General features: G+C 46.5%; 1 protein-coding gene, 1 long non-coding RNA gene and 1 other non-coding gene across 3 annotated transcripts; 1 reads left to right on the top strand and 2 right to left on the bottom strand.

Moving 5' to 3' along the window:
• Positions 1–23,426: 23,426 nt before the first annotated feature.
• On the bottom strand, positions 23,427–58,669 carry Plekhb2 (pleckstrin homology domain containing B2). Its single transcript, XM_052745177.1, has 8 exons — positions 58,566–58,669; positions 46,189–46,233; positions 44,439–44,591; positions 43,793–43,895; positions 40,972–41,011; positions 40,483–40,572; positions 36,819–36,924; positions 23,427–26,169 (listed from the first exon to the last, which is right to left on the bottom strand). Exons 2-8 carry the CDS (start codon positions 46,223–46,225, stop codon positions 26,033–26,035), a joined length of 666 nt encoding a protein of 221 aa, XP_052601137.1. The 5' UTR covers positions 46,226–46,233; positions 58,566–58,669; the 3' UTR covers positions 23,427–26,032.
• Positions 33,500–33,658, bottom strand: LOC128115114 (U1 spliceosomal RNA). Its single transcript, XR_008220007.1, has one exon. It is a non-coding gene; the product is annotated as a U1 spliceosomal RNA (small nuclear RNA).
• LOC128114856 (uncharacterized) lies at positions 54,072–60,669 on the top strand. Its single transcript, XR_008219920.1, has 2 exons — positions 54,072–58,411; positions 58,802–60,669. It is a non-coding gene; the product is annotated as an uncharacterized LOC128114856 (long non-coding RNA).
• Positions 60,670–60,948: the final 279 nt, after the last annotated feature.

Consider the following 60,948-nt stretch of genomic DNA (forward strand, 5'->3'; position numbering starts at 1 on the left):
GGATCCAAGTTCAACAGAAAAGTCCTAGTTTGAAAAACCAAAGCATCTGCGTAAACTTGGGCCCAGAGGCACATTCGCATTTGCACCTCAACAAGATCTGCTTTGGAGCCACCTGAGGTTGGGAAGGCAGCAGCATCTGCTTCCCCTTGCTCACAGCAAGAGTATAGCAGGACTGTCAGGGCTCTTGGCAACCTTGCTCGGCTTTCTGCAAGCTCTGGAGTCAAAGGCTGGAAGTCAGCTGCAGTCCCTGCCAACCCCAGCTGCCATGGGAACACTACATTTCTGTGGGTCAGCCTCAGGCTAGATGGAGCTCTTATGCCTCTGGGCTCAGTAAGGTGGACATGGAATAATGGTTGATAGCGGATGGAAAGATATTTTCTGCAATGGCGTAGCCACTGGATTTTCACGTGCTCTGGTAAACTGCTCTGATGAAAACACTGGGTCATTTTTTTTAAAGGGAGCCATGAAAGTGGAAGGGAATAGAGACCAGCAGGAGGATGAGGGGACCATGGTGGAGATGTGGCATGAATATGATGAAAATATATTATACACATGTATGAAAATACCATAATGAGGGGGCTGGAGAGATAGCGCAGTGACTAAGACACTCGCTGCTCTTTCAGAAGACCCAGGTTCAGTTCCCAGCACCCATAGCCATCTATAATTGCAGCTCCAGGGGATCCAGTGCCCTCTTCTTTCCTCCCTGGACACCAGGCACACATGTGGCACATATACATACACACAGATTCAGGCAAATCACTCATATACATAAAATAAAATTTAAGTCTTTTAAAATACATCATAATGAAACCCATTATTGTGTGTAATTAATATATACTGAAAAACTTAAATGCTAAATTACAAAGTGTTGCAGTAGAACTAGTGTGCCACTGCAGGCTGGAATGTGCAGAGGCCCGGCACCAGGGTTTTCATCAGAAGATGATGGGGATCAGTTAAATCACCTTGAAATGTTAGTTCTTGGCCATGAAGATCAGTAAGGAGCCTGGGGCCAGCCAACATCAGACAGCTGCTGTGAACAGGAACCCTTGCAGGGTATCTTAGTCACTGCTCTATTGCTGTGAAGAGACACCATGGCCAATGAATCTATAAAAGAAAGCATTTAATTTGGGGTTCCACAATTCCAAAGGGTTAGAGTTCTGACTATCATAGCAGGCAGGCAGCCATGGCACTGGAGCAGCAGCTGAGAGCTCACATCTTGATCCACAAGCAGGAGGCAGAGAGGGTTAACTGGGTTGGGCCTGGGCTTTTGAAACCCCAAAGCCCATCCCCAGTAAGACACCTCCTCCAACAAGGCCACGCCTCCGAATCCTTCCCAAATAGTTCCGTCAGCTGGGGAATGAGCAACCACTATACGAGGTGCTTCCCGTTTCTTGTTTTTATTTAGTAGTAGCAGTTGTAGGAATCTATGTTTTATTAATATATAAATCAGGACACAAATAGTGGATCTCCTTGTAGCATTTTCATGCAAACTTCGCACTTGGTTGATTCTACCCCTATACCCATTCTGCTCCCTTCTCTGCCTGGCCATCTTCCCATGGAGATCCCCCTCTACCACCTAGCAATCCCCTTCCACTTTCACATCATCTGTGTTCTATCACCCTCCCCTAAAGCCTTTTCCCCCTCTCGTGAGCCCCTTTTTTGTCCCTGGCCTTTCCCCACACTTATTTCCACGTAAATACATGTGTGTCAAATGAAGAAGCTAAGATCCTCATGTGATTTTGTCTTTCTGGGCTTTCTGGGTTACCTCAAATTAAGAAAGTATTTTGCAGCTCTAGCCCATCTTCCTTACAGAGGTGCTTTCTAAATAAAATTGCAAGGAGGACCTTGTGCGAGGGAGGCCATGGGTTTAGTGGACTCTCCTGCGGTGATTCCTGAAGGATTTCACACAGGACAGCCCCTCCTTCATGTCCTTTGTCTCAGTTTTGTCGGGGTGTGACACCAGTGACTTGACTGGTTGTCTTGTTTTTCAGACATGGTCTCACTACATTACCTAAACCAGTCTTAAGTTTCTGGGCTCAAGTGATGCTCCTGCCCCCAGCCTCCCTTCACATGCTAGGACACCAGGCACATGCCATCCTTCCTGGCCAGTGATTCTTCTTCGATGTGACAACTCTCACAGGAAAGAATGGCACCAAGTGGCCCATTATGTTTTTCTGCTTTTCCTAGGGGCTGCCTAGGCAACATGAGCAGCTTCTGTCTTTTACTCTGCCCAAGCCCACAGCCCTCAGAGCAGCCCTGGTCTCCCCTGGGAGCTGCTCGTGATGATAGAATCCCACCCATCCCCACATCAGCCTCAGTCATGACACCTTAATGAGCTCCCCAGGCATTTGGGGTGTGGATACATACAGTCTGATGCCACATGAGACAGCCTGGCCTACAGCTAGCTCGCTGGTCTCTTGGCTCCTTCATAATCAGGGTATCATTTTTCTGAAAATTGCTCAGCACCACTGCAGGGCTTCTCTCCCAGGATAACCCTGACCACCCTGAACATCCAAGCACTCCTAGACAGCCTCTCTTTGGTGCCCAAGGACAGGGTGAGGAAGCAGTCCATGGAGTGATAGAGTCTTTGGTAACACAGACACAGATGACGGACTTGAGAAGAGAAGAGAGCTATCCCCTGCCTACATGTCTGTGCTCTGATGCCTTTAAAAAATGTGCTTTGTGGGGGCGGGGCTTATAGCTCAGTCAGTAAAATGCTTAAAATGCGAGCATGAGGACTTTTGTTCCCCCAGAACCCACATTCAGAATGTCAAGTCTAGTGGTGCATGCTTACAGTCCCAGCACTGGGGAGGCAGAGACGGGTGGATCCTGATACCTGGCCAGCCAAGTGTTCCAGCCTGGTGAGAGTCTGTCTAAAAGAAGTCTGTGGCTTCCTGAAGGACAACAGCCAAGGTTGACCTCCGGCTTCCACGTACACACATGTACACATGCACACACAGGTACACACATGTGTACAAAACATATTGCACAAAAGCAGAAGCAATATAAGTAAAACTGTGTAAGAGGATGGAGGGAGGGTTTACGGGAGACTCATCCATGTTTCCAGAGAAAGGGCCCATCTGAAACCAGACTCTGTTCCAAAGCAAGGCACCTTATGGCACTCAAGAGTTGTTATGGTGGAGGGCATCAACCTAAGGAGAAGATGTAGGAAGTCCAGAGAAGAGCTGGAGGGACGTAGTGAGGGGTGGATTACATTGTACTCATTTTGAAATTTTTAAAGAATAAGCATAGTATTTTGGGGGCAGGGGGAGCTGCCCAAACCAGTTTTTTTTTTTTTTTAAGATTTATTTATTTATTATGTATACAGTGCACTGCCTGCATGTATGCCTGCATGCCAGAAGAGGGCACCAGATCTCATTACAGATGGTTGTGAGGCACCATGTGGTTGCTGGGAATTGAACTCGGGGCCTCTGGAAGAGCAGCCAGTGCTCTCAATCTCTGAGCCATCTCTCCAGCCCTAAACATAGAATTTAAAAGAGTGTGGTGTTGAATCCATACCCTGACAGACTTTAGAACCAGCTGGTAGAAGACCTTCTAGGCACGTCTGTGGAAGGCTTATCTTGACTTCATTGGTTGATGTGGGAAGACTTACCCCCTGCGGGTATCACCATTCCCAGGCCGAGATCCTGGACTGTATAAGTGGAAATGAGCAGCAGTATGCATTCATCCTCTGTTTCCTGACTGTGGGTGTGATGTGATCAGCTGCTTCCAGCTCCTGCCTCGACCTCCCTGTCACGGTGGATTAAACCCTTGAACTGGAAACTGAAATAAAACTTTCTCACTTCCTCCAGAAAAAGTATCTTATCACAGAACAGAAAAGTAATTAAGACAAGTGTAATTTTATCTGACGTTATTTATTGCAGGGCCTGATGCATGCTAAGCAAGCACTCTGCTACAGAGCTGTGTCTCTCGAACCCCCATGAGTCATTTGATTTCAGAAGTCTGAATTCCAGCAGTTCCCAGCTTCACGACTGTCAGAAATTGCAGGAAGTACAGTGATGGGAAAGTAGGTTAAATCAGCAGAGACAGAAGACATTCCAGAACTACAGCTCTCCTTCTCGGAGTCTTGCTTTCCGAGGGGCTGAGGTACAGCAGACCTTCCTCTAGAGGCCTGCTGCTGTGACTGAGCCGATTACCAAGACAGACGTAAGCGGGAAAGGACACTTCATAGACCTTAAAAATAGCATCTGTCACTCACGAAGAGATCCGGAATACACAATGAGCCGGCCATGTGTGCCCCGGCCAGCGGGGTATCAACGGGGGCGACCCACCTGTGGGAGAGAATGAGAGGGACGGGGAGACACGAAAGGACGACAGCAAGACAGTGTGTTCTGATCAAGCTGCAAATTTTATTCTCCTCAGCAGGGCTTATATAGCATGGGAGGGGGAGGGGAGGTGGGAAGGGGTGCACGACGTGCCGTACATGCAGGTGAAGGAGGATGTGCAGGTGAGGGGCTACGTGCAAGTCGTGCAAGTCGTGAGGCTGCTAGGTGGTAGGGTCACTGGTCAGGGCCCATTGTTCTGTTGCTATGCTACCTGACCTGCCTGACCTGTTCTTTATCTTTGGGGGCATCCGGTTTGGGGTAGGGGCTTGTTCTCTGGCTTAGCTAGTACTTTTCCATGGTCCTTGTTTGGTCTCTGACATCTCCCCCTTCTATATGTATAGCAAAACAAAGAAAGGAGGCCCAAATGTTTTTGCCATGACGGGAGAGGGGTGATAGAGGCTCTATCCCTGATAGGTTCCATTATCGGCTGTCGGTCCATGCAGGCGTCCCCACATGCCCCGAAGGAGGCTGGAACGATGCAGTTTTTACAGGGGGCGGGTTTGAATTCGGGAGGAAAGGGTATAGGGTCTGCATAACCGCCATGCAATAGAGCTTGTCATCCAAGGCACCCAGGATGGTGGAGCACTTTAGTCTCCCTGCCTTCTGCAGTCCCAGCTGCACCCTCAATCCCCTATGCAGTGGGCTCCAGCCTCCAGGCACAGGTGCATCCTCCCCTGAGCAGAGGGGCCTGTGCTGATATGGAGTCTTTATCTGGTTCATCGAGACCACGATCATGGAGGTCGAGGCAATGGTAATGAACCTGAATTTGTTTTGCGTGAGCCAGCTGACCGCGCACTAATCGAGTTAGTTGAGACAAGGCCCAAGGGCCGAATGTCAAGACAACAATGAGGTCAACCAAGGGTCCCAGAAGGGATGGCAGGAGGGTGGTTAGCCAGGGAGATGCAGAGAACCAATTTTGGAACCAGCCTAGCTCTTGATCTCTTTCTTTTCTGCACTTCTCTAAGCCTTCCCGGACCTTGGCCATGCTATCCCTTGCTACTCCTGTGTGATCAGTATAAAAGCAGCACTCTTCCTTAAGAGTGGCATACAGACCTCCTTGCTGTAAAAAGAGGAGGTCGAGCCCTCGGCAGTTTTGGAGGACCACCTCTGAAAGGGAGGTGAGGGAGGATTCAAGGGCGGAAATGCCTCGCTCAGGCTGAGCTATATCTTCATCTATGGAAATTCTAAGCTCTGAATAATGTTGATTAGATAAAACCAGGGAAGCTATGCCAGTACCAGCTCCTGCAGCCCTGACCCCCAGGAGGACAGCCAGAGTGACTGCAGTCACGGGTTGGGGCATCCTACGCTTTCCTCCCTTCAATAAATTTTGCAATTGTGGGCGGTCTGACCCCACCCCCAGAGAAGAAAAAGAAAATTTGTAGGTGGGAGATATAAACTGTAGTCAGGTTGTATTCCTCCCAGTCCTTCTTGGCTTGTGGGCGTTGGCAAATGTTGATCGCGCACCATCACTGCCGGCGTGATCTCCTGAAGCTTATAAGAACCTTCTTAATAGACAAAATCTTAGACATGTTAGCAATATAACAGTGGTGAACTTTATCGAAGCAAAATTATGAGTCCTTGGAGCCTCAACAAAACATCATGATAGCCAGAGAATGAAATCTGAAATGTGTCATTTATATATCTCTCAAGTCTCATATATATTTTGACAAAAATTAATAAAATACATTTAGAACAGAATTACTCTAATCATATTTCTATAAGTTTTGATGAACAGTTCATCAAAAGGATCTGGAATTGTATCAATTTACCTATATTTAAGGCTCAATATTTAAGAATCTAGAGGTAAATAACAGCCTGTATTCAGACTGGTAGCTTTAGAGCACCTTTGTCTTGCAGCTGCCAATATATGGTGTGACCAGGCAATCCAGGATTCATAAAGGCGGGTCAATGTCCTATAAAGACATGTATCCTCCTCCTGACATTATGAAAACATCAGGGCCTTTTTAAATATCAGTGAGGAGATCATAGAGGCTTAGGTGTAACTTTGTGACTTGGCCTGGTGGTGATGAGGAATACCTGTAGTGGGGGATATGAAAAATCAAGCACCAATTCTTAAGAGCTCTTGAAGTATATGTAAGGCTGTTGTCTATATATGAGCTCAAGGCATTCCTAAGATTAAAAGGCCGTGAAAGAAATGGTGTATTACTTTTTTTTATTTTATAACTATAAATCATAAGGACATAAGCCCCGTGGGTAAGCTTCCATAGGGAGAGAATTTATTATTGTTGAACAGACATATGAAAAGGTGTATCCTGTAGAGCTAGTTGCCATTTTATAGACTCACAAGTTTTATAGTTTGATATAAATATATCATCTGTACAGTAAATGTATTGTAAGATATATGTACATACATATACATGTATACATACATATAGGTTGAGGGACTATGAAGAAGCTATAATTGACAGTTAGTTTTGATAGTTAATCTGTATATATAATGAGGAACTTTGTTCAGTGAATGAGTCCTGGATAAACATAACTTGCATTTCCTGCTCTGTATGTCAGCTTTGGCCTCCATCATGGTAGGGTGAGTAGGCAAGCAAAAAATATTTGAAATGCTGACAATCTTTAGGTTGAGGAGGTATGGCAAAGAAGCAATCCTGTATATCTACGACTATTTTTTTTTTTTTTTTATTTCTGGGGATGGCCCTGGGAGATGGCAAGCCAGGCTGTGAGACTTTCCTTGGCTTTAATAAATTTTATTTAATTTTTAAGGACCTGTAACAGTCTATAAGCCTGATTTTCCTAAATAAAAAGATATTGCGGTGATTTAAGGGTTGGTGGGGGACTTTATATGCCCAATATTTAAGTTTTTCCTCCACCAGACAGGTAGCAATTATAATTTTCTCAGCATTTAAAAGCCATTGTTTGATCCAGATAGGAGCATTAGATTTTTCTGACCTTTTGGCTACATTATTAGCTTGACCAAGGCCTGTAAGAGATGAAGAAGTAATAGTCGTCTTAAGTACTTGGCCAATCTTTTTTTGAAATATAAGAAACATCTATGTTTATGTCTAGCAAGCCAATTATCTTCTTTCCCTATATTTTAAGTGTTTACTTGTTTGGAATATTTAATTTTCTGAACCCAGAAGGCCATATCACTAGAATCCACATCAGCAGCTCCCTTAGGCGCTGCCCTGTATGAATCTGAATTGTACAATGATCTTAATCTCTCCAGTAAAGTCAGAATCGCACATCCCTAGGGCAACTTTGTACAGCCAAGGAGCTACGGCCTATAATTAGCCCCAGTGTCCCTTCTGAGTAGGTCCATAGACTTTTGTATTAAGGTATACATAAGTTTATTTTTAAAGCCTATATATCTATCTCAGACCTCAATAAAAACCTTATCCATAGATCTAACTTAGGCATACATCCTCAATATCTTTAGGTTACTTATTGAGATTTATGTATCATTTATAACATATCTAGATATTTATATGTTATATTTCTCTATCCCAATGACTTGTATTATACATATAATAAACTATTTTTTAATGTTTTTAAACATTTTTTATATCTAATCCTTTATATCCTATAAAAACTTTACATTTAAAAGCATTTTTGTATTTAATTTATCAGGAGATATAGGTGATTGATTACTGAGAGCAGCCAATGTGGTGAATTCCTTTAAATAAAGGAACAGTCAAAGTTTATTTTGAAATCTGTTTGGCAAGCTACCTTTTCTATGAACTTGGATAGCAAGGCAAATTATCTTTTAGGCCTGGTAAATGGGAATATAATCTAAATGATCTCAATGCATAGTTTGGACAAAACCCTGGCAGTAAGGGGCATGACAGTTTTGTCCAAAGGTTAAACATTTTAAATGCTAGGGGGCTAAGTAATGAATTGATTATATGAAATTTAGCATACTCAGCATGTATATAAATACGATTTTGCATACATTAGAAGATTTGATCATTTATGATGATTAACCCTTTATTTGTATCCTAATAATTATCTCTAATAGCTTATAGCTTAAGTACAACTTATCCTTAACAGTTTACAGTTTAGGTCGGCCGATCAATCAATAAGTTTTATTTCTTAATTATCTTTAATTAAAGTAAACTTATTCTTAACAATTTATAAGTTAGTTGTCTTTATAAACTTAGAACTTAGGTTTTATACCTGTCAGGTTTAGCCTTAAAAATATTAAGTTTGTACTGAAGTTATTTTAATGCAGAAACAGGAACTCTTATTCAAAAATATAATATATGAGGAGAGTAACACATTAATAAATCCTTTAAGGAGTATCAAGAAATGAGATAAGCATAGTAAAACAGTAAAACAAAGGAGGATTTTTTTTTTTTTTTTTTTTTGTAGCAGCTACACCCAGTCTGTATCAAGCCAGATAGCCACCGGAAATGGCAAGGTGAGGAGAAGGGTGGAGATGACTCACAGGCAGAAGTGAGCTGAGAACTATAGCAGATAGTTAGGTTCAGAGGGAAGAAAGCAGATGTTTAGGATTCCAACCTCCAAACGTCTTCGGGGGTCTGATGAATCCATACAGGTCTTAGCAGGGCGTCCCCTAAGCAGGACCTGTTTTTGCGATGAGTTAACTGAAGTTCTTGTACTTGGCCAAGATTTTTGTAAGTTACCAAGAACTTAAAAGTCAACCCAGAAAGAGGAAAGAGAGAGAAAAAGACACTTTTTTAGGAGAGCTGGGAGTTGCCATTAGTTTTTAAACCGGCTCTGGCTGTGGCGCTTGCATTGTTATTTAAATGATGGTTGCTGGAGTGAGCTCCTAGTTAGCAATTTAGAAGTTTAGGCTCAAGTTGGTCCTTAGATCCATTTAGTTTGAGCACAAAAAACCTGTTTGTAGCAGCACACTGCTGCTATGGAGAACATAGTGAACTTCATTAACTCTAGTTTACACTCTCAGGAGGTCTGGTAGTGTGATAATATTGTGTTACCTCCTTGTAAGACCCTGAATGAAGTAACAGCAGTTTTCTCCCTAAAAGGTTGGCAGCTTTTAGGTGTCCCCTAAATCTTTTTTTTTTTTTTTTTTTTGTAGTAAACCTTTAGGATATCCTTAACATCAATCGTCCTTTCTTGGGGAAACCAGGAACAACAGTCCTCTAAGTGACTAAAGAATTTGTTGAGGTCTTTTTTTTTTTTTTTTTTACGAACCCTTATCCCTCGTGTCTTGAGGGCCTCTTTAAAGCCCTTAAGGAAAAAGGTAATGGGAAGAACTTCCCCATCCCATGGTTAAGCCTAAATTTAGACTAACCTCGTCCTTCCCGCTCTCCTCCGGATCGTCAAGAAAGGGCGTCGAGTCGGGCGGTCTCAACGGACGATCACCAAAAATCTCCACCAGACGTCTGGGCTTTCCTGGAGAAGGACGTTCAACTCCCAAGGAGGCGAGGGTCGAGCCCCACGTTGGGCGCCAGTTGCCCCGGCCAGCGGGGTATCAACGGGGGCGACCCACCTGTGGGAGAGAATGAGAGGGACGGGGAGACACGAAAGGACGACAGCAAGACAGTGTGTTCTGATCAAGCTGCAAATTTTATTCTCCTCAGCAGGGCTTATATAGCATGGGAGGGGGAGGGGAGGTGGGAAGGGGTGCACGACGTGCCGTACATGCAGGTGAAGGAGGATGTGCAGGTGAGGGGCTACGTGCAAGTCGTGCAAGTCGTGAGGCTGCTAGGTGGTAGGGTCACTGGTCAGGGCCCATTGTTCTGTTGCTATGCTACCTGACCTGCCTGACCTGTTCTTTATCTTTGGGGGCATCCGGTTTGGGGTAGGGGCTTGTTCTCTGGCTTAGCTAGTACTTTTCCATGGTCCTTGTTTGGTCTCTGACACATGTGCCTGAGTTTGTCTTCCATCTCATAGACAAAGGCTGGACCATTTCTGGCACATTACCTTTGACATATATGGGCTGTGTCCTGGGATTACGTCATGAGAGGTAATACAGAACAGTACACTACAGTATAATAAACAGAACGGAGCTGGGGACACAGCTCAGTCAGTAATGTGCTTGCCTGGTTTGTATTCTCACTAGCCAGTCAGTTGTCTAATTGGTGAGCTCCAGGCCAATGAGAGACCTTGTCACACACACACACACACACACACACACACACACACACACACACACACACACACAGAGTAAAATACAGGACAAAGCAACACAGTATCATATTGGACACACATTGCTTGTCTTAGTCCCTTTTCTTGTTGCTGTGCTAAAATCCTGACAGCACCACCTCAGAGGCCCATCTCTCCGATGATTCTATAGCCTGTTAAGTTGACAACACCATCACTATGATTCAGTACACAATGTTTTTGTTTTATGATAGTACAAATGTGACCTGCATTCAGGAGAAGGTACAATACTCCCAATTTTGAACTGTCTGGGGGGATTGGGATATGTGGTTACAAGACTTTGTGATCCACTGAGTGGCAGCAGTGAGCCACAGTTCCCCCTCAGCCCAGCTATTACCAAAGGAGGCAACCCGCACGTGACTGCATGCTGTGTGGCTGAGCTGCAGTGGCCACTGGGTTGCTGATTTACTGATAGGGTTGGAGCAGGTACATAGGATGGATGGAACCCCATCGTAAATAAGGGTGTGCTGTATAGTTCATTAAGCCTCAGCACAATACAATACAGAAGAGGGTGAGTGATGTGCTTAACTTGCAAGCAAGAGACCCTGAGTTCAATCACAAAAACCTACATTTAATTGCCAGGTATGGGTTGGAAAGATGGCTCAGTGGTTAAGAGCACTCACTGCTCTTCCAGAGGACCTGAGTTCAGTTTCCAGTGCCCATATTGTGTGTCTCACAACTGCCTATAACTCAAGCTCTGGAGAATCCAATGCCTCTGGTTTCTACAAGGCACCTGCACTCATATGCACACACACAAGCCTGCATGCATGCACACCTGCACACATACATACATATACATATACACAAAAGAAAACCATGATACAATACACAACCATACAATGCAATACAAAACAGCAAAGCACAGTGTGATACAGTCTTTAAGGACATGCAATTCAGCCCCTCGCCAGGCAACAGGACCTAACACCACACAGCAGCACCACACGGCTTAGCACAACACGATGCAGTATTTGCTAACATTCAGGTGGACAGGATATGATTCAAATTCTGACAGTGAGTAAGCCCCTGAACATCTTCAGTCCTCAGTTTGTTCCTGTGGAAGATGAGAACAGCAGGGGGGACCACTTCCAGAGCTGATGGCAAATAGTGGGTGGAGACCGGCATGCAAAGCTCCAGCCCCGCCTTGTGTCAGCCTGCTACAGGACCACTCTGTGCTTCTGGGAATGGAGCCTGTGCACAGGATGGCACGGGCTCTGCATCTGAACTCCCAGATGCCTCTCACGCTAGGTCACCTGGCCAGCGCTCACTCCCTTCCCATCCCTGCTTCTTCTCTGTGCTGATGTATCTTGGAGATGTCCAGCCGTCAGCAGACAACCTTGGCCTTTTCTTAGCTGAGTTTCTCTAGAGAAACTGAAACAAAAGAAGTATATATTATAAAGGGGACTTATTAGGTTGGCTGACATGATATGTACTGGGTAGTCCAGCAATGGCCTTCTGCGTGCTGCAGAGGATAAGGACTTGGTATGGCTGGGTGCTTCAGGGCGAAAGGCTCGGAGGATTCCTGGAGAGCCGCTGTCCCCAGCTTGACGTGGGAAAGCCAGGTGGGCTGAGCTCTAGCATCAGTGAGGGAAGGCAGCTGCGTGGACAGCAGCAGCGCAGATGCACTGGCCAGCAAGGACGGGAGGGCAGGTGAATGTAACGCTGCTTCTCCCTGAGGCCTCTCTATCTGGACTGTGCTGCCCGGTCAGAGGGAAAGTCTTCCCCTCAGTTAATCCTCCCATCAAATGGCCTCACAGACTCACCCACAGCGGTGTCTCCCAGTTGATTCCACAAGATGACAATCAATATCAACCATCACGCCTGTCATGCTGAGAGCAGTACAGTCTGAATCTCTTCTACGCCAACCCCGGAAGCTTCCCTGTCCTACAGCTGAGGTGAACTCACCTCTCAAACTAAGTAAGCACCAAGCCTCATCGGCCGGCACCCAGCTCCACCCCTCACTCTGTATGTGTTAGAACGGGACCATTTACCATAGCTGGAAGGACTTTCCAGAGGGAGGCCTCCATCCTTCAACAGTATTTATGAGGTTGTCACCAGGTGGTGCACAAATATTCACCAAGATAAAAGGGCCTGCCTCCTGACAACACAGCTTTACAGTGAGCTATGGAGGCAGACAGCTTGAGCTACACAGAGAAATCCTTCTGACGTGATGATCAAACCAGAACAGTTCTGCCACATTTATGCACAGCAGCATCTCAAAAGTCACCCAAGAAGAGATTCTTTATGTCACTGCCAGCTCCAGGAGAGACGCCCCTAGTCACTTGGCTTTGAGCACTGCACGCCAGACTCTTGCCCTAGGGCAGGGATGCCTAAGTGATGCACCTGGCTTACTGAGCACAGTGACCCATGCCCAGGATCACAAACCGGTGCTGCGGCCGCACCTGGCATGGCAGGTCCCTGGAGTGCTCAAGACTGCACAGATGTTTCCACCACACCTGACCTTTGAACCAGAGTAGAGGGCCAAGTCTCTGCCCTCTTCTTCCATCCCTGGATCGCCAGCCCCCCACTCTCCCTGCCCCAAATGAGCTCATGTCAAAAAAATGAGTTGCGGCCTTTGGTGGGGTCTATAGTGTCCCTCTACCCCTAAACACCCACCACCCCAGTGGATTCCTTTTTCAAGGGGAGTCTTAAAAGAAAGCTTATATAAACAGGTCAGAGTGGTAGTTCAGAATGGGGACCCCTGGTGCTCTGCAGCGGATGCCCTCCAAGAGGAAGAAAGGAGAGAAGGGGAAAGGAGGGAAAGGTAGGTGCTCTAGCACCACGCCACTCCCGAGAATCTCCTCTTCTCCATCTTTGCAAATGTTTGTCTGCCATAACTGAGACTAGGCAGGTGGTGAGAGGAGCAGGGGATGGACACGGAATGTCATATGTTGGATGAAGACTCTGGAGATAGGAAAGCTTAGGTCATAAGAAAGGAAGGGAAAGTAGAGGGGAAGGGAAGAGGAGAGGAGAGGAGAGGAGAGAGAGAGAGAGAGAGAGAGAGAGAGAGAGAGAGAGAGAGAGAGAGAGAGAGAGAGAAGAGAAGAGGCAGGATGGGATAGGGCAGAAGCAGGAGTCTGTATTTACACCAGGCCAGAGGGCGTGAGCCACTGCTGTCCAGATCCTGTAGAGACACCTGCTGAGGACATTGTACACAGGCACCGCATAGACAGCCTCCTTAGTCCCCAGTCATGCCATCTTTCCTTTAATCTCTGCCTCAAATCCCGGGCTTGTGCTTTGTGTGTGGATGACAGGCCCCCCATGCCCCTGCCCACACTGGTCCATCATGTGCTCATTTTGATAACGTGTTTTGTCTGCATGAGACAGAGATCCTCTTGCCTCTATCTTCTTAGTGCTGGAAATTAAAGGTGTTCATCACCATACCTGGTTTATTTTATTCTTGATAATTGAAATTGGTAGTTTTCTCTACAAACATATTCAACATCATAATTTCACACCTGTAGTTGGAAGTTTTCCTGTGTCCCAGCCAGCCAGCGGTCGGGACAAATCTCTCCCAATCATATCCCCCAAGTAAGCACACAGAGGCTTATATTAATTATAACTGCTCAGCCATCAGCTCAGACTTATTACTGACTAGCTCTTACACTTAAATTAACCCATAATTCTGATTTATATTTAGCCATGTGGCTTGGTACCTTTTCTCAGTTCTGCCTTGACATCTTTCTTCCTCTGTGTCCGGCTGGCAACTCCTGATCCAGCCTTCCTCTTTCCAGAATTCTCCTCGTCTGCTTGCCCTACCTATACTTCTTGTCTGGCTACTGGCCAATCAGTGTTTTACTAAACCAGTACACAAACGCATTATCCCACAGCAGTTCCCCTTCTCTGTTTAATTAAAAAGGAAGGTTTTAACTTTAACATAGTAAAATTATATATATAATAGAATAGTTATCAAGCAAGAATTACAATTACAATATCTAGTCTATTTGTATTTTGCAAAATTAAAGGAAATATTCTATCATCTATCCTATATTTGTGAGTCTAAAGATTCATATATAATTTATCTTTTATCATAACCAAGGAAAATTATAATTATAACTATTTAGTCTTCAACTACGTCAAAGACCTCAGAAGGATATAATATTACCTAAGTAAACAGGAAGAGCATTTAAGCAACTTCCAAAAATTTAGAATGACAGAGACAGCTGGCTGCCTGGATAGTTACCCAAAGTTCCTCTGTAATGTTGGGGCATCCATCTTCAGCCTATAGGCCTAGAGTTTTTTAGTTGCTTCTCCCTGTGTCCTGTAGAATATTTGGCAGTCTCCTCTGTGAAGCAGGAACCTGAAAAACAATCTTGTCTTGCAAAGTTCAATGGTCACCTTCCTATGAGTCCTTCATGTTCACTTAATACAACACACTGTCAAGCAGTCAACTCAAGGGTACTTTTTGCCTGGTGGCTAACTTTTGCCACAAAGAAAGCAAACTCCATAATGAGTTTATTCAGTGCCCATCATTCTCCAGTAATTGGTGCTGCCAGGAGCAGATGTGTCTCATTGTCCAGAAAAGTCTAAGTTTTTAAAACATTTTAAATGCCATATTCTGTAGGTCTTTGAAGTGTTTGAAGATTACCTACCTAATTGAAATATATTTATGTATACCTAGAAAACTTAACTAACATGACTATAAGTTTGATTATCATAGATGACTAATTATTAATCTGTATTTCTCAACTATACACTATAATTTCAAATGAGTTGCACAAACAAAATACTTTAAACAATAGAAATATACACACAGTATAACAAAATTAACTTGAAATTTGTATCAATAACTAAAATCCATAGCAATTAGCATTAGGGACAGGCCCTGCTCTCACCGCTGAGAGTCTCACAAGTAGATCAAGCTACACAACTGCCACACATATACACCACCATCGCCCTTCCCTCGTGTTTTGTTTACTCGGGAGCACAGTATTTATTTCCACTAGTTCTAAAGTGGTTCCCTGGGCAATGACCAACTTCCTTCCATGACTGGAGATCTTCCCACTGTCCCAGTAGGAGTGATGAGCATCTTTGGGTATGAGACTTCTCCTCTTTGGAATTAGCTTTCAGGATGGCAGCTAGAAACAGATGCCCAGGGCTGGGGATATAGCTTAGTTGGTAGGGCACTCACCTAGCAGGCACAAAGCCCTGTGTTCAGTCTCTAGCAAACCAGACACAAGGTTCACACCTGCAATCCTGGCACTTGGAAGGTAGAAGCAGGAGGGTCAGGAATTCATGGACTTCCTCAGCTATATAGTGGGTGTGAGGCTAGCCTGGGCTCTGTAAGACCCTATCTCAAGAAGAAAGAAGCGGGGAGAGGAAAAGGAGACAGAGGGGGTTAAGGAGGGGGTTAATGCACTTCAATGATTTCAATATTTGAGCTTCTCCCCATGTGCTATAGAGTCACCTGGGGAGACTGAACCTCGACCGAGGAATTATCATCAGACTGCTCTGTGGACTTGTCTATGGGGAATTTTCTTGATTAATGATTGGTGAGGAAGGGCACAATCCATTGTGGGCAGTGCCATCCCTTGGCAGGTGATCCTGGGTTGTATGAGAAAGCAAGCTGAGTAGACATGGAGTGCAAGGTACACATGATGACTAATCTTGATTGTCAACTTGTCTACATCTACAGTTTGCAAAAACCCAAGCAGCTTGGCAACTTGTGAGAGATGTTTCTCAGTTGGATCACTTGAGATGGGAAGATAGGCTCTAAACCTGGATCATTTAAGGTGGAAAGACCCATCCTGGATCTGGGCCACCCCTTCCAGTGGCAGAGTATATAAAAGACGTGGAAGAGGAAGCTTTCACTCTTGCCTGCTTGCCCTCACTCTCACTGGCATGATCATTGATCTTGCTGCTTAGGCATCCCTTCACCTGTATTAGAACCTACCTCTTTGGGACTCCAACATAGACTGAAGACCAGATGAGACATCAGCCTTGTGGACTGAACAACTATAGGATTCTTGTATTTTTGGACTTTCCATCTTGAGACTAGCCTGTAAGCCACTCTAATATATTCCATGTATAACACAATATTAATATAGTGTACCTGTTTTGTTCCTCTTAGGAACCCTGACTAATACAATACACCTGTGCATTTCCACAAGCAGTATGAGAGGAGGCTTACTCAAAAGAGGCCCAGTGGAATCTCTGCACCCATGGTCCCTGAGCAGAGCCGGACTAGCCTGCCTGATGAGAAGCTGTTGAAGAAGCGCATTTGGGTGTGAACTCCCAGCCGTTTCAGGTGTGAACTCCCAGCTGTTTCAGGTGTGAACTCTGAGCTGTTTCAGGTGTGAACTCTGAGCTGTTTCAGGTGTGAACTCCCAGCCGTTTCAGGTGTGAACTCCCAGCTGTTTCAGGTGTGAACTCTGAGCTGTTTCAGGTGTGAACTCTGAGCTGTTTCAGGTGTGAACTCCCAGCCGTTTCAGGTGTGAACTCCCAGCCGTTTCAGGTGTCAACTCCCAGCTGTTTCAGGTGTGAACTCCCAGCCGTTTCAGGTGTGAACTCTGAGCTGTTTCAGGTGTGAACTCCCAGCCGTTTCAGGTGTGAACTCTGAGCTGTTTCAGGTGTGAACTCCCAGCTGTTTCAGGTGTGAACTCCCAGCTGTTTCAGGTGTGAACTCCCAGCTGTTTCAGGTGTGAACTCCCAGCTGTTTCAGGTGTGAACTCCGAGCTGTTTCAGGTGTGAACTCCCAGCTGTTTCAGGTGTGAACTCCCAGCTGTTTCAGGTGTGAACTCCCAGCTGTTTCAGGTGTCAACTCCCAGCTGTTTCAGGTGTCAACTCCCAGCTGTTTCAGGTGTCAACTCCCAGCTGTTTCAGGTGTCAACTCCCAGCTGTTTCAGGTGTCAACTCCCAGCTGTTTCCAAGCTGTATTGATTAGAAAGGACACTGCCAAGCACCAGCCTCTGAGATCTCCGATCCTGCAGTGGGCACTAGGAAGCAGAGTCCACTGAGTAAACAAAGGAGAGTACATGCTATGTCCGGTTGGAGAGCAGGCTGTTTAACAGCAGAGAAAGTGAATTAAGCATTAACGCTCATCTCTGTCCACTTTCTCATGGCAGACACAGTGTGAGCAGCTGCTTCAAGCTCTGCCTGCCCAGTCATGAGGACTGCACCCTTGAAGTGTGAGTCAAGCGTAAATCTCCCCTTCCTTAAGTTGCTCCCATCAGGTGTTTTTATCAATGGTCTTGCACTCCTGGCTGTAAACTCCTCTGAGTGGCCACCTGCGTGTTAACCTTCACCTTGGTGCCCCCCCCCCCAAGACCAGATGCTATGGTCATCCACTTCACAAAGGAGGCTGCTGGGCCTGGGAGAGAATGTGAGTGGGGAACAGAGACAGCCCGGCTCTTCTTTCTCTGAAATTCCTCTTATTTCTGTACTCCACTGAACAAGATGCTGCCTCCTTGGGCTATTGACCACAGTCCCTTACAGGTCCTCTATTGTCCTACACGGCACATGGGCAACAAGAACAGCCAGGTCTAGGCCATCCACAGACACAGGCTAACCTCACACTGACAGAGAAATGATCATCCGATAGAGGCAGCCGGCGCCTGCCCGCATGGAGGAGGAAGCTCATAGCCCACCACCAGTGGCTACAGTGTGAACACACCTCACTCATTCAGCCTAGGGTCTGCCATTGTGGCAGAAAGAGCAGGGAAGGGAGGTCCCCATCTGACACCCCTTTGCACCTAGAATGTCAGCAACAGACAGGCTGATTTTCCAGCACCAGGAGGGGCGCACAGCTCTGGTCAGGAATAGGAGTGCAGGGAGGTGCCTCCTCAGCCCTCACGCTCTCTGACCAAACACTACCTCTTCTTGTATGCTAAGCCTCCATCTCAGCTCTAGGCCACACAGCAGGGAGAGTTGTTGCTGAGGGACAAGAAGAGATTTTCCTGGGACCACTCTGACACCCAGTGGTAGCTTCCAGGAGCGGTAGCTGCCTGGAGGAAGAACGGAGTGGAACAGGAAGGTCTGTGGCTAAAGAGAAGCCCCCTCCCTCAACTAGTTTCTCCAACTTAACTTGCAGTGGGACCATGCTCGGGGGCTGGTTTGGATTCGGGGCTGATGGGTTCTCAGAGACTGTGGAGCTGTGGGGCTGGGATCCTTGGGAACCACAGGCCCAGGAGAGCAATGGAGAGCCTAGGGGAGAGAATCTGTGTACCTACTGCGTGCCTGGGAGGTGGAACTATTACACACAGAGGAGGAAGCTGAGGGAAGAGGCCATGCTCATTCATCCAGGTCTAGAAGAGCAATGGAGAACTGAGTTCAATACCCCCGAATGTACCCTTGCCCCACTGAGGTCCTTCCTGTTGGTTCCACTGAGGAGGTTTCATCCTCCACTAAGTGAATGGAGGCCGCTGCAGAAAAAGGACTAAGAAGCCTCTATGGTAGCCTGATCATCATGTCTCCCCACCCGTATCCAAAGCTCAGCCAACTCCTGCCCTGGAAACACATAAGGTGCCCACATGGTGTGCAGGGCTGCTTCAGAACACCCCTGTCTCATGGCCCACTGGTGATGACTCTGATTGCCAAGTTGTGCTTGGTCCTCACTGAGCTGCCAGCTTTCTTGGGGGGCCAAGGTGAGTGACCTTGGTTTGAGTCTCACTGGACAGGTAGGTGCCTTTGTCTCAGTGGGAAGGAAGTTAGGGTGGAGAGTGGGGGATTCCAGAAGCATTAAAATTAATATATGAAAGAAATCAGTTGCAGGAGACAACTATAACCACCCCACCTCTGCACACATACCACCACCACCCACCACCCACCATCACCACCACCCACCACCCACCATCACCACCACCCACCACCCACCACCACCACCACCACCACCACCACCACCACCCACCACCCACTACCACCACCACCACCTACCACCACCACCACCACCACCTACCACCACCACCACCACCACCACCATTATTCCAGGCTGTGTGTAACAAAAACCTGCATGCACAGGAAGAATGCATGATGTGTGGCAGAATACTTGTTTTGCATGGACAAAACCCTCAATTTAATCCCCTAGTAATGACAAAGAAAAGAAAATATATGTAAAATGACCCATGACCATAAATGGTCACAGAATACACACACACACACACACACACACACACACACCCTCTGGAGCCTGCATCTGGCTCCAGCTCCAATCAATTCCAAGCTTGCAAATGTTTCTCTCTTTTAACAACTATCTCCTCTTCTGTTACCATGTATCTCTGTTCAAACCGTTCAGAGATGTGAGAACCCGGAAGCTTTGATTCAGATCTCCACCTGTCGCACCCAGAGCCAGGTAAAAACAGCGCTAGGCACCCACTTCCCTTCCACTGGCTGGGTGACTGTCCCTAGGAGAGGAGGGAGGCCATGGTTGGCAGGCCTGGGTCTGCTGTGCCCATCCAATGGCAGACCTTTGTGGTGCTGCAGGAAGGTGGGAAAGGCAGTCCAGGAGAGGACATCATCCTGTACCTCAGGGTAAGGAACGGGAGGGCAGGGGATCCCTCCTGGATTGGACAGAGGAAGGCGTGAGTCTGAAGGACTAAGCAGAACCTGGGTTGGGAGCAGGAAGCACAGAACCACCTTGGGTGGGAGGGGGTGATGGTATGAAAATGTACCCCTCCCCCCAGCGCAGACTCTCAGGACTCTGAACCGTGATCTTGTGTGTGTATGTGTGTGTGTATGTATGGTGTGTGTGTGTGTGTGTGTGTGTGTGTGTGTGTGTGTGTGTGTGCATGCTGCTGTTAATAGATGTAGAGGACAACTCAGTGTTATCCCACAGGTGCCTTCCATAATTTAAGACATGGTCTCTCACTGGCTGGCAATCACTGAGTAGGTGAGGGAGGCCGGCCAGCAAGACTCAGGGATCTGTTTCTGCCCACTCTGTGCTGGATTTACAGGAGTGTGCCCCTACACCCAGCCTTTTTACATGGGTTCTAGGGGGTCAACTCAGGGTCTCGTGCTTGCAAGATAAAGCACTTTACTGACTAAGCTTTGGCCACAGCCCCAAACTGACCAAGTCCAAATTCCCGCCCCTGGGGGGCACAGGGAGGGGGAACCAGCAGTTGACAGGTGCTACTAGTTTTACTGATCAGCAAATACTGTCAAAATGAAGGGTAATATAAACATGACTTCCATTAAAAGGTGAGATCATCGTCTTTAAAAAAAAAACTGTGTTCAAATGCATGTGTTTATTGGGTGCACATACTCTTGTATGTGTTGGTGTGTTGAGTGTACAGGTCAGAGGGCAAGACAGCCTTCAGCGTGTCGTCAGGAACACTGGCCATCCCCTTTGAGTCTCAAACTCACCAATTAGGCTAAACTGGCTGGCTAGCGAGCCTCAGGGACCTGCCTGTCTCCTCCTCCTCGCTCTGGGGTTACAGGTGCACACCAAACATAGCAGCTACTTTGCTTGGGTGTTGTATTTGTTGACTTATATTTTAACCACATTCTTCCCCTTCTCCCAATTCATCGCACCTCCCTAACCTCCCCACTTCATGTTCTTCCTCTCTCTCTCTCAAAAAAAAAAAGTCAAACTTGAACAAATTAAACCCTAAAATATCTTTAAAATATCAAAATAAAACAAACAAAACCCACAGAGTCTGTTTTGTGTTGGCCAAGTACTCATGGGCATGAGGCCTGCTCTGGAGTGTGATTGATATACCCAATGTCACTCCATTAGAGGAAAATGGTTCTCCTCCTCCCAACAGATATTAACTGCAAATTATTTCTTGGCTGAGGTGGGGCTTTGTGCATGATTCTGCTTCTCCGTGCTGGGATTTTGTCAGGCTTGGGCTTGTGCAGGTCCTGAGTGTGCTGTCACAGTCTCTGAGTTCATATGGGCATCAGCTCTGAGGTGTCTGGAAGACAGTTTCTTTGGAGCCATCCATCCCCTCCAGCTCTTCCAATCTAGACAGGGTTTCCTCTGTGTAGCCCTGGCTGTCGTGGAACTCGCTCTGTAGACCAGACTGGTCTCAAACTCACAGAGATCCACCTGCCTCTGCCTCTCAAGTGCTGGGATTAAAGGCGTGTGCCGCCGCCACCTGGAAAAATGTTCTGTTTCTGTTGCTAATTTGTTCTTACCTTGGAAGCCTCCCCTGAGGGAACACTCTGCTCTGCCTGGGGAACTGCAGCTGGCCCCCTTCATTCCTTAGTCTGTTTCTGCTTCACATTAAGTCCCACGTTTGATGACGCTACCTTTCTGCCCATGATCCATCTTCTTTCACCCATAAGCCTAGTCTGAGGGGATGCTCTGTCCTGCCCATGACTCACAGACTTCCTCCATGGGGTTTCTTTGGTCTGTTTTTGCTGGATGTTTCGCTGTTTCTTTTTGCTTGTTTTCTGTTTTACTTCTTTTGTTTTGGCTTGCTATATATTTAATAGTTTCACTCATTCAAACAGTGTGGCTATTGTATATCCCCTGAACCATACAGAACATTCACGTAGCCAGAGAGATCAGTTAGTAGGGACTCTCTGCCAATTTGATCTGCTGGAGTCAAAGTTTTCTAAAAGCCAAGTGTGACCACCCAGGCTACCCTGTGTTTTTGCACAGGTCATAGTGTAACATCAATGAAGACAGAAACTAAAATGACTGACTTTCCACTCCCCACAGTCAGCTTCTGAGCCTCAATCTCAACAGCTGTAACCGGAACAAAACTTCCCTTACAGATACTAAGAATTTGTGAATTGGCTGGGTGGTGGTGGCACAGGCCTTTAATCCCACTGCTCAAGAGGCAGAGGCAGGAGGATCTCTGTGAGTTGGAGGCCACCCTGGTTTACAAATTGAGTTCTAGGACAGCCAGGGCCACACAGAGAAACCCTATCTCAAAAAAATAAAATTAAAAATATAAACAAAACAAAAACAAGAACAAAAAAATTTAGTGAGTTAGCTGATGGAGCTGAAGAGATAGTTCAGTGGTTAAGAGCTTGTACTGCTCTTGCAAGAAGACCTGAGTTTAACTCCTGAATGTGCATCAGGCGACTCACAACTACCTGTAACTCCAGCTCCAGGGAATCTAATCCCTCTGTCACCTGTATTCATGTACACATACTCTTCCACAGGCACACGCAAGTACACCTAACTGAAATAATAACACTCCAGGCATGGCAGCACACATCTGTAATTCTAGAACTCATGACAGGCAGATGTCTGTGAGTTCAAGGCCAGCCTGATCTACATAGCAAGTTCCAGGCCAGGCAGGGGTACATAGTGAGACTCTATCTCAAAAATAAAATGAAATGAATGTAAGTCTTCAAAGAAAAAGAATGGGTGAGTTTCTTCTTCTGAAGTGACAGTGCACCCCAATACCTGAAGTCCTGAGTAAGTGAGATTCTTCCTGCTGACATGTCACTATTTTTTTTCTCCCTATGTAGTCCCCAAATGGTTTCAAATTTATAATACTTTTGCTTCCACCTCCTTAGGGCTGGGTTTAAAGGCATGTGCCACCATGGCCAGTAATTTATGTGTGTGTGTTTGGGTAAAGATGAGCGGTTCATGTCAGGTGTCTTCCTCTATCATTCTCTGTGTTATCTTTAAAGATGAATCCAGAGCTCAGCCAGGTGGCGGTGGCGCACACCTTTAATCCCAGCAATCAGGAGGCAGAGCCAGGCAGATCTCTGTGAGTTTGAGGCCAGCCTGAGCTACAGAGCAAGATCCAGGACAGGAACCAAAACTACACAGAGAAACTCTGTCTCAAAAAACAAAACAAAAAAAAATTTAATCCAGAGCTCACTGGTTGGCTAGAAGGGTAGCCAGCAAGCTGGGGGCGGGGGGGGGGGGGGGGTGTTAGTGGGGGCCTGTCTTCTTTCCAAATCCCCAGTTCTATGATTACAGAGGTCTGTAGCCATGCTCAGCTTTGGCATGGATGCCAGGGATCTGATCTCAGATCCCCATGCTTGCACGGCAGCCACTGAACCCTCTCTCCAGCCACCCTCAAAACAATGTAAAAATACAACCGAAGTCACAACGAAACACAGTTTAAGGTTAATGATCATTTAATATTTTAACAAGTTCACTTAGAAACATACCATGTGCACACACAGGGGGGAGACAGGCTCTGTAGACACAACAGAATGACAGGAACGCAGAAGCAATCACAAAGAAGACCGCCTGTGTTCTCTGCCTTTCATCTACATAAACTAGAAGGCAAAATGAAAGGTCACATAGGAGCAACAACACATGTAGAAAATCAGTCTAAGTCATCCTGTCTCAACCGCAGGAATGTCCTACACTCCAGAAGGCCACTGTGGGCGCTGATGACCTAAAATATGTAAAGTTGGGCCTTCTTGACGAGTGACGATCTGAGATGGATCCCAGGCTTCCCTCCTTCGTGCGGAAAGTTGTTAACTCAAAGAACTAAAAGAGCAATAAGACCAGTCATGCACAGTGTCAGCAGCCAACCTCTTCCAGCCTTGGGTCATTATTTAAAAGGACCCATGGATGTGAAATGCTCCTCAACCCTGAACAAGCAGTTCCCTCCAACTCATGACTTATAAAGTGCAAAATGACATGGCTGAAACAATCAAAGAGGCAGCATCTACAAAGGGAGGGGCTGAGGAAATGAAATGTCCGAGTCCATCTTCATACCCAGAACGTACTTCATTCCAGAATCAAGCAACTGGTGGTAAAGACTAATCAGGCTCAACTATGGCTGCCTGTTAAAGCTAGCCCCACTGGGGTCAAGGTCTAGGCAGGGCACACCCACGGGACAGTAGGAGATAATTCTGTTTCAACAGCACTGCAGGAGCATGACTCAATATTCTCTCTGGTTCTAGGAATCCCAGTAACTACGTTCAAAATTAATATCCCTGTGCAACACTGAAAACTGATTTAATGTCATGTAAGTAAAGCATGGAGCTTTAAGAATGATAACGTGAGAAAAAGCCATCCTTACAACACAGGATGTACAATCAACATTACATTTAAAGTGACACTCTAAACCATCAGAATCATGTTGCCACACAGCCATCTACCAAAGATGACAAGAGAAGCGAACTTCAGCTGGAAATGGGCAGCACTGTGTCAACAAGTCCCCTAGGAGTAGCTAGAAAAACACCGTGGGCGCTGTCACATCCACTTGGCAAATGTCTCACATGGGGATCCGTTCAAGACTTTAGCTGATGGAGAGAAAGCTGCCGAGCAGCGTAGCCAGGCAGCACGCATGCGCTGGGTTGGGCACAGTCAGAGTGTACGTTTACGGGGAACACTCTGGAGAAACAGGACTATGCGAGTAGAGGGCAGGGCCTTGACTGTGCTGTCCCGCCTTTGTGAAAGGGCACTGTTTAAAACACGCCAGTCACAAAGCTGGAATTAGGAGCTTTAAAATGTGAAAGGACAGAAAATTTAAATATGTGGAACATGTATTTTCTAATATTGGAAATACAATCCCCCCCCTCCCCCCCTCCCCCGCATAAAACAGGACTGTGGGCTTCCCGGAGCGTCACACATTTGGGGCTAGAAATGTTTTAAGTTTTCCTGTCATTAGTGGGTCTGGAAGGAAAACAAGGCAGGATCCCCACTAACCTGAGGGATTAGAACAAACCCCTGAGACTCCACCCAATCTCATTTCTCACTCAGAACCTGAGTTATCCGCGCCCAGCTCTGGTTCGTCCCCACACTCTGGACAGCCCTACCACTGCTCAGGACAAGCCTCTCCAGGAGTTAAAGAGTGTCCTTGTACAGCTTGGGCCCCCAAAGGTCTGAGACAGGAACATTATAACTAAGGCTCTCCCCCATTCCCCTCACCATACTTTCTTTACAAGTAGAAAAATAGGCTATAGACAGACTGAGCTGGCAATCAATACACCTACAGCAAACACTGAAAACACATCCCTGGGCAGATGCCAGCCTACCTCAACCCACCTGTCACTCACTACTCTTCATTCAGCAGAGTTTAAAGGTAAAGCCCCCAAATCCTGAGGCTCAAATCAATTCCTAACTCAAGACTATTTCCAATTATTCCCGGGAAAAGCAAACAGGAGAATAAACTGGGCAGATTCCTGAAGCATCATTTTTAAAGGGAGGGAGTGACCCCTCTTCATCCTGAGCAGTCAGTCCTGCAGGTGCCTGGGAGCTACGGAAGGCGGATCACAGGGTTCTCATACCACTTCCCTGCAGGAGCTACCAACCCACAGCTCTGGGGTAATATACAGTCAGGTTTAGAGTGAGATTTCACAGTTAAAGTAAAATAAGTTGAATTATTCTTTCCACACTCATTCATATCTATCTCCTCCATCAGCATTATTATTGGCATAGCAGGGAAAGTCATCTTTCAATTAAGTACTGCATCTAACTGAACAGAAAATGCCCTTTTGAATGGGTGTGTTTACATAAGGTCATCCAAGAGCTCCCTAAGACAGACTTGGTGCAAGCCAGTACCCCAAAGAACTCAGGTTCTCACTCACAGCATACTTCAAGGCCTTCTCTGTGGTACCATGCAGGCCAGTCACAATCATCAGATTACCATCTTCAAAGGAACTATTTAAATTATTACAAAAGACACTTGTCACAAACAGAAATGCCCTGCAAATCAATTGTTGCACACAGGACTAACAGAAGCGATGCACGGAACACCTTGAAGGCTCTAGAAGACCCAGAACAGAGAACCCAGGGCCATGCCTGTGGCTGCCCCAGCAAGCATGCCCAGGGCCAGGTCACTGTCATTGTCTCGGTACCGCTCACGGATGATGACCTGGTTGGCAGGCTGTTGTCCATAAACTCCTAGAAAAGACGAGAAAAAAAAAAGGGATCTTTAAGATGTAATTTGGAAATCCAACATTCATTGAAAAGATGGTGCTGTTGCAGAATATTTGATCACACGTGTGAAGATGTGTCTGTCCTTCCTCACCTGCCTAAGGCACCTTTGATGGGTTTAATAAAGAGCTGAGTGGCCAATAGCTAGGCAGGAGAGGAAAGGTGGGACTTCCAGGGAGAGGAACTGGGGGAGGGGAAGCCGAGAGGCAGATTTGCCATTGCGATGCAGAGGAAGCCTGACGTACTGTAATGAGGAGCAGGAATGAGCCACATGGCAGAACATAGATTAATATTAAGGGGTTAATTCAAGTCGTAAGAGCTAGTTGGGAACAAGCCTAAGCTAAGGCCATGCTTTCATAATTTTTTTTTTTTTTTTTTTTTTTTTTTTTTTTTTTTTTTTTGGTTTTTCGAGACAGGGTTTCTCTGTGTAGCTTTGCGCCTCTCCTGGAACTCACTTGGTAGCCCAGGCTGGCCTCGAACTCACAGAGATCCGCCTGGCTCTGCCTCCCGAGTGCTGGGATTAAAGGCGTGCGCCACCACCGCCCGGCTATGCTTTCATAATTAATAAGTCTCCCCGTCATTATGCGGGAGTTGGTGGTCCAAAGAAAGTCTGGCTATATGGTGCCCTTAACATGAACACTGTATCCACTCTCCATGGGACAAGTTCGCTCACTGGTTGGCCTTTGAGGTTTTTCAAAAAAGTGTTAACAGGTGGCTCACTGTTCCACCCTAAACTTTCCAAGACCCATCCCATATGTGCTGAGGAAGACACTGTGGCAATTGATTTAAAAAAAAATGATACATGACGGTCTGGAGACACAGCTTAGTGATTAAGAATACTTGGTGCTCTTGCAGAGGACCTGGCATCCACATGGTACCTCATAAGCACCCATAACTCCAGCTTCAGGGGATCCAATGCTCTATTCTGATCTCTGCAAGCACCAGGCATGCACTTGATACACACACACACACACACACACACACACACACACACACACACACACAGCCAAAACACTCACACCTATAAATAAATAAATCAAAAATTGTATTTTAAAAGCCGATGCACGAGGCCTACATGGTGGTGCACACCTTTAATCCCAGCATGCAGGAGGCGGGGAGAAGAGGTTATCTGTGAGTTCGAAGCTAGCCTCGTCTACACAATGAGTTTCAGGCCAGCCAGGGATACTTAGTGAGAACCTATCTGAAAGGCGAAAAGATGGTACATGCTTGTAGAGAAGAAGTTGACCGCCCTTCAGAAGAACTTCATTAGAATGTGGTGGCTGGGATGAAAATGGCCCCCATAGGTTCACATGTTTAAATACTTGGTCCCCAGTCAGTTGAACTGTTTAGGAAGAATTAGAAGGTGTAACCTTGTTGGATGGAGTAGATGTGTCAGCAGAGCTGGGATTTGAGATTTCAAAAGCCCACACCATTCCCAATTAACTCTGTCTCTCTGCCTCCTACTTGTAGATAAGGATGCAAGTTCTCAGCTACTGCTCCAGCACCATTACCTGCCTGTGCCCCTCTATGATGGTCACGGACTCGCCCCCTGGAACTGTCAGCCCCAAATAAACTCTTTCTTCTAAGTTGTCTTGGTTGTGGTGTCTCATCATAGCAATAGAAAAGTAATTAAGAGAGAAGTGTTACCAGGGAATGGGCTGGTGCTGTGACAGACCTGACCATGTGGGTTTTTTGGAGGAATGTGAAAGACTTTGGTCAAGGAAAGCAGTTGAATGCTGTAAGTAGGGTTGAAGGGGCCATGTTCATAGACACTTGGAAGACAGAGTGCTGAGAGCAATGTAGACTATGAAAGCTCAAGAGGTTTCGGAAGGGAACAATATTAGCAACCAAGCTAGAGACTATCCTTGTGATATTTTGGCAAAGAATATGGCTACTTTCTGCCTCTGTCTTAAGAATCTTCCTGAGGTTAAATAGAAGACTTTCGACTAATCTCACTAGAGAAGGTGATTTCAAGACAGCCTAGTACTGACTATGTCACATGGTTATTTAGTGATCACTCTTATGCAGATCTACAAAGAAAAAGCATATCAGGAAATTTAATGTTGTAGGCAAGGCTTGTGCTGAAAGAGACAAAAGGATGAGGAATAAAATGGTATGCTCGGGCAAGAACCTACCCAGCTAAGCTTCCAACTTGTAAAAAGTTTATGCAACAAATGAATGCAACAAACCAAAGCTCACAGCTAGATATAACTCATGGAGGGGACCAATTTCCATCCCAGGTAGGCAACCAAACTTGGCAGCGTCAGCCATGTGCTTTTGGCTTTAGAGTCAGGAAGGACACAGGGGTAACGAGGTTTGGAAATCTTCCTCCACATGTAAGGGAAACCACTGAGGCCAGGCATGTGGCAGGGGAGTCCCTGCAGAGAGGCTAAGAGAGGCCACTGAGCAAAGCTGTGAAGGTGAAGCCTGGATTGAGTCAGAGACCCAAAGATGCTGGAGATGCCAGAGCCACGGAATGTCTGCCGAGGAAAGCTGCTAACAGGGAGTGGACCCAGCCCAAGAGCAGGAAGTGTGCCGCAATCCACAAAGCTGGAAGGGAAGAGCCATCTAAGCCCTCTGATATCACACACAGGGCTATAGGATTTGGTGTTTACCCCGCTGGGTTTCAGTCTTGCTTTGCTTCAGTATTTCCTCACTGTGTCCCCTGTTCCTCCCATTGTAGGAAGGAAATTTATTTCACACCACTACAGCCTGCAAGTATGTAAAACTTTGCTCTCTGATTTCACAGGGGGTCAAAATTAATAGATTGCCTTGTGAATGAAAAAAAATAAAATTAAAAAAAGGAAAGGACATGTGTAGCCAGAAGTTTTCCTGTGTCCCACTTGGTCCACAGCCGCTCAGACCCAAGTAAACACACAGAGGCTTATATTAATTAAAACTGTTTGGTCATTAGGTCAGGCCTACCAATGACTAGCTCTTACATTTAAACTCAGCCCATTTCTGTTAATCTATATGTTGCCACGTGTTCTGTGGCTTTACCTGTGTACCATGACATGCTGCTCCCTGGACGGTGGGCTGGCATCTCCTGACTCGGCCTTCCTCTTCCCAGAATTCTCTTTATCTGCTTATCCTGTCTATACCTCCTGCCTGGCTATTGGCCAATCAGCGTTTTAATAAATCAGTGTACAAAAGCATTATCCCACAGCAGACATGATGATTCCTAGATACAATGGAGGAGAAAGCTTATTGTCCAGAGTGAACATGGCCAGACTGAGTCCAGCAATGGGAGGAGAGGGGGAGGGGAAAGGAGAGAGGAGCCACTGACCAAGATAGGTGGCCTGGAGGGCAGGTAACCAAAATGGCTGGATTATATAGAGAAGGGCAGCTGGGGAAGGGCAGCTGAGCCCCTGGGCTGGAGAAGCTTAGGGTAGAGGGTGGCTATGCCAGCCATACCCTGTAACAGGTAGGTAGAAACTGAGGGGTGCTGGAAGAACCTGGCAGGCAGTGTCCATCCTGATATGTTACTGTAACCTCAGCCATCTGTCCCAATTTTGAGAATAAACACCTTGAGTCTCAGAAAAGACTTGGAATTTGGACTTTTAAACTGTGTTGAGACTGAGAAAGACTATGGAGGCTTTTGAAATTGGACTAAGGGAATTTTACATTATGATATGGCCACAAGCACATGGGGGCCAGGGAACAGAATGTGGTCGTTTGCATAAGAAAGACTCCTGTCAGCCCATATTGTAGCAGAAATATGCCCCCACTGTGAGAATTCACTCCACATACTCAGGAGAAGAAAAGGACAAAGCTCTTTACTGATAGTGTGTGACTGGCTCTGCCTAGCATCCAAGAAGAGCTAGCCATTAGTAGAAGATTTTGCTAACTTATATACACCTTAGGCTTATGCCTTCCACACATGCTGACATCCTAAAGCCTCTTTCAGGTCCCAGCCAGCCCCAGCTTACACTTTGAATAATAAAGACACAGAAGACTGGAAGTCTGGCCACTTTGGCAGATATGAATTTACATAGCAAAGATATTACATATTGCCAGAATTACTTCAAGTACACTAGTGTTGCTCTTTTTTCCAATAGTTGTTACCCAGGGTCATCCTGCCCACCTGGCAGAATTATGCTTTTCTTAAAGAAAACAACTGGGGGCTTTATGGCAGACCAAGACTTGATGGTTGTCATCCTGAGCAGCTCCCCTGAGTTACCCATGAGGGGGGCATATTTCTCTAACAGAGAACTGGGCCCAATGGCTGGCTGTAAGTCAAGAGCTATCTCCGGTTACGGGAATAGAGCCTATTAGCTGGTCAATCCTGGTGAACAAGCATTTATATCCTGGCATTATGAATTTCACTTAGTTCTAACAGGCCTGGTTAGCACACTACATATCCTTGGGGTATTTTGGAGGCAGTATTCCTTCGGTAATTTCTACTTTGTGTGACTTAATGTCTCCTGAGAAGTCTATTAGTAAACTCTTTATAACATCAACTCTTCAAGTTACTTCTACTTCAATATGTTTGAATATAATTCCTAGTTGGTTGAGCTACTCGGGAAGGATGACGAGATATGTCACTGGGGGTGGGATTTGAGGTTTTAAAAGCCCCTGACATTCCCAGTTAGTTCTCTCTCTCTGTCTCTGTCTCTCTGTCTCTGTCTGTGTGTGTGTGTGTGTGTGTGTGTGTGTGTGTGTGTGTGTGTGTGTGTCCTTCTGAAACTGTAAGGCTCAATAAACTCTTATATATTAAGTTGCCTTGGTCATGGTGTCTCATCACGCAATAGAAAAGTAACTAAGACAAATACAGTGCCATGACCACTGGGGAGAATGCCTTCAGTTCCTTCCAGTTCTGGGGAGACAATGTGAGTTTCTTACTGATAGATATCCAGGGTGGGGGTGGGGGTGGGGTCTATACCACCACGTGACCTAGCCTTCCTGCCACGAGGGCACTGATGAGCAAGAGTAAAAACTCCAGGCTGCCTTGGAGTTCGGAGGGAGTCAGGCTCGCAGCTGCTGGCGGGAGGAATGCACTCAACTGTCTGGAAGAACAGCAAGGTCTGCCTATCAACGCTGGGGAGAGAGCTGCAGGGGTGTGGCCGCTGGAACAGAGAGGGAGGGAGGCAGTGAGGGCTTACTGACAGGCCAGGGTCCTCTGCTTGCCAGGGCCAAACCCCGAAACAGTGCGAAGATGAGCGCACCGATAACCAGGGCCAAATCCTACCTGATAGAGCTGCAGGCAGCCCCCTACCCCCCCCACCCCGCCTCCGGTTTCCATGGCAGCCTCCGCGCCATGCTTGCTGGGATTGACAGACAAATGGGAAGGATGTGGGAGTCACAGAGAAGCCTGATGAAAGATGAGTCAGCAGCCACGCATGGTGGCTCGCACCTGTAATCCCAGTCCTGGGGTTTTATAACAGCTACATCAGTTGTTAACCATCTAATGTTGAGACAGGTCTCTCCTGAGATTTCGGGGGTTTTTTTTGTTTGTTTTTTGTTTTTTTTTGAAGAGGCCACTGCCCTGACTCTGTTGCAGACTTTTAGACTACGGTCATGCCTAAGCTAAAATGTTAAAAAGAAGCTTCTCATTCACAGTGTGAGCTAGGTACACCTGCCTCTCAATACCCCCAGCCCCAAAACACAGTCACTTGTTCAACAGATAGACATTGAAGGAGAAACCCACTGAGGATATCTGAGAACTTCAAAGGCCCTAACATCAAAGATATAATCAAAGAGTGCAGAGAATGTGGTATGTATACACTTGGTGCCAGAACTATGTGGCCCCGGAGCCAGAAGAACTCAAAGATACCATCTCCACGTCCTTAATCTACAATCAAGAATGCCATACTCTTAGGATTCTGCAGAATGAATTATGCAAGCTCCAAGAAACCCAGAAGAGTGTCTGGGGAAAATCTTCTTGTCCAAACTGCTAAAAGGTGTCACATGAATCTACAAATGTGCCTGCCTGTGCTATGACCTGGAGAATTCTGATCTACACTTCCTCCCACGGTGCCACAGTCATCCATCCATCCTGTGCCTCCTCCTTCACTTCCTCTGCCCTGCCGCCCCACCCCACCTCTGCCCCTCACCCCATTTCTTTCTCTGCTTCTACTTCCTCCTCCATCCCGTCCTCTACCAGTACTCCAAATAAAACAGTCCCAATAAAGCATATCAGGCTGGACCACTCACGAAAGATAGACTCATACATATAACAGTTAAAGATCTACTGAATGTGACATTAAAGAAGCCCCAGGAGACTAAGGTAGAAAGCAGCTTAAGCCACCAGTGAAGGATGACTCACCAGTTCCTCACTTGTAGTGAGTCACCATGAACCCTGACGCCCAAGTGTTGGCAACAAGCTAGAAATGTCTTTCTTAATTATGCCTGGGGAAAAGCTGGATATCTGTGCGGAAAACTTAGAGAGTTAGTTAGAGAGGGTGGATTTGGAGAGATGCCACGGGGCTTAAGAGTGTGCCCTGCTCTTGCAGAGGACCTGTGTTTGGTTTCCAGCATTCAGGTTCAACGGTTTGCAACTGCCTGTAACTCCAACCCTGGCGAACCCCAAACCTCTGGCCTCCTCGGCCACATGTACACTGTCCACACACATACAGATAATAATTTAAAATAATTTAATTTTCAAAAAGAGAGAGAGGGGAGAGCTGGGGGAGAACTCTGCTCAACAATAAAGAAAACATGGAAACTGCAAGTGAGTTTTTGCTGGCTCACTCAAGAAGCACGACTTAAACTCTCCTGACAGAAACTGTCACTTTAAAAAAAAAAAATGAATGTTTATTTATTTATTTGTGGGGGTTAGGCATGCACCACAGAACACATATGGGGGGGTCAGAGAACAACTTGGGGTTTGGCTCTCTCCTTCCACTGTGTGGACCTTAGGAATTGAATTCGGGTTGCCAGGCTTGGTGGAAAGTGCCTTTATCCACTGAACTATCCCACCAAACCTATCCCTGCCACTTTTTACAAGCACCTTTGATGACCCAAACCGATGCCAACGGCTGCCCGATATCCTGGGGTGATCCATGTAATATACAGATAAAATCACCAAGTTATTCTTTAATGAAGTAAAGTGTTGTTGTCTTTGCTACTTTTCTGTTGCTGTGATAAAACACCATGGCCAGAGCAACCTTCAGCAGGGAGGTTTTGTTTGGGCTTATGGTTGCAGAGGGATAAGAGTCCGTCACCATCACAGCAGGAAAGCATGGCAGCAAGCAAGCACTCGGAACAGCTGAGAGCTCACGTCTCAAAATGCAAGCAGGAAACTAAGAGCGAATTGAACCTGGTATGAGGTTTTCATTTATTTATCTTTTTCTTCTTCAGGGACAGTACAAATGTTGTCTTCCTATCAAGTTATTCGGTAGAGTTTCCCACATTTGAGGAAATCGCAGGGGTCAGCACAACTGAGATGCAATGGATAAGCCTTGTTCTGGGAAACCCACCCTCGTGATCATGGTATTTCCCCTGCCAGGTTAAGTATGGTATGAGGCTTTTAAAACCTCTAACCTCACCTCCAGTGATGCATTTTCCCCGGCAAGGCCACAACTCCTAACCCTCCCTAAACAGTGCCACCAACCGGGAACCAAGTACTCAACTGAGAGTATGGGGGACATCTCATTTGAACCACCTCACTCCACTCCCTGGCCCCCAGAGTCTCCTGGACATATTATAAAACAAGCTTCATCATGTCTAACTTTGAAAGTCCCCGAAGTTGTTCAGTCTCAACACTGTTTAAAATTCCAAAGTCTTTTTAGAGACTCCAGGCAATCTCTGAACAGTAACCCCTGTAAAAATAAAAAACATACTACTAACTTATAATGAATGGTACAGAGTATATGTTACCATTCCAAAAGGTAGAAAATGGGGATAGCGAGGAAATACTGGACCAAAGCAAGACAAACATCACATCCCATAGTTCATGCCTGGTGTCAAAGTGCTTAGATGGCTCTGCCCTTCGCTGCCTACAAGATCCCCCCCCCCCACCGTGTGTGTGTGTGTGTGTGTGTGTGTGTGTGTGTGTGTGTGTGTGTGTGTATGTGTGTGTGTGTGTGTGTGTGTATGTGTGTGTGTGTGTGTGTGTGTGTGTGTGTGTGTGTGTGTGTGTGTATGTGTGTGCACACACAGCTCTCCTCAGCAGACGTCTCTGGCATCTCCAAGATTCTGGGGTCTCCAACACAACTCAGGCTTCACTTCCACAGCGTCACACAATGGCCTCTCAGGACCTCCATGCAGAGACTTCCTTCCCACGGGCCTGGCCTTAGCGGCTCTCTGTAACCGTGGAAGAAGAGTCAACCACCCCTTTACTCAAGTATCTTTCGTGACTCTAACGCCAGCGCCAGGAGGACACTGCTGCCAAGTCTGACTGTCACCCTGAGATGGAATCTAGTCTCCTAGAATCACATTTGCAGCAGCTCTTGCTTGTTCCCTACCAGCTGCTGGAGCCTTGCCCTAAGGCACACTTCCCTTTAGTCCAGTGCTGACCTGGTCACTCTTCAGTCTCCTTATCTCTTTCCGCACAAGCCTCGGTTGCAACATTAAGTTTCCTGGGGCGCTTTTTCTTTTGAAACTACATTTTGTATGTCTTTCCGCTCTGCCTGCTCTTCTTCATTGTAGACCTGGGTGGGGAGGAGCGCTAATAATCACATGATGCAGTCAGGATTAGGCTGTCTCGCAATCTTTTCTGGCAAAGAAATTAGTTCATGGCTTTTAACGGAGCCTCAGGCAAGTTCTTAGAACAAAGACAGAAAGCAGCCGCACTCTTAGCCCAAATATCACAAGAATGGTCTCTCGATCAGTTTCTGATATTGTTGATATTGTTCCCCTCTGAGACCTCTTGAGTTGGGCCTCCACAGTCCACAGTGCTCTCAGTACTACTGTCTCCCAAGAGCCTAGTAGCATGGCCCATTATGCTCTGCTTCCAACACTCAACCACTTTTCTAGGCCAAAGTTCCAAAGTCTTCTACATTCTTAAAAAAAAAAAAAAATTCATGGTCAGGTCTGTCACAGAAATAGTCCACTCCTTGGTACCAACTTCTGCCTTAACCTTTGTGTTGATGTGATAAAACACCATGACCAGGCCAACTTACAGAAGGAAGGGGTTATTTGGGGCTTCCAGTTCCAGAGGGATAAGAGCCAATCGTCCTCCTAAGAAGGAAGTGTGACAGCAAGCACCAGGCACGGCAGCTGAGAGCTCACATCTCAAACCATAAGCAGGAAACAAAGAGCTATCTGGATATGGTCCAAGGCTTCCGAAACCTCAAAGCTTGCCCCCAGTAATGCACCTCCTCTAGCAAGGCCACACCTCCAAAGCCTCCCCAAACAGTGCCACCACGTGAGGACCAAGGATGTGAATGTCCAAGAATATGGGGGAACTATGTATGAATACCCTAATACATTTCTATTCGAAGAATCAGAGTACATGCTGTGACTACACATACTGTGGCATAAAGTATATAGACAACTTTCTGGTTTTCATGATGACAAGGGAACCTGGTGGTAAGAGGCAATATGCAAAGTGGTATTGATTGGAATGGAATGATCCAATTTAGATTAGAAAGGCTGTTCAAGGGGGTTGGAGATGGCTCAGCAGTTAAGAACACTGACTGCTCTTCCAGAGGACCCAGGTTCAATTCCCAGGACCCACATGGTAGTTCACAACTGTCTGTAACTCCAGCTCCAGGGGACCCAACACCCATGGCAGAACACTAATGCACATAAAATAAAAATAAATAAATTGACCAAAGGCTGTTCAAACGTAACTGGCTGACTGGAGCTTGTACTACACCAGTGTAGCTAAAACACAAAGAAAATGGCCTGGTTTCTGTTCACCCAGTGCATCCCAAGGTAACCAACAAGAGAAGGTCCTAAGGGTCATTCATGCATTCGTTAGTACTCAACCCAGTAGCTCACACAGTAATCCCAGCATTCCAGGGACTAGACAGGAGGAACTCAAGGGGAAATTGATCTGGGATACACAGTGTGACCCTGTCTCAAAACAAACAAGCATAAATCTTCTAGGTTGTCTTCTCCTTCATCCTCCTTTTGCTCTTTATTTTGAGACATATCTCATGCCATCCAGGACAGCCTTGACTTAATTCACAGCTGAGGAAAAAAAAAACCTTGAACTTCTGATCCTGCCTCTACCACATCCAATTTTATGTTGTGCTGGGACTTTGTGCACGCTAGACAAGATTCTACCACCTGAGCCACATCCTCAGTCCTCAAGACTTCAATGCTGAAGAAATAAGGCAGAACATGCTTTGGCCAAGTACAATCTTTTTCCAAAAGATTTGGAAGCAAAGACCTAACATAACCTTGAGTTACAGAACAATGAGTTGTCCCTCATGTTTTCCTGACTTCCCCTCATGAACTGTGACACACATTCATCCACACACATACAACACATGCACACAAAATAAATAAAATGTATTTTTTTAAATTAAAATTACTCTAGCACCATAAAGATATGTAAAAATCCAGAAGACTATTAAAGAAAAAAATAAGGAAAAATCACAGTGATAAAGTGATTTGGGGTCTCCAGTAGAAAGCATAGCTCATTCATAGCTTCACACTGAAAAGTAAGAATATCCCTTGTTCCCCACCCTATGCAGAGACCAGGGGCAGCGGCCGGCATGAGTTACCTGCGTATGGGTACTGGTAGGGCACAGCATACGCTTGCCCATTGGCAGCATAGACGACTTGAGTTCCTGCTGGGTATGTGCCACTGTAGGGACCGTAGCCGTAGACCTGCGAAAAGAGAGAGTCCTGTGAGAAACACAATTCTGAAGGGCCGGTGATATGGCTCAGCGGGTAAAGGCACTTGCCGCCTGGCCTGATGACGTGCATTCCGTCCTGAAACTCACATTGTGAAAGGAATGAACAAGTCCTAAAACTCATTCTCTGACCAGGAGCAGGGGTGTGTGGGGATGGAGAAGGGGTGACATACATGGGAGGCATGGGGGGAGGGAGGAGAACGATGTGATTATATTTTAATCTACATACATACATATATAATATGGTGATATTTTATTTGTGCTTTGATAAATAAAGCTTGCCTGGAGATCAGGGGGGAAAAGGCCAGCCATTTTAAGTAAACAAAGTCAGGCAGCACACGCTCTTAATCCAATCACTTATCAGGCTGGGTCTCTGTGTGTTCAAGGCCATACTAGGGAACAGAACCAAGAGTGGTGACACACGCCTTTAATCCCAGTACCAACCATAGAGACCTGGAGGTCTGTACAGACAGATAGTGACAAGGAAGTAAGGTAGCTGGGCTAAGAGCCAATGAGAGGGCAGAACAGCAAGGCATAGAAAGGCGCAGGTAAGACAGGAAGTAGCTCGCATTTGGAAGCTGCAGAGCTGGTGAGGTAAGGTTGGCTGGTGGCTATTCCTAGTTCCCTGATCTCTAAGGCTTTCACCCCTAGATTTGGCTCCGTGTTTTTTATTTAATAAGACCATTTAGAAACTCGACTACATACATACATACATACATACATACATACATACATACATACATACATACATTGGTATCTGCCCACCTCTACAGGCGTACTATGGCATGCCCCAGATTGGACAATGGAGAAGCTAGTAACTCAGACATCCCAATGAGTGCAGACAAAAAGAGCCCCAGGAAAAGTCTGCTTCCTCTGCCCAAAGACCTGAAGAAATGACAGCCTAGCAGGAGGGAGTATTTTCAGACAGTAACTCCCCCGTTCTAAGCAAACATATGTAAGAACCACCTGTAGGAACACACTACTCCTGTCACCAAAGGTCAGAGGTGGAGGCCCTAACTAGCATGCTCAGCAGCTACAAGCCTCCCCTGCTCCCTTAGAGTACAGCCAGAAGAGGATGAACAAGAAGCATCTGGACTTCATCCCAACGACAAGACACCTACTCTACCAGCAGCAGACCATGGGCTGGGCCATGGAGTCCACTGTGGCCGAGGAGAAGCAATCTGCCCTTGGAATCAATAAAGGCCTGGTGGGGAGTGATGCACCGGAAGCCATGCACCTGTCAATGGAGACACCAGAACAGTAACAGGGTGTCCTCTCCTCCCAGCAAGGTACTCTAAGAGAACCTATGCTCCTGAGCTGGAAGCCATCCCTGGTTGTGGGCTGAGAAACTAGACTTCCACTCCCACCCAAACACACGATGAAAATAAAGCTCGGAGTCTCACAGTGTTTAAAATGTCAAGGTTCTGATCAGAAATCATTTGTCACACAAAAAGCCAAGAAGATCTCAAACAGAGTGACAACAGGAAACACCCACACTGAGACGGCAGGGATGTCAGTGGGAGGGCTGGGGTGAGCTCAGTGGACAGAGCTTGCTAGGCGTGGGAGAAACCCCAGATTCCATCTCAGCACCTGAGGGGAAAGATGCTAGAATTATCTAGAAAGAATCTGTATGTTGGGCTCTCGTATATGGGTGGTCTATATGCAGTGTATGGGTGTGGATGTAAACATACATGTGTAGAAGGTACACATGCCTGTACATGCATCAGAGGCAAGAAGAGGACGCTACATGTTCTGCGCTCTCTCTCTCTCTCTCTCTCTCTCTCTCTCTCTCTCTCTCTCTTTCTTTCTCTCCTCTCACCTTATTCTCTTGAGACATCTCTCGCTGAACCTAGAAAAGATCTTTTTTTTTTGCAACACTCTACTTGTTAGCCTAGAATGAACTCTCTATGTAGGCCAGGCTGGCCTCAAACTCACAAAGATCCACATGTTTCTGCTTTCTGAGATTAAAGCTGTGCACCACCACACTCAGTTCTGGAAAGAGTTTTAAAGTAACTACTATAAAAATGTTTCAGTTAGGAATTATGAAATGAATAAAAATATGTGAAAAAATAAAAACGCTACCCAAAATAAAAAAAATCATAAGAAAAATCAGTATGAGATATATTCACATTTTTATATATTAAAACATAAAAAAAATACAAATTTTAGCTGCGCGGTGGTGGCACATACCTTTAATCCTAGCACTAGAGAGGCAGAGGTAGGCGGATCTCTGTGAGTTCGAGACCAGCCTGGTCTACAGAGTGAGTTCCAGGACAGCTGGGGCTACACAGAGAAACCCTATCTCAAAACCCCTTCCTGCTCCCCCCACCCAAAAACACAAAGAATACAAATTTTAGAACATGACAGGGTGTGATCCTACACACCTGTAATCCCAGAACTTGGAAGTTGAGGGGAAAAATGATCAAGAGCTTACAGTATACAACCACTTGGAAATAATGAAACACTTACAAATGTAGCAAACATGTATAAAATCACTATGCTGGAAACTGTGTAAGGCTGACAAAAAACCAAAAAACAAGCATAAAAGCGAAGAGGAGACAGAGAGAGAAGGGCACAAAGCTCGGGGCAGGAAGCAATACTTCTCTCTAAACATGATCCATCGGCTTAGAGGAGCTTTTGTCAAAAACCTTGCAAGATTTTGCAGTAAACATAGATAAACGGATTCAGGGCTGGCCAGATGGCTCACCGGATAAAGGTGCTCACCTCCAAGCCCAATGACCTGAGTTTAATCCGCAAGACCCACACAGTGGAAGGAGAGAACCAATGTCGACAAGCTGTCCTCTGACTTCTACCTGTGCATTGTGGTGTACAGGCACCACACACACACACACACACACACACACACGCATACACTCACACTCATACACACACAAATAAGTGCTTTTCCTTTAATTAATAAACAAATCTATAAACAGGGTGAGAGAGCTCAGTGGAAAAGAACTTGCCTAGCGTATGTGAAGCCTTGAGTTCAATCTCCATCACTCACATAAAGAAAAAAAAATTTTACACACAAAATTTTTGAACATGTATATGTGTGTGTGTGTGTGTGTGTGTGTGTGTGTGTGTGTGTGTGTGTGTGTGTGTGTGTATTAGGTCTTTTACTTCTTTTGAGAGAGAATCTCTAGCTTAAGCTGGCCTCCTATGGAGTCAAGAATGATCTTGATCTCCTGACTCTGCAGCCTCCACCTCCCAAGAGCTGAGAGTCCAGGCATGTGTCGCTACCCCCAGTTTATGCCATGCTGTGGACTGAACCCAGGACCTCCGACTTGCGAGGCAAACACACTGTCAGCTGAGCTCCATCACCAGCTCTAATAATTGCTTTGTTTCATCTACGTAAAGAGGATGAGGAATATTCTGTGATAACGAGATTTTGAGTGTATTTCTAACTTCCCTGATCCTGACTTAAGATTCAGAATAAAACCACAACTAAAAACAAAAGAGAAGACAAACAGAAAAGGCAAGGCAGCAGAGAGCCCCAGCCTCCCACACGTGCACCATCTCTGCTCCCTACCTCAGGGGTCGGTGTAGCGTAGGCAGCGTAGGGAGGTGGCGAGGCGGCCACTGCGGTCTCTTCAGACAGGATTGCTGAGCCAACGTAAGCCTGTGTGAGACAAGAGAGCTAGGACCAAAGGCACATTTACTCAGCAAACCAAAGATCAACAGGCTTCAGCTCTCTGAGAAGGAAGGGCCTCTGCTGCTGGTCCAGGGGCAGTCTCCAGCCTCACTGAAACACCCTTTTAGTGCAGCAGCAAGGTGACAAGGCATCCTGGCTCAGCTCCCAGCCAGAGCTGAGCAAGTGCTCCTGGCCTGGGGAGAGGCCAGAGGCTCCACTGCTGCCCAGTGCCTTTTAGACCAAGAGTTACCTCTGTCATCAGTCCATCTAGTCCCAATCAGAAGTGCACCAGGAGCATGCTCTTCCTATAGTTCAAAAACTACACCCCGATGAAAAGGAAAAAAAAAACAATAGCTCTTCTTTAAAAATCCACCGGGGGAAACTTACTGTGTTCGTTCTGGAGTCCTGCAGTGTAAACTTCCACGCCCTGGAGAGAAACAAAAACAAAAACAAGGTACGCTGACGTAATCCAACATTCCAAAGATTCTTAAAACCAGGCTAGGTCAGCACTCCTGGAAAGGCTTGTTTAAAGAGAGACATCTAGCCTGTAATCCCAGCACTTGGGAGACTTCAACAGGAGGACTACCATGAGCTGAGGTAACATGTGCTGTACACAAAGACCCTGTCTCATACCACCCCACCCACGCCAAAATAAACCAAAACCAAAAACAAAACAAAAAACTTCAGGCCTTACCCCAAGACCCACCAAATCATCTCTTATTCAAGACATGAACTAAGAAAACATGTATATTTAAAGAACAGATTTATAGTCTATACCGTTGAAAGCACAATGTACACCATTTAATATTTTCTTCTCGTTAATACATGTGAAATATTCTGTAAGCAATCTCATTAGCAGCCAACACTGGCTCGAAACCTACTCTGTAGTCTAGGCTGACCCCAAATTCAAGATCCTCCCACCTCAGTCTACAGAGTATGGGGATTCAGGCGTATACCAACACCCTTAGTCCCTACTTCATTTTTAGTGGCTATTCTATGTTCCATGATGTGAAGAGATTTCAATTGTCTTAGTCAGGGTTACTATTGCTGTGATGAAACTCCATGACCCAAAGCACCTTGGGGAGGAAAGGGTTTATTTCCACATAACAGTTCATCATCAGAAGCAGGTTGGGCGAAACTCAAGCAGGGCAGGAACCTGGAGGCAGGAGCTGACGCAGAGACCACGGAGGACTGCCGCTTTTCTCAAGTGAAGCTCCCTCCCTTCCACTGTGTGTCAAGCTGCAATAAAACTAGCCAGCACACCAGCGACATTGTTACCATCAAAAAGAATGCTCCCTGTTACCTTTGCGCCACTTTTTTGTTTTTGAACTCTTGACCCTCCCACCTCCACCTCCCAAGTGCTAGGATGACAGGTGCATCCCAGCACGGCCTGCTTCCCTTGCTGCTTCTGTAAACATTTCTAGAGGATGATTCCTAATGATGTGATCAGCCAAAAGATGCACCCATCTCAGAATGTAGACGATAAATAGACAGACAGACAGACAGACAGACAAAGATGGATGCTTTCCCTTACTTCACTTGATAGTTGGAGAAGACAATCCAGACTTACTTCCCCATCTTTCCTCAGAGGTCTCTATAATGGACTGAATTATGTGCCTTCCAAAGACAGGGTCAAGTTATGGTCCCTAGTACCGATTGATGAGTGTGATTCACCAGAACATGGGGTCTTTACACATGAAATCAAATGAGAATGGCGTCCAACTGTAAGGTCCTCAGTCCAACATGACCAATGAGGGCACAGACCCAACAGGAGAAGGCATTGTGACAAGCGAGGCGGAAGCCCATGTGCACCATACACACACATAGATATTTTAATTTTAATAAAAATGTAAAAATTTAATAAAAATTTAAAAAGTTTATCCAGACATTGCAGCACATACCTTTAATACCAACAATAGGGAGACAGAGGTAAATGGATCTCTGTTGAGTCTGAGGTCTACACAGAGAGTTCTAAGTCAGCCAGGGCTACATAGTCAGTCAGTCTCTCTCTCTCTCTCTCTCTCTCTCTCTCTCTCTCTCTCTCTCTCTCGTACACATACATACACACATGCACAAGACCAGTGTGAATCTATCAATGAAAAGCACAAAGTGGCCGCTAACAGGTTTTGCCATTCACTCTGGGATCCTGCCTGTCTTAATTACAGTTCTATTGTTGTGAAGAGACACCATGACCATGGCAACTCTTATTAAAAAAAGAAGTATTTGCCGGGCGGTGGTGGCGCACGCCTTTAATCCCAGCACTCGGGAGGCAGAGCCAGGCGGATCTCTGTGAGTTCGAGGCCAGCCTGGGCTACCAAGTGAGTTCCAGGAAAGGCGCAAAGCTACACAGAGAAACCCTGTCTCGAAAAACCAAAAAAAAAAAAAAAAAGAAGTATTTAATTGGGGGCTTGCTTATAGTGTCAGAGGTTTAATCCATTATCACCATGGCAGGGGACCATGGCAGCATACAGACAGGAGCTGGGGAGTAGCTGAGATCTCCATCCTGATCCACAGACAGAGAGACCCTGGGTTTAGAACGGGCTTTTGAAACCTCAAAGTCCACCCCCAGTGACACACTTCTTCCAGTAAGGCCACAACCTCTAATCTTTTTCAAATAGTGCCACTCCCTGATGACTAAACATTCAAAAATATGAGCTTGGGGGGCGTGGAGGGGGGCATTCTTATTCAAACCACCACACTGTTTGAGCAAGAGGGACAGAAATCAGAATAAAAGGTTCTAGGGAGATGGCTCAGTGGGTAAAAGCGGTGGCCATGAAGGCATAGGGACCTGAGTTTGAATCTCTGTAACTCGTGTAAAAGATTCATATGTGCAGCACTAAGAGATATAACCCAGCACTCCTATGGAGAAATAAACAGTAGAAACCAGAGCTCGCGGGAAAACACAATGAAAAATTGACAAGACCTGTCTCGTATTGTCTTCTGACTGCCACCCTTATGATGGCACATGTGTGTCTTTACACATATGCACAGACATGTATATCCATGTACATACACACACACAGACATCCACACACAAGAAAGAAATTAGATCCCAAGAAAAGCGCCAGTTGTATTTCTCTCCTACAGTCCCAGCCTGGAGGGCAATTCTACGCCCATTCTTTTCCCCTCCTGACAAGTGGAAACGGGAGCAGAAAATACTTTGTCACTTAATGAATCGAAATGAAATCATAATGAAATCAAAACTCACAGGCAATCGTCTGTGCTCTCCGCACAGAGACTGATGGTTTTCCCGTCTCGGCAGACAATCTGCAGCAGACAGTCTTTGGGCTTCCCATCTGGAGGCTGGATGTCTAGGAGAAACAAGCAGAATGGAGGCCCACTCCGTAGCTTTTCTTTTCCCCCTCCTTACACATTCTTAGAACTAACAACCCACAGAAGTGGAGAACAAGACAGGCCGTCACTACATGGGAAATAACCTGGGGCCTCACTAAGAAACAGAAGGGAAACAGTCAAGCTGGCAGGCAAGGAAGACTCCATTTGCTCCTCGTAAAGTGAGCATAAAGAAAACACAACCGACCCCAGCATCCAACGTACCACACGGCTTCAAGCAACTGACCAGACTACCACATGCACCCAGTGTCTAAATCAGAAAATCAGCATGACCTAAGGAAGGCGTTCCACCTTTCTTGGGGTTGCTAGCAATCTGGTTCCTTCTCCCAAGATAAAGGGATGCAGGCTGGGCCTAACTCCAATTTAAGAAAAAAAAATCCATTTAACACGATGTTCATGATGGAGTGCCCAAGGCCCACTACGGCTGCCTGGACACAGCCCAGTTTGATACTGAAACAGACTCATTCTTGAAGGGAGGCATGGCAGTTCTGGGCACCGCTTACCCCGACACTCATGCCCCATGCGGATATTGATGCAGTCCACCGGCATGTGGACCTTATCCTCTATACTCTGCCGGGTCTGGTCATCATAGTAGATCAGGTGACCGTCGGACCACAGGTCAAACCAGTTCTTCTTCCAGCGCTTCAAAATGGTACCTGGGGGGTGGGAGGGAAGTAGGGAAAGTCGGCTTTGGGTTAAAACAACAAAGGCTGTCCCCAGTGCACAGCAGACATAGAGGAAACTGGCCACCCCCACAGAACTGATGGAAACAGACGTGGCCGGGCCACTCCCATTTAAACAGTGCAAGCACAGGACGCTGCCAGGCAAAGTACAAGCCGTGAAATAAACCAGATTGAAAATTAAGGCCGCACCCCTCCAAGGGAGCATCAAGGAAGAGGGGACAGGACCCATGTAAAAGCCGCAGGATGGAGAAGAGATCTGTGGAACATGGCCACCCGGACACAACATGACTACTGTGCTCATGAACAGAGCTGCTGTGGATACCTGCACAAGGCCCACCCACGACTGGGCCTTTCAACATTCCATCATGGAAGGGAAAAACATATATAAAAATTATAATGTAATGATAATGATAATAGCTTAAAAAAAAAAAAGCTCACCTTCCAAGAGCATGGCAATGCCTAAGGAGGAGAAAACTAGAGGCCAGCCAGAGGGCTGGCAAAAGACTTGTCCTCGGGTCTGCCAAAGTGCCCATGCCTCCTGTCGCCAGGAGGTTGGGGGCCCAAAACTCAAGAGAAGGTAGCCCTCAGGGACTGAGGCTACCCTCTGAAATCTCAGGTAAAGCCGGCATTAATCACTCTGTCGAGGCTAAGGTTACCCACAGAGCTGGGGAGCAGAGCAGAGCTCCAGGTCTGGGAAGGGGTAACTGGCTCTCTCCACTTTGCAGCACCTTGGAGTGGCAGTCTAGGAGATGAACAGCTGGTATATGAAGAACACATATGTCCACAGCTGTCAGGTCTAAGAGCCTGGACCTCAAGAACTAAGTTTCCTCTGGAAAAAAAAGGCCAATGTACCCACCAAGGCAAGTCTCCCTACTGCTATGGGATGTTCTGTATGGCAAATGTGTTGCTGATTGGTCAATAAATAAATCACTGATTGGCCATTGGCTAGGCAGAAAGTGTAGGCGGGACAAGGAGGAGAATAAAGCTGGGAAGTGGAAGGCTGAGTCAGAGAGACACTGCCAGCTGCCACGATGACAAACAGCATGTGAAGATGCCGGTAAGCCACGAGCCATGTGGCAAGGTATAGATTAATGGAAATGGATTAATTTAAGCTGTAAGAACAGTTAGCAAGAAGCCTGCCATGGCCATACAGTTTGTAAGCAATATAAGTCTCTGTGTTTGCTTGGTTGGGTCTGAGTGGCTGTGGGACTGGCAGGTGAGAGAGATTTGTCCTGACTGTGGGCCAGGCAGGAAAACTCAAGCTACACCCTACTGATCCTTCGCAGCCCCACATAAGATGGGCTGTTTCCCACACACAGAGGCCAGAGACGGAAGCCAGGTGTGCTCAGCCTCAGCAGCCTCAAGTCGACCCTTAATCATAAAGCACAGGACTGAGGAAAGGAAAAGGGGCAGGGACCTCCATGATTCCCGGTTCCTATCACCTCCGTGTTTTCACAAACAGTTCACACAGCTCTAAAAGTCCCCAGAGGAAATGCAAGGCAACAGCATGAACCAGACACGAACTGTTTGCAAACGTGATCTGTTTTGGCAGACTCAAGTGTCTACTCACTCTGTCGAAGCAACCATCCACTCTTCACAAATGCCATCTCTTCAGCTGCAGGAGAAAGGACAGACAGGTTCAGAATTAAGAGTCAGGAAAAGAACCGTTCATCTGGCTCAAGTGCCAACCCCCCTCTCCTCCAGGGTGAGCCCAGGAACAGCCCAAAGACATCTGACCTCACACTACTCCACATTTATCAAACGCCTCCTCCACAGGTCCATACCACCCACCTTCCCTCCCACCTCCCTGAGTCACAACAGGCATGAGGCAGCACTAGGAACACTAACACCCATCCCTGATAAGGACTTAGGGCTTCTCACAACACACCCAGTGTCCTGGAGACAGAATCCAGTTGCCTCAGCCTAACTCCTACATGTTCCACAGGCTAACATGTCTGGTCACGCCTCACTGGTGTTGGCTGACTGAGTGGCTAGATCAAGGCAGAAAACTTTGGGTTGTTTTCTAGATGGCCTTTTAATAAAAAACCTGGTACCAGATACTGGGGTGAATGCTGGAAAATTAGAGAAGCAGAGCAAGCCACAGCCAACCTCACCTTGCCAACTCCTCAGCCAATCCTGTTTACATGAATCCTCAGATTGGAAGTCTCTGAGTCCTCACCCCTAAGGGTCTCAGCTGAACTGCTTTAGTTCCTATTTCCTCATGCCTTATATACCTTTCTCCACCCTGCCATCACTTCCTGGAATTAAAGGCGTGTGTGCTTCCTAGTACTGTGATTAAAGGTGTATGCCACCACTGCCTGGCTCTGTTTTCAGTGTGCCTTGAACTCACAGAGATCCAGATGGCTCTCTGCCTCCCAAGTGATAGGATTAAAGTTGTGTGCCACCACTGTCTGGCCTCTATGTCTAATCTAGTGGCTGGTTCTGTCTTCTGACCCTCAGGCATCTTTATTAGGGTACACAATATATCACCATATTGGGTCTTTAAGAAAAACACATATATTTAATTCCATACAAATAAGGATCTTGGGGAATAGAGAGATGACTCAGCACTTACTGCCCTTGCAGAGAACCAAGGTTTCATTTCCAGCACCCACATGGCAGCTCACAACCACCTGTAACCCCAGTTTCAAGGGATCTGACCCTGCTCTTGTGGCTCCATGGACACTACATGCATACAGTGCACTTAAACACAGGCAAACACCCATACACAAAAAATGAAAATAAAAAATGAAAACTATCAGTGAGGTGGCTGAACAGGTGAAGGAGCCTGCCATTAAACCCAACAATGGGAGTTTAATTTCTGGGACCTACCTATCCAAGAGAATTTGTAGATTGGGTTAGCTGAAGTGGGACGACCCACCCTAAATGTGGGCAGCACCACCCTGCAAGTTGGGGTCCCAGAATGAAGAAAAAGAAGAAAGTGTTGGGAGCACCATCATTTACCTCTCTGCTTCCTGACTACAGCTGCCTCCTATTCCTGCTGCTCAGCCGTCCCATCATGATGGACTGTATCCCTCAGAGGAAAGCCAAAATTAGCCCTCCCTCTCTTATGTTGCTTCTTGGCAGTTATTTGGTCCACAGCAGCAAGAAAAGTAACTAATACGTCACCCTAATGCAGGGCTTTCTGCTAAGCAAAAATGGAGGTCTGTATTTGAAACTGGCTTGTATTAGGTTCCCAGCGACTAACAGTATGAAACATTCTCCCTAGAGAGTTTCCAACAGTTACTGAATGAAATCAGCAAGTAATCTCAGAGCACTGAATGTGTTCCCAGCCTCATCCTAGACACTAAAGACAAATATTAATGTGTTTATTTCATTTACTTTCTAGGTATGTATTCACGCTACAGAACCACTCATTGAGTTTTAAAAAAAAAAAGAAAACAAAACTATTTTAAGCGACGAGAAACCAGAGGGCTGATCTGGGAAACTGATTCTAGACCAGTAGAATCCAGATTGAAAAAGGGACGAGACAGAAACATACATATGAACATGTCTGTTACGTGCAATGCTTCAAACATATGAACATGTCTGTTACGTGCAATGCTTCAAACGTGTTACAAGGAAAGGAAACTGGGGTCCCTGGCTGGGGACAGGGCTCGGCAGAATTTGCTATGAAACATGAGAACCAGAGTTTGGATTCCTAGCCACCATCTAAATGCCATTTGGGCATGGTGGCCCAGGGTAAACCCAGCATGGGCAGTGGAAATGGGGTTCCCAGAGTAAGCTGACTAGATAGACTAGTCAAACTTGCAAGATCTGGTTCAAATAAAGAGACCCTGTCTCTCTGTCTCTGACTCTTTTACTGGCTTTTGGGACCCTACTCCTCATACTGGGTCACCTTGCCCAGCTTAATACATGGGGAGGTGCTTAGTCTTACTGCAACTTGATATGTCATGTTTTGTTTGTTGCTACTCATGAGAGACCTGCCTTTTCCTAAACAGAAAGGGAGGAGTAGTTTGGGGGGGGGGGGGCAGAAGGGGGATGGGAAGAGGAACTGGGAGGAGAGGAGGGAGGGGAAACTGCCGCCAGGATGCAAAATAAATGAATAAACGTATTAAATACATATATAAAGAGACCCTGCCCCAATGTATAAGGTGGAGAAACATCTCACATACATACATCTGCAGAAACAGGTGCCCACACACAAATATATATATATATACACATGCAAGGACAGTACACACACATACACATGCAAAACTCAAAGATAAATAAGGAAAAGAAAAGAGAAATTAGCTGTAGAACCTTCCTAAAACAGTAGCTTCTGATCTAGGGACATCTGGTCAACCTTCAGTTGAATGCAGGAAATTCTCACTTATCCCCCAGTGCCCAGATGTATCTTTAATGCCAGTGTCCTCTAGAAGGACCCAGTGCTTCTTGTGAGTGAACAGGCTACCTAAGAGTTCAGGGCAGGATACCTAAGAGGCCTTACTGTTAAAACACAGAGATGGGAGCCGGGCGGTGGTGGCGCACGCCTTTAATCCCAGCACTCGGGAGGCGGATCTCTGTGAGTTCGAGGCCAGCCTGGGCTACCAAGTGAGTTCCAGGAAAAGGCGCAAAGCTACACAGAGAAACCCTGTCTCGAAAAAAGCAAAAAAAAAAAAAAAAAAAAAAAAAAAAACACAGAGATGGGGCCAGCCAGATGGCTCAGTGGTTAAAGACACTGCCCACCAAGCCTGACAACTTGAGTTCTATGCCCAGCACCTATAGGATGGAAGGGAAGAGCCGACTCTCACAAACTGTCCTCTGCTCTCCATACGCATGCTGTGGCAGCACAGGTATACACACATCCACTCACTAGAGTGGGGCTGGAGAGATGGCTCAGCGGTTGACAGTGTGCTGCTCTTGCAGGGGACCTGAGTTTGATTCCCAGCACCAAAGTGGGTAGTGACACAGGACTATAATCCCATCGGAAGCTGAAGCAGAAGGACTGGAAGTCGAACCACTAACTGGTGACTAGGGTTGAAATTTTAAAATGGGATACTGCTAGGAAACACTTGTCTTGGTTTGCTTTCCGTTGCTGCGATAAAACACTGACCAAAAGCAACATGGAGAGGCAATGTTTCATTTGCTTTACACATCCAGGGGCACAGTCCACTGAGGGAAGCCAAGGCAGGAACCTGGGACCAGGAACTGAAGCAGAAGCCATGTGAGAACTCTGCTTACCGGCTTGCTCCTCGGGCTTGGCCAGCCTGCTTTCTTATGGAACCCAGGGCCCCACACAGTGAGCAGGGCCCTCCCATATCAACCATTAATCAAGACAATACCTCACAGACTTGCCTATAGGCCACTCCAATGGAGGCAATTCCTCAAATGAGATTCCCTCTTCCCTTATAGGTCTAGATTTGTGTCAAGCTGACAAAAATGTGCGTTAATCAACACAATGTGTTGGGGGGCAGGGATGCATTTCACTATGAGCTTGATTCCATAAAACTGAGGGGATTAGAAATGGAAAACAAAAACAAAAATCAAACAACAACAACAAAACTCCAGCACTATCTTTAATTCTATATCATACCATCCTTTCACTTGATAATTAAGTAGCTCTGGGTTGACAGGGATGTATGCTGCATTTACTATTTAAGATATTAGGAGCTGCATGTAAAGACCAGACTTCTGAATGGAGGGCTCAGGTATACTGGAACTGGTGTCAGGGAAACGCTAGGAACAGGCTTGAAGGTAACCTGAACTTGGGCTGCTAAGGAAACAGCCCTGGAGTAATGACTCTTGGGTTAACAAGCTGAGGAATGTACTGGGACTTGTTAGACAGGCTCTTACACACTTGTAAGAGAAAGGTCAGAAGAAGCCATGTCAACGGGAGTGCTCTGTGGCACCGATGGCTCTTCACCCAGGTCAGAGAGGATAGTCAGATGCAGGGCATACATATTCTGGAGGCACTGAAGCTGGGGCACGATGGCATGTGACTGGGCATAGAATACGGAAATGTATGCCATGTCTGTATTCTGGCCTCCTGAGCAATGCTCCTGGTACTCCTGCATGTGAGCACTGTTTACAAGATTCTACCAGTGGCAGCAGTGACCCCGGCCTCTGACTGCTAGGCCAAAAGCAATGTGTGGCACCAACCAGGCCCTCCACACCGGTGAAGACAAGTTAAGACACACAGAGAGCAGGCTTAGTAAACATTGCAGATGGCTACTACATCCTGACCTCCACCCCGACCACAAAGCTTTGGAAACAATGGTCTCTGGAGGACTGGAATTTTCTCAGGCGTCTCACACTGGAAGGGAAAGGCTGAAGCCTGGTTCCACCAGAGGGGAGGCCAGTCTCCTGGAAAGAGAATCCGCTCAGCTCTGACTTGTCAGAACACCTTTCGGGAGAGACCGATGCTCAACCAATGCTGAGCCAATGCTGCACACCTTGACCAGAACTGCCTAGCTAAGCACACTTCCTAACCTTTTACTTCAACCTAAACCTTGGGGCTGACAGATGTCTCGGTAGTTAAGAGCAGGGCCCAGGTTCAAGTCTCAGCACCTACATGGGGGCTCACAACACATCCAGTCACAGGGCATCCAACACCTTCTTCTGGCTTCTGAAGGTACTATATGCACGTAGTATACAGAGGCACACAAAATACCCCTACATGTAAAACAAAGGGATATATATAGATCCCTCATAACAGGCCCTAAAGGCAGATGTGGTGGAAGGGGGTATATGTGGCTTTTTCACTATCATCTGTCTGTCTAATTGGTCTATTAAGGACCAGTGGCTGTCTGGCTTGTTAGTGCTGCCACTGCCCAGGCTCCTACCATAAAAACACCAGCATCATTACCGTCAAAGAAATAACACATGCTGTATCCCAAAAATCAAAAACAGAATGTTCTAAAATAAGAACATTCCGAGCTCTGGGTTAAAATAACCACAACCAAAACTTCAATCGGACTCGGATACAGCTCAGTGGCAGAGCACTTGCCTGGAACATGTGTACCCTGGGTTCCATTCCCCAGCACCAGAAAAAAAGGATGGAGAGGAAAGCAGGGAATGGGGGGAGGGAAGGGGAGAAAGAGGAAGAGGAGGCGGTGGTGGTGATGGTTATCTTTTTCTCAGAAAGAAAAAGGAGGGCCTAGAAGAGATGGTTAAGGAACTCTGCAGTCAAGCTTGGCAACCCAAGTCCAAGCCCCATTCCTAGGACCTAAAAGGGTGGAAGGAGAGAACCAACTCCCTCCAGCTGTAATCTGACTTATACATAAAACACATATATGCCTCCAGAGTGCTGGGATTAAAGGTGTGTACCACCACTGCCCAGCTTAAATAAAAACTATAAAAGGAAAAAATTCTGCTAGGAACTAAGGCTATAGCCCAGCCATAGCAGAGCAGGACATAGAAAAAGGCTCTGGACTCAACCTTCAGCATCAATAAATAATAAATAAATACATCGCCTGTTTATGTGATTTTGGAAACAAACCACAGAGAGCAGAGAAATAGCGTGAGATAAGTGTTTTCCAGAGCAACACGATTCTATATTCCTTAGAAGGACTTTTCAAAGCTCCTTGGGGCTGGAGGGAGGCACAGCAGTAGAGAGCACACAGTGCTCTTGCAGAGCTCAGTTCCCGGCAACCATGGCAGCCGGCTCACAACCACCTGCAACTTCAGCTCCAGGGGATCCTATGCCCTCTTCCGGATCCATGGACACTGCACACACATGCATGCTTTGTTGCTGTTTAAGCTCCTCAAACTAGCTGGGCTTGGTGGCGTGTGCCTTTAATCCTAAAGTTCTTTCTACTGCCCAGAGGCAGGTAGATCTCTGGAAGTGTGAGGACTACTTTATCTCCACAGTGAACTCCAGGCCAGCCAGGGCTATTCAGTGAGACACTGCCACAAAAATAAATAAATAATTAAGTAAGTAAGTAAGTAAGTAAACCCTCAGTAAAATAGACGATTGAAACTTTGGGATACTGGGGGGAAAGCAGAAAGTGAGGAATCACACCAAGGAGTAGCAATCTGCAAGGCACGAGACATCTTTATCAACAATGCTGATATCCCAGAAAGAAAACAACAACATAGATTTAAGTTAAAGATTCTGCAAGGCTGGTGGACTAATTAAGACTCTCTTACTGTGGAGAGTTAGAATGTTAACGATCCAGGGACACATTATCTTGGGCTATCTTTAGCTCCCATTCACTGCCCACTTTGCATTTGACCTGACATCCTTTCAACGGGTGTCAAACCTTTGCATTGTACTGACTTAGCAGACCACGAGGTCCCTAGTTTTCCCCGTGCGCTGTAAGCTACCTAACTGATGGTCCCCTTGACCTAAGACTTCGTTCTGTTTGCTCAGTTGGAACTTGTCACCCAGGGGGAAATGAATCCGTATTCTGGGGCCATGGTAATCACCCCTATTTGTTTAAGAACCAACCACCACATTCCCCTTGAGGCAAGAGGCAGGTTTCGCACTGCAACATCAAAATTACCTCCACAGACACTGTCTTAGTTTCCACTGTTGTGATAAAGCACCATGACCATAATGACAACTTGGGGGGGAAAGGGTTATTTTGCTCAGAGTTCCACATCATAGTCTATCATCAGAGGGAGGAAGAAGTTTCTTCAGGGACTCTGACCTTGCCACGTTTCAATTTCTCTCCATGATCTGTTCAATCCCTGGGCATCTACTGCCACGGAGGCTGTACCTTTACTAACGGCCTTTCCTGACTTCTCACAATCAAAACAGGAACTCAAGGCAGAGACAACGGAGGAGTGCTGCTTACCATCTTGCTCCTTGGTGGCTCGCTCAGTCAGTTTTCTTACACAACCCAGGACCACCTGCCAGGGGTGGCACCATCCCCACCAATCACTAAGCAAGAAAATTCCCTTCAGATTACTGACAGACAATCTGATGGGGACATTTTCTCAACTGAGGTAACTCTTCCTAGGTAATTCTTACTTGTGTCAAGTTTACAAAAACCGACCAAGGCAACTGACCACTTGACACACAAATAGAACACTATGAAACCATAACCTTCCCTTTCTCATTTGTCCTCAAGGTCTCACAGTAACATCAACCGCACAATATAAAACATTTCAGTTTCTTTTTTTTAAAAGATTTATTTATTTATTATGTACACAGAGGAGGGAGCCAGATCTCATTACAGATGGTTGTGAACCATCATGTGGGTGCTGGGAATTGAACTCAGGACCTCTGGAAGAATAGTCGGTGCTCTTAACCTCTGAGCCATCTCTCCAGCCCACATTTCAGTTTCTTAAAGGTCTTACATTGTCATTAAAACTTCAACAGTTAAAAGTCCAAAGTTTCATCTGCCGGTCGGTGGTAGCCCACGCCTTTAATCCCAGCACTCGGGAGGCAGAGGCAGGCGGATCTCTGTGAGTTTGAGGCCAGCCTGGGCTACAGAGTGAGTTCCAGGAAAGGCGCAAAGCTACACAGAGAAACCCTGTCTCGAAAAACCAAAAAAAAAAAAAAAAGTCCAAAGTTTCTTAAATTATTCAAAGTCTCTCTAAAAATCAAGTCTCAGATATTCCAAAGTCTCTTATCTATGGGCTTATCTATGGGCTCCACTTAGTTATGGATCCTGTAACAGGACGTACAATGACGTACACAATACCTAACAGTGACACACGGGGATAAACGATGGAGCATGTGGCACTCAGCATGCCAAGCAAAGACAGAGAAATATTTCTGTTCTTTCAGAGACTGATTCGGTCATGTACCGGGGTACTTTCCCCACCCCTAAGGTGGGTATATTATTTTTCTCATGGCTCTAACAAAATAATTGACAAAGGCTGTTGAAGGAGGGAAGGGTTTATTTCAGGTTCCAGGTGGAGAGGACAGAGTCCATCGTGACAGGGAAGTCGTGGCCGTGGGGACGTGCAGCACCTGGTCACACTTCATCTGTTGTCAGGAAGCAGAGAGAGAGAGAGACAGATGCTGATGCTCAGCTCAGTTTCTTACTCAGTCTAGAATCCCAGCCCACTGGGTGGTGCCATCCACATTTAGAGTGGATTTTCCACGTTAGTTAATCCAGTCTACCAATCTAGAAACTCCCTCACAGGCAAGCTCAGAGACCTGTCTCCCAAATGATGCTAGATCTTGTCAAGTTGACAGTCGGTATTAATGATCACAGTGTGTGTGTTTAAAATTGACTCTCAGGCTGGAGAGCTGGCTCAGAGGTTAAGAGCCCTGACTGTTCTTCCAGAGGTCCTGAGTTCAATTCCCAGCAACCACAAGGTGGCTCACAACCACCTGTAATGAGATCTGGTGCCCTCTTCTGGCCTGCAGGGATACGTGCAGGCAGAACACTGTATACATAATAAATAAATACATCTTGAAAAAGATAAAATAAAATTGACTCTCACAGTACATTTAATTTGCTGTAGAAACAGCTACCTTGGGTTGAGTCTTTCCTGTCAGGCAAGGTGTCAAACACTTGTATGTTATTTCAGTCATATTTTCCATAATCTTGTCAAGCAGATGGTATACCTTCATTTCACAGATGAAAAAGCAAGGCCCAGAAAGCCAAGTAAGCAGCTGCCCAATGTGATGAATTGAGACAGGATTTGAACACAGGCCTTCTGGGTCCCAAGTCTATACTTAGAAACATCAGTCTTGATGAATTTAAAAAATATATATGATCATAATCATGTTTACTGACTTTCAGTTGCAATAACACAGTCACTAAGATTCCTCCCTCCAATTTGAAAGCAATGAGAATTATTAGAAAATGAAGTACAAATAGGTAGATTTCATCTAGGTTGGGTTTTTTTTTGTTTTTTTTTTTTTGGTTGGGTGGTTTTTTTTTGGTTGTTGTTTTGCTGTATATCTTGTTTTTGTTTTGTCAAGTTAAAACACACTAGAGTTACCTCGGAAGAGGAACCTCAATTGAAAAAAAGCCTCCATCAGACTGGCCTGCAGGCAAGTCAGTCTGGCATTTTCTTGACTAAAAATTGATGTGGGAAAGCCCAGACCACTGTGGGTGTGGCTACGGAGCGGATAGTCCTGGGTTGTACAAGCCACTACCAATCTAATTACACCTTTCCTCTCTCAGTCTGTACTGTGTAGTTTTGGGTAGTTGCTGACACTAATCAAATAATTCTTTAATTTGTCTGCCATCCACTAATGCAGAAGAAAGGCTGGAGAAAAGAAAGATGTCACATATGACTACAAGTTAAAAGCACAGTCGAGCTTTCAGGAGTCAGGGAGAACCGACCTCCCAACCTACCCATTCACCCATCTCTAGACAGTGCTCCAGGAGCAAATTTCTGTGTAGCCACTCTGGCAGGACTGGGGACGAAACCAATCAGTCAAAGAATGTGCTGTTTTACAGGATATGCTTTAAACAAACAAACAAACAAACAAAAACTCAGCAAAACAAAACAAAAAAGTTCAGCTTTCACAAAAGGTTAAGACAGTTCATAACACTGTAAGCCTAACTGCTTACTGTTGCGAATGCTATGTACAGCTTTACGTTGGAAAGTTCCTTACAGGTATGAAGTCATACAAACGTTAACTAAATGCATGGTAGCAGGAAGCCACCACCCATATGACACAGTACGCACAGATATGACATTATAACAATAGCGAATGTCAAGGGATAGGAAGAGCCTATGGGAGCACTTTTATACTCTACATTTTAAGGACACGTTTGTAACACGTACTGTAGAAAGGAACCTTTACACATCCCTGGTCATGGTTTGCTGTTCTGAGTTAACCCCTGGTCCAGGCAGCACCAGGAGAAACACTGGACTTGGCAGCCTGAAGAATGGCCAAACCCAGTTCAAGAGAGGCTGCCATGAGGAAGTGCAGACATTAAGGAGGACCGCAGACACCATAAACTTCAGGGACTAGGCAGACCTCCTGACCAGAGGGCCAAGACTAGAATGGTAGACTGCCTCTGTTTCCCCCCTCGCCATATCAGCCGCTGGCTGCAGCTGACTTAGCAGAGGGTGTTCAAAGGTATGAACACCGCCTCCCTCTCAGGTCACTGGCTCTCTGCATAAACTACAACTCAAAGGTTCAGTTTCCAAGGATAGAGAGGTAAGAGATAGAAAGGGGTTGGGGCAGACAGACAGACAGACATAGTGAGAGAGAGAGAGACATTGATTTCATAAATGCAGTCTTTATTATCAGGGAATTGACTTACAAAACTGTGCTAACACCCTTAATTTACTGAACACCTACTATGTGTCTGACAGGAAGACACCTTCACAGAGTTTTGATTCCTGCCCTGAGGAAGATCAGTGGGTAATCTCTCACACACAGAACAAACATCACTGACACTACATAAACCCAGGCAAGCACCTGGCTAGCACTTGGCTAGAGGCTCTCTACCCAAGCCACCTGTCCTAACCATATCCTGCTGACCACCCTGAGTCAAAGCTTCCTGGGCCCAGGAAACACTCAGAATCCCCTAAGGAAGGAACCAGCACCAACAGTACCCCCACCTACATGCCCTTCTTCACTGAGAAGGCAAGCCCACAGCACAGGCTGGTGGACACACAACCATGTTTGGTCAATGATTCCTTCAGCAAACACTCATCACCCTGGGTAAGCAGCCATAAATCCCAGTTGCTACCTTACCATTTCCTGTAAAGTGGGACAAGTCATTTCCTGTACTGGTTGCCTCAAAGACCACAAGAGACAAGCCTTCCTCTCCTGGTAAAATGGAACGCGCGCGCACACACGAACACACACGCACACACAGCTTCTTTGGAGTGTGTTCTGAATTAGCCACGTAGTCTCTCGAATCCGTGACCTTTCCCCCTATATTCTAAAACACTGGGAATTACTCCACTCCTTTATGAAGTCTCTTTGTAAACCACTCTGCATCTGAGAGTTAGAGACAACAATTTCTGCTTCCCCCCAATAAAAACCCCTGACCTCCCAAGGTCTCTAGCTGGATAACAATGAACTGTACCAAAAAGGAGTTACGCTTGTACAATCAAAACACCTGAACCTAAAGACCGTGTAAGACCACACACCATGAAAGCGCAGGAGAATAGGGGGCCCGCCAAAGATGGGCAACGGCAGGCGGAAGGTAACCAGAGGGTCTTAGTGAAGCAGCAGTGGTCCCCTGTGGGGGCCACAGGGGCCAGGGAGAGCCCATCCTCGGCAGAGCGCCCCCACCACCACCTCACCCGCCATGGGTGGAGAAGGGGGGGCCAGGACTAAGCGGCTCTACGGAAGATACCATTAGGATAGGGGACACTGGAGAAGGGATGCGCTGGGTTGGGGAAGACACAACCAGGGTGTGGGCCTTTAGGGAACGCGGAAAGGACCCTGGGGGAAGGGAAGGGGCACGAGACTGGACCAGACATAGGCAGGGAAGGATAAGATTAAGGAGGGGAAACTGGGGAAGTCCGCAGGGACCCAGGGAAGGGGGGGGGGGGACGCTAGGCTAGACAAAACATTAGGAAAGACTACGCGAGGAAGACAGATCAGGATGGAGACAAGGAAGGGGAAAGGGGGAAGAGACAGAGACTTGGAGGTGGGGGGAAGGAGACAGGAGATGGTGGGGATACAATCAAGATTCTGGAGGTGCGGAGGCAGAGGCTGAGGTAAAGCAATCAGGATACGGACAGCGGAGGAAAGGCAGGAGCCGGCGGGGGGCGCGGATTCAATCAGAAAGGGCGACACTAAGGGAAGGGGGAGGGGCGTGGGTCAGAATGGAGACACTCGAGAAAGGAAAGGGAGCAAGACCGGGGGAGGAACTTTGGGGAAGGGAGAAGGAACAGGCGCTGAGAGGGGTCACCGAAGAAGAGAGCAGCGAGGACTTGAGGCTGAGCAAGTGGGCGCGGCCAGCAAGGTTGGAGCTCCCCAGAGCCAGGCTTGGAGAGGGGTGTCGGCGAAGCGGGTTACCCCGGAGGGGCGTGGAGCGGGGCCAGATGGGGTACTCCGACAGGGGAGGTCCAGGGAAGGGGTCGCACGCGGGCGCAGAGGGGCACCGCGGGCACAGTCACCTGCGAATGTCCAGGCCGCTAGGCAGGGATCGGGCTGAGAACGCAAGGTCGCCGGCTTCTTCTGCTCTTAGCTGAACGCGCAAGTCCAGGTCCTGCGTCACCGCCTCGTACGCATGCGCGGGAGGCAGGTGCCCGCCGGGATGCAGGGCTGGAGCCTGAAGGATTGCTTTTAACCGGGGCTTAGTTGGCAGCTCGAAGGCGGTTCTAAGCATCCTGATCTTGGTCTCTACACACAGAGCTTCGTAGAGAAGTGCGTGGCCGCCGGACTAGGGCAAGCTGAGCCTGGAACACCCCGGAGCCAGAAATGAGGACATGCGTGCTCAAAAGCTGAAAAATGGAGATGTCAAAACTGAAACAGCAACCAAGGACCAAAGCTGGGTGTCGTCGCAAGAAGTCACATAGGATTATTATAGCTTAAAATATAAAACATATAAAGAAATGAATGAGGAAGGATTTGGGACTATAATCCCAGAACTAGGAGGCTGAGTCAAGAGGTTCATGAGTTTGAGGCCAGCCTGAGCTACATAGCCATTGTCACAAATGCAAGTAAACAAACAAATTCATTAGGAGGGCATGGTGGTACACAACTGTAATCGCAACACTTGGGAGCTCCAGGCCAGTCTGGGAATTCTTGAGATCGCATCTCAAAAAACAACAACAACAAAAAAAAAACTATCATACTGTTTGAATGATAGTGCCTCGTGTGTCTCATATTGTTTCTAGGTTGTTTGTATCTCAAACAATGAATTGGACAAGACATAGAAGTAATGAAGGTGTACATTTATTTTAAAAGAAAAATGTGTAGAATATACTCCCCAGAATGGGAACAGGCCTGAGCAAGCATAAGACCCAAGACCTCCATGTCCTTTTGGAGCATCCTTTTTTATGAGCTTGGGTAAAGGGAGGAGCAGATTCCCTGGATGAAAATTAGGTAGACCCCCTACCGTGATTGGCAGATGGGCTTAATGTTAAATAGCTTTGGACCATCTTTAAGTTGGTGGGTTGTATATCCTCTAACTTTAAGCATGCGCATATGCCCCCCCCCCCTTGTGCTTATACGTGAGACAGTAAACATAATCCTTTAATAGTTTGGTTCAAGGAAACATTTGCCCTCGCAGCTCTTACACCCCGAAACTGTTTTAAGATGGACTTGTTTATCTGCCCTTCTACTATGAAATGCCCGACCCCAAATTACCTACAGAAGAGGAGAGGCTGGGTGCTGCCCCAATGGGGACAGAGACAGAGGAAAGGTGCTTGCTGATCATCAGGCAGTCCCTGTGCTCACCTGAATCAGTAGAAGTATAGACGCTGTGCTGGCTAGTTTTTGTGACCTTGACACAAACTAGGGTCATTTGGAAAGAGGAAACTCCAACTGAGGGAAAAAAACAAAACAAAAACAAAAAAACAAAAAAAAAGTTCTTAGTGACCGACCGACCTCGAAGATCTGCCCAGTGGAAGACAGCAGACAGCGTGGACCTCTCCACCCTTTCCCCAAGCCTCTGAATAAAGTGTTTTGACTCTAAAAAAAAAAAAAAAAAAAACCTCCATCAGAGTGACGCATGGATAAGTCTGAAAGGACCAAGCAGATGCCATAACAGGCTGCTCAGTCTTCTCTCAGAGATCAGGCCTCAATTTCAGTTTCCTGAGACTTGAGCAAGCAGTTTCTGGGAGGGCCATGAACAAAAGACTGCTCAAAGTTTAGCCAGATGTTTACTTTCTGGGGCCCCTCACCAACTTAGAGTTATGTGCAGTACGTGCTTGACCAGCCAGCCCCCATGGTGGCTCAAGGACAAAGCCTGGGACTTGTGCTGGACTGCCCCCAAAGTAATAAATTGTAACCACCAACCAGTAAATTCAAAGGTTACATACCCTCACCCAATTAAAAGAGAACAGAGATAAAGATAAACCAATCCGAGTTACACCCGTGCAAAACTCCCCCAACCCCCCTGAAGGGCTTGTGGATTTTGCCTTTAAAAAGCTAGCCACACAAAGAAAAAGCAAGTTCCTCCTGGCCTCACGACTACGAGTGAGTGCTTTGGATCGAGCTTCCCTGTCCGCGGCTTGTAAACAGAAATAAACCATGCTAATTGCATTCTGAACCTAAGGTCTGTGGCGGTTTGTCTTTGGGGTCCCAATCTGGGCATAACAAAGTCTATGGAGGCATTTTCTTGATTGATAACTGATACTGAGGAGCCTATCCTGCTATGGGTGATGCAATCCATGGGCAGGTGGTCCCGGCTTGTGCAAGGAAGCAGGTCAGGAAGTAAGCAGTGTTCCTCCATGGTCTCTGCTTCAGTTCCTGCCCTGGCTTCCCTCAGTGATTGACTGTGATCAAGACATGCGAGTCAAATAAAGCCTTCCCTCCCCAAGGTGCTTTGAGTCA

This window comes from Peromyscus californicus, unplaced genomic scaffold (genome assembly GCF_007827085.1).
Source record: "Peromyscus californicus insignis strain IS unplaced genomic scaffold, ASM782708v3 Scaffold_19__1_contigs__length_69161282, whole genome shotgun sequence".
In the NCBI taxonomy this organism is placed as follows: Eukaryota; Metazoa; Chordata; class Mammalia; order Rodentia; family Cricetidae; genus Peromyscus; species Peromyscus californicus.

Excerpts from the sequence above, each read along its gene's own strand:
- Plekhb2 (XM_052745177.1), bottom strand. The coding sequence starts at position 46,225 with ATGGCATTTGTGAAGAGTGGATGGTTGCTTCGACAGA. Across the intron at positions 43,896-44,438 it reads CATGGGGCATGAGTGTCGGG|ACATCCAGCCTCCAGATGGG; the intron begins GTAAGCGGTGCC and ends TGTTTCTCCTAG. Across the intron at positions 40,573-40,971 it reads AGGACTCCAGAACGAACACA|GCTTACGTTGGCTCAGCAAT; the intron begins GTAAGTTTCCCC and ends TGTCTCACACAG.